The 72,089-nt window shown below is 42.5% G+C and overlaps 2 protein-coding genes and 1 pseudogene across 5 annotated transcripts in view; 1 reads left to right on the top strand and 2 right to left on the bottom strand.

Annotated features, from left to right (window-relative positions):
- Window positions 1–26,614, bottom strand: part of LOC124002142 (leucine zipper protein 1-like) — a 75,303-nt gene extending 48,689 nt beyond the window's left edge. Inside the window, exons 1-2 of one of the 2 annotated variants that reach the window (XM_046309450.1) lie at window positions 26,365–26,614; window positions 2,067–2,157 (exon numbers count right to left, since the gene is read on the bottom strand). The gene's annotated coding sequence lies outside the window, so the exon portion shown is untranslated. The remainder of the gene's footprint in view (window positions 1–2,066; window positions 2,158–26,364) is intronic. The other variant, XM_046309449.1, reaches the window with a different exon arrangement.
- A 30,074-nt stretch (window positions 26,615–56,688) lies between these two features.
- Window positions 56,689–59,279, top strand: LOC124001979 (annotated as a pseudogene).
- LOC124001980 lies at window positions 59,231–62,791 on the bottom strand. Of its 3 annotated transcripts, none has more exons than XM_046309169.1 (6): window positions 62,675–62,791; window positions 62,034–62,309; window positions 60,636–60,932; window positions 60,049–60,195; window positions 59,813–59,840; window positions 59,231–59,677 (listed from the first exon to the last, which is right to left on the bottom strand). In XM_046309169.1, exons 1-6 carry the CDS (start codon window positions 62,715–62,717, stop codon window positions 59,548–59,550), a joined length of 921 nt encoding a protein of 306 aa, XP_046165125.1. In that variant the 5' UTR covers window positions 62,718–62,791; the 3' UTR covers window positions 59,231–59,547. The 3 variants fall into 3 exon arrangements, with proteins under 3 accessions (XP_046165125.1, XP_046165127.1, XP_046165128.1); XM_046309171.1 differs by having other exon boundaries at window positions 60,049–60,191; XM_046309172.1 differs by having other exon boundaries at window positions 60,795–60,932.
- Between the last annotated feature and the right edge of the window lie 9,298 nt (window positions 62,792–72,089).

The following is a 72,089-nucleotide window of genomic DNA, read 5'->3' as shown; positions in this document are numbered from 1 at the left end:
ACAGCAAAGCACCCCCACACCTCCTCCTCCATGCTTCACGGTGGGAACCACACATGCGGAGATCATCTGTTTACCTACTCTGCATCTCACAAAGACACAGCGGTTGGAACCAAACATCTCAAATTTGGACTCAGACCAAAAGGACAAATTTCCACCGGTCTAATTTTAGTGGCTCGTGTTTCTTGGCCCAATCAAGTCTTTTTCTTATTGGTGTCGTTTAGCAGTGGTTTCTTTGCAGCAATTCGACCACGAAGGCCTGATTCACGCAGTCTCCTCTGAACAGTTGTGTCTGTTACTTGAACTCTGTGAAACATTTATTTGTGCTGCAATCTGAGGTGCAGTTAACTCTAGTGAACTTAGAGGCAGAGGTAACTCTGGGTCTTCCTTTCCTGTGGCGGTCCTCATGCGAGCCAGTTACATCATAGCCCTTGATGGTTTTTGTAACTGCCCTTGAAGAAACTTCCAAAGGTCTTAATTTTCCATATTGACTGACCTTCATGTCTTAAAGTAAGGGACTGTCATTCCTTTTTGCTTATTTGAGCTGTTCTTGCCGTAATATGGACTTGACCTTTTACCAAATAGGTCTATTTTCTGTGTACCACCCCTACCTTGTCACAACTGATTGGCTCAAAAGTATTAAAGAGGAAAGAAATTCCACAAATGAAATTTAACTGCATTCCAGGTGACTACCTCATGAATCTGGTTGAGAGAATGCCAAGAGTGTGAAAAGCTGTAATCAAGGGAAATGGTGGCTATTTTGAAGAATCTCACTTAAAATATTTTGATTTGTTTAACACTTTTCTGTTACTACATGACTCCATGCGTTACTTCCTAGCTTTGAGGTATAATTCTAAAATGTAGAAAACAGTAAAACAAATCAAGAAAAAGCCTTGAAAATGGTACTGTACATATTATTAATATATAATTCAGTGACTAAAATAACATCCATCCTCAGTAGCCTATTCCAGCAGGCTATTGGGAAACAAGCACTTCTTACCTCGATAAATTAGTCTACCAATTTGAACTAAGCAAGCTGCCTCGTCATTCAGCTTACCTACTACATCTTGCCTAGGCTACTGTAAGCTATCTGAAATTAGATATAGGCCACTATTTTTCAGAAAAAAAAAACACACATAGCATTAGCAGTTGTATTTTTTAAATAAACAAATAAAATAATATACATAGGCTACCTGCATCTAGCTAAGCAAACCATGGCAACGTTTAATTACAATCATAAACCCAGATTTAGTAGTCTATTAAAAGTCAATCTCGCAAATAGGCCATTTATAGCAGTTTGTACTTTGTAGTCTTAACATCTGGCACATAACGGCAAAATTGCCACAAAATAGCCTCCTAACAGTAGTTTTTCTATGTTCGTCCAAGTGTTTCTTGCACAGAGATTGAGATCCTCTCTCCAACTTTCATCACAAACCCTCCTGTCGGATTTATCTAGAGTTATGTACAAGGGCAAAATGGATTTATTTATTATAGCTCGCAATAAATTGATGGAAAACCGAATTTTGCTTCTAAATTAGCTCGATAACGTTATGAGAAAAGGTTTGGATAACTGTTGCAACAGTTTTCAGGCCTTGTGGGTTCTGAGTGGTCTTTGGGCTGTGTGTATTTGACCTGGAAACCCTGTACTGTGTGTGTGCCGCTCCTCGCTGACCTAAGGCTATAGGGAAGGAAGCACAACGCCGGCTTTAGTGCAACACTGTCCAGGCCCGCCAGGAAACAGGCTTACAAAGGGTTCAGAGGTAAGAACCAGCCTTGGAATCCGGAACCTTCCTACCAAATTCACACTGCGTTTCCTCTTCCAACTCTTCCAACTGAGCAGCTGGACGAAAAAAAGAATTTGCCGCACACATATGGGCACAGGAGTGCAAATACACAAACATTTGGGCACCGTGCTCACACGCACACAAAAATACAATCTCTACAGATGTAGATCCGGTAAGGGTATGGAAAGACAGTCTTGACAAACACACACACACACTGAACAAATACAGGAACTAGGATGTAGATACTGTAATCTTAAGTGTACAGTCTTGCCACAGACAATTTACCTGCTGCTTATTTGGGTGCTAAGAAGCTGGTAAACAAGGCCTCTGTCTCCAGGTGGTTTCACCACTGAGCTCTATCCACAAGCCCTATAACCTGAGGGAGAACACACACAGGGCAAACCATAATGACTTTCTCACATTCTACCATAGTAATGATTCATAGCATCCTTTCACTATTGTTGTGCTTGGTAGTCAACTGACAATGGGATCATGGTAAAAAGAACCGCTCATACGAAGGCATCTTACCTGTGTTTACACAGGTAGCCCAATTGATCTGGGCAAATTATCAGCATTGTGCTGTCTGTCAATGTAGCCATTGACTAGAGGCGGTCTGAGGACTGAGAAGTCGGTCAGATATGTACCACATTTCGTTGCTCAGCAATTGTCTCATGCATGACCAGACAATCGTTTTTGGCTGGCCTGGCCCAACAACAGTGCTCCATTCATTCCATTCTGGCCCTACGTCGAGCACTACTTCTCCTCTCAAACACGGGTTGCCACAGAAGACCAGGAGATATTTTGTTTCTTTCTTCTGACACATGAACCGGTTTTGTGCAGTAGCATTCCATGTGTTTCATTAAGCACAAAGAATCCACCGTTAAGACTATATATATCTGGTATGGATTTTCAAGTGGGGAAGAGGGGGAATCATCCCTATAGTGACATATAAAAGGAACATATGTCAGTGAGAAGAGAGGAAAGATTGAAGGAACACAAGTTATCACAGACAGACGAAAGAGAGCCTGAAATAACAGGAGGACCCCCCCCTCCCCGCTACAGTACACTGGTAACTGCAGACATACTGATTTAATGTATACCCCCCCTCCCCGCTACAGTACACTGGTAACTGCAGACATACTGATTTAATGTATGCCCCCACCGTGCCTACAGTAGGACTATTCCAGTACACCCTTCGCTACAAGGATGTTGCTAATTCAAGGATAAACCCTTAGTATTGGGCAGCTCATGGGACATTCATGAGCTGTCACACAGTAGTCATTGAATACACAAACAGATCTGCTGAATAATGGCATACTGGACATTCTGTTTAACTGGCAGGTAATGCATCAGGTCCGTTTGTCACAAGGAGCCCAGCAAACACACAAATGACCACACAGCGTTGTCTCAACGTTGACTCCAAGTTGCTCAACAGGCCTTGCTACCTTTACACTCATAGACATGGATCCTCTAGGTCAGTTGAATGGCAGGGACTATTATCATGCTGTTTACAATTTAAACTACGACCACTAGCAGCACGGTGTACAGAGCTAGCAGCACGGTGTACAGAGCTAGCAGCACGGTGTACAGAGCTAGCAGCACGGTGTACAGAGCTAGCAGCACCCCAGTTTGGGGCCTTTAATAAACAACATTGAGCCGCCTTGAAGAACTTATCAACACAAGTCAAATCCAGGCTGATAAAGCCCTCTACCGGTGTGTATATTTCTAAGCACCTCGTCTTTCACACACACACACACACACACACACACACACACACACACACACACACACACACACACACACACACACACACACACACACACACAAACCAGCCAAACCAGCCAAACCCTCTGACCCACCTGGCGTGAGTCCTTTGGGTAGAGATTTGACCCAAATATTGTCACGGCTGGTACCAATAACTACCAAACGTGCAAACCCTGCTACCCCTACCTCCTTCAGAGCAAGCTGGCACAGCGAGCTGTTTTCTAATCTCGTCGTACTGTGTTCCAGAGTACAGAGCAGCAAATCACAAAGAATTTACACGTAACAACAAATATACCTCATGTAGTTTGTGGGTGGCCATTATAAAATGACCTCTCCTAGTTCATCGGTCATCTGACAGTGAACAGTTTTAGCTTAAACCAGGAGACATATTTGTTGATATCATGTGATCAAATCTTTCTGGATTAGTACCCTCTTGTTCTTACTGGTAAAGGGCAGATCTCTGGAGTCCAAATTAAATCAGCCCATGACAGATGTAACAGAAGTTGCGTTTTACATGCCAGTCGGGGAATGTTATGGATGGCCTCTGGCATGGAGTGATGGTAACAGTGATAGGATACAGGATATCAGAAAGCCAGAGGATTGAACCTGTGAAGCAGAGGTTTGAGCTACAATTATGAAAGAAATAGAAATAGATGAAGAAAAAGGCTAGATCGGTCAAAACAAAATGGGGGGGAAAATGTATATAAAGAAAAGATTGAAAGCCAGACAGCTATGTAACGACAGAGAGAGCAAGGGAAAGAGCAAGGGAGAGAGCAAGGGAGAGAGCAAGGGAGAGAGCAAGGGAGAGAGCAAGGGAGAGAGCAAGGGAGAGAGCAAGGGAGAGAGCAAGGGAGGGAGCAAGGGAGAGAGCAAGGGAGAGAGCAAGGGAGAGAGCAAGGGAGGGAGCAAGGGAGAGAGCAAGGGAGAAAGAAAGTGAGCGGGGGGAGAGCTCACGTTCAATTTCCTTACCGCAACATTTCAGGGCATTAAAATACATGCAGGGTTCTTTCTGCGCTGGAGCTAGTTTGCATGGGAGCCCATTTCCTGTGAGTGATTAGCAGGGAAGTGGATAAGGAGGGGGCTGTGGTTCGCTCTGAGAGTTCTTGGATTGTTTTGTCTGCGAGCAAAGGAAAGGAATGCCCAAATTAAACATGCTGAACAGGATGCCCAGAGAGGTACGAAACCGGGAAGGGTGGAAGGGAGGGGGAAGGGGGGTGAAGGGGCGAAGGGAGGGAAGCAGAAAACAACAAAGAAAAGAATAGAACACCACATAGATTTTTCAATTTCAGACAACAAACCTTAAGTGCATACCACCCACTCGTATTCACATTCCATCAGATAGGGATGGTGCACAGGAATGTTGTATCGTGTTGATAGAGCAGCCATACGCCCCACCAGAAGGAGCCCGTAAAATCCTTTATTTCACTCAAAACCTGAACAACTTGTAGGGACTGTAGACAGAATACAAAGGGAAAGCCAGCCACTTCGTGGAAATTGACGCCTCACTTCCAGACAGACAATCTAAACACCTTCTGGCTGCCAGGCCAGACAGCATCCCAAGCAGTGTCCTCAGAGCATGCGCAGACCAGCTGGCTGGAGTGTTTGAGGACATTAAAATCTCCCACTATCCCAGTCGGTTGTCCCCACTTGCATCAAGGTGTCTACCATCATTCCTGTAACCAAGAAAGCGAAGGTTACTGAACTAAATGACTATCGCCCCATAGCATTCACTTTTGTAACCTTGAAGTGCTTTGAGAGGCTAATTAAAAGGACCATACTACCACCTTACCCGACACCCTAGACCCACTACAATTTTCATACAGCCCCAACAGATCCACGGACGACGCAATCACCATTGCACAATCCCACCTGGACAAGAGAAATACCTATGAAGGAATGATGTTCATTGACTACAGCTCAGCCTTCAACACCATAGTGCCCTCCAAGCTCATCACTAAGCTCAGGCCCTGAACATCTCGCTGTGCAACTGGGTCCAGGACTTCCTGATGGGATGACCCCAAGAGGAAGATAAGCAACACCTCCCCAACGCTGATCTCAACATGGGGGACCCACAAGGGTGCGTGCTCAGTCCCCTCCTATACTCCTTGTTCACCCATGACTGTGGTGCCACGCACGTCTCCAACTTAATCATCAAGTTTGCTGACAACAGTGGTAGGCCTAATTACAAACAACGAAGACAGTCTACAGGGAGGTGGTGAGTGCCTTGGAGTAGTGGTCCCAACAAAATAACCTCTCACTCAACGTCAACAAAGTGAAAGAGCCAATCGTGGACTACAGGAGACAGCATGCCCACATCCACATCAATGGGGCCCCAGTGGAGAGGGTGAAAAGTTTCTCAGCGTGCAAATCACTGATGACCTGAAACGGTCCCTTTACACAGACAGTGTGGTGGAAAGGGGAGCATATTTGGAACCTACTTTGTTCAACTAATCTCACCTCATTTGCTCACGTTGTATATAGACTCATTTTTCTACTGTATTATTGACTGTGTTTGTTTTACTCCATGTGTAACTCTGCATTGTTGTACGTGTCAAACTGCTTCGCTTTATCTTGGCCAGGTCGCAATTGTAAATGAGAACTTGTTCTCAACTTGCCTACCTGGTTAAATGAAATAAATCAAACTTGAATTTAGGTCCATGTTATTTAATTCCGTCTGTGAGTGTGTTGCATAGGGAGTTGTGTGTGCAAACGATTCTGTAATGGACTGTTGCATGGGCTTCGCTCATCATGACACTTGTTGGCCTATGCTTAATTTTTTATTCACCATGCATTCATCATGCTGTATTTACATGTCTGTATTTCAAATGGTAGAATAAGTTGCTTGTGTTACTGCAAGTGGTTGTTATAGTTTTTGCAACAGTTCAAGCACACCGCCTCACTCTGCTCGATATCACTAAGTTTAAAACCAACATAAGCCCAAACAACCAGACAGCACTCCAGTCTCCTTTTCACCTCATTTAACACCCGCTTTACATTTTTTTTTAAGTCAGTCATGACAAAGCACAAATGGGGAGGCTTTCCTCTTTTGTTCTTCATTGTTCCTCTATTCTTCCTGAAGCAAGGGCGGGGGCGGGGACATCACGGATTCCCATTAGACTCACCCCTTGAAGTTTGCAGTTCCTCAAAGCATATGCTTTTGACCCTTTAGTGTGTGTACTTTATTGTATTTTATTATTTTTTTATACTTGGGATATTGCTTTTCAAAAGTAAAAGCTCAAAAATAGCAGGAGGACATCTTTAAGGGACACTTCAGGATTGTATCTACTTCCCCAGAGTCAGATGAACTTGTGGGTACCATGTTATATCTGCGTCCAGTATGGATCTCATTGCCAAAATCCTGAAGTATGCCTAGAAGTCTTTTTTCCCCCCTTTTTCAACCGGCTTTCGTTCTACACTGTACACCCCAGAATGGAAGGGAGTAAAAGCAGCAAAACGATGTACAGTTACTTGACAATTGTCATCGTTATCACAAAAAGCAGTAATACTAATACTTCCTACTATTTCTGCTCCTCGTCATTTTAAAATAGTTACAGAACATTCCCCAGGCCAACCCACACAATAAGGTGACTCACTTGGGTAAAAAAAAAAGGTATTTCTTGGACTTGAATTGATTCGTATTGCTTCCTTATAAGGTCTGCTGCCCATTCAGGTCTTTTGTGTTTGGCATGTCGGAGGGGCCAGATGCTTCTCAGACCTCCAGCTCGGAGGGAGAGCAGATAAAACAGGACTTTAACTGCATTCTTCATGGCCGACGCTGGGGCCCACCTATCCACACCCATCCTCAGACCAGCATGAGGGAAGGAGAAAGGGAAATGAAGGCAGATTGTGAAAAAGGGAGAATTACAATGAGTTGGTCGGTCCAAGTGGGTGGGCGAAGGATTTTATTGGCCCTTGGCACCACCACAGTCACTGTTGTGCCCTTGTTTGACCAGGGAGGGGAAAACTCACATCTGGCACTTAGAGCCATGTTTATCAAAGTCATCAAGAGCACCAACACAGTAAAATGGCTGCTGTCTGTCAGTGGGGAGGGAAGGACCCGAGGATGCTGAGTGAAGCTGCATGCCAGTCAGAAAATGAGAAAGAGCAAACTGTGGCTCAATCAAGTAACTGAACCCAACGTGTAGAAGCATGACAGGGCATTGTTCAGTTCACAGCAAAGTGGAGGAGGGCCAGCTTAGCTAGACAAATATATCCAGACACACGAGAAGAAAATCATTAAAAAGGCCAGAATGTTGGATCATAAAAAAAAAAATGCAGAGTATTCCAGAACACAAATGAGCTAGTCAGGTCTAGGAGTGTTAAGGATTCCTGTGGAGCGTGCTGCCGCAGTAGCCAGGTCTTCCTGTAGCCTTATTACTCAGGACAAAGGAAGGCCCATGTCACCGAGGCAGGCAGGAACGCCAGACAAGGAAGTGCCTTACTTATCCTATTATGGCTGTATGCAGGTCCAATAAAAGGTTCCAAGTTTTATTAGTCGTATGGGACATGATATACATGTAACGAAATGCTTACATAACGACAGAATAAATCACCTTGTGACAGGTTGAAAGTTGCCTACTATACAGGGAAAACGGTGATTAGTAAGCATTTCAAACCTACTAGCAAGACGACTGAAGAAAACACACAATCGCTCTCGCAACTCGATGGGATTCTCCAGTTAAATGTCCTTTTTAGTCTAGGATAAATGCTTAATCTGTATCCGGGCAACCAGCCCTATAAAACAGAGATTTCACACTCAACTCTGGGTTAAGTAGGACATTGGAAGCTTAACATGGAACCATAAAACAGCATATGTGCCGTGATGTGGGTGAGTGACCTACCGATGGGCATGGAAAAATAAGGGAAGGATGGGTATAAATGAGGCTGCATGAGGGCCTTCCAGATGGCAGGACGATGATGCCTCACACATGGGCCGTGTGTGTGTCTCCTCAGCAGACTCCTTCGCTAGACCAGGCCAAAGACAACACGGCACTCCAACCAGAGAGGTTAGAGAGAACGGATCAAACAGTGAGGACGGCCCTATTTCTATCTTCCCAGCGCCTGGATACAGCAGTCAGACGGGACCTAGCGACTTGAAACGAGGCTTCAAAATTCTTCAAACATTTCTATTTTTACAGCTATTTTGCGTCACGAGACTGCTAGCATGAGGAGTTCCAAAAGCAACCGGCTGGTTGGGGGCGGGCGAGAGAGAGAGACACCCAACCCACTCGCGCACTGCCCCTTTTCAAAGAGCTGATGGAGTTTGTGATGGATCGGGCAGAAAAATAACACTGACGAAAGCTTCCATCCAGACATGTTAGCACATATGATTATGGAAAGTAAAATAGTTGTCACTTTTTTGTTTGCATCAGAAGAAAATAGAGTAGACTCTAGAGGGGGGAGGAAAGGGAAGCATAGCGTCTAAACATTCATCACCCAGAGAACATGTATATTTTCTGATCACAAGAAAAATAATCCAGAAGGAATTTTGTTTTGAAAGCCGCCTGTTTAGATCCTAGGCTTAGGAGGTAGGAGAGGAGAGAGAGATGGCAGGGGGGAGCAGTGATTCCACATGTATGCTCTACAGTACAGTGCAGAAGGATCGACAGAAATATAGGGCCATAGTAATTATCCACATAGAATTACAGAACCATGGCCAGAGGCAACAGTAAACATAATTGACACAATCACTCAAAGCTAGTTTTAGACCATTCACATCCAGACTAGAATAAAAATGTGTGGTTTTGGAGTGGGAGTATTACGAATGACAGGAAGAAAGAGGGAAGATCATATTCAATCTTTGAAGATGCTGCGGGCAATTCCATGGTAATGGAGTGATACTGTACATGTTTAAAGTGAAAAATCAGTCAAACGTTTGGACACCTACTCATTCAAGGGTTTTTCTTTATTTTTACTACGTTCTACATTGTAGAATAATAGTGAAGACGTCAAAATAATCTAAATACATTTAATATTTGATATTCTTCAAAGTAGCCTACTTTGCCTTGATGACAGCTCTGCACTCGTGTTATTCTCTCATCCAGCTTCACCTGGAATGCTTTTCCAACAGTTTAACACTTTTGGTTTCTACATGATTCCATATGCATTATTTCATAGTTTTGATGTCTTCACTATAATTCTACAATGAATAAAATAGTAAAAGTACAGAAAAACCCTTGAATGAGTAGGTGTGTCCAAACCTAGGACTGGTACTGTACATATCAAACAAATACCAATGCCAAGGGTACATTTCCACCAAAGATTCTACAAAAACACATCTACTTGAAGAACAAGTGCAGACGTAAAGTTTGGTGCTGTTGGTGCCTTCATTCTGTTACCAAACATTGCATATGCTCTGTTCAAGTAAATGTGTTTTTGTACATTTTTGTAACCATAAACGCAATTGTTTAAAATCTGGATGTTTTTATTTATTTATGAGGCATGTCTTACAGTGTTTTGACCATAGGAATGTTAAGGGGATTGTTTAAAACACACTTCCTTCCTTCCTTCCTTCCTTTCTTTCTTTTTCAGGGGAAATTGTTAAAAGTAGTCCTTGTGCATAAAGTTGTATGCTTTGTTTAACTTAGCAATCATTGGTTTGTGTCTCAGCATCACTCTGTTACCATGGAATTGTGCTTTCTCAATGTTGTTACTTACTGCCCCACACTCACTTCCAGGCAACCAGCACACAGACCACAGTACCTGCCTGCAGGGCCATAACTACACATGAGAACACCAAGGTCCAGACCTCGGGCATTTAAAAAAAAAAAAAAATGAATGTATTTTTAGGAACTCAGTCGGGGACTCAACTTAACAGTGGAGAGTTAGAATAGCAGAATACACAAGGTGTATGTTGAATCAGCAGAGATGTTGATACAGGTGTCCGTCATCCCGCTCTCTTTCTCACCCTCCTCTTCGTCCCCATTCTCCCTCCCTTTCCTCTTGTTCTCTCCCTCTATCTTTGGGGGCAGACCAGAGAGGAGGCGAGCTATCTGTCATTCAGAAAGGCTAAGCAGCCATCCAGGAGCGCGCGCTCTCTTTCACACGCATGCGTTATAGTCAGCCGTCAGACACCGAGAGAGGGGGCCAGAGCGGGATGTTTAAAACATGCCTGGTGGTTGCCACAGCAATGTGAGCCAACGGGTCATTAAACTCCCACTCATGGATATCAAGGCTAGACAGAGGCCAAGACTGTTATCTCAGGGTCCGAGTGACATCACTCAGTGAGGACTCATTCACATGTAGTCCAGCAGGTCTCTCCCTCCCCCTCTCTCTTCGGGCTGAAAACAGAGAGGACCAGAGGGAGAGTGGCTGTAAGATAGGGATGTGAAAAATGGACAATTTTCCAAACCATAAAAAAAAAAAAAAAAAGTTTTCCTTTAAAAATCACAATGCAGAGTATGGTCCTACTGTGTATGACCACTAAGGGGAGAATTAAGTTCTCTCACATTGCTGAACAACTGGCTCCTAAAGTCCTTTATCGAGTGGCCACTTCTTGTTGTGTTCGATAGTGATCACTCTAGTTTGCAAGTGTTTTGGCTAAAATTAGCATTGAGACGATGCACACTTGACGTCCCAACTGCAGTTTATCAATATTCCAAAATTCTAAATCTATTCGCCAGCACGGTCTCCTGCGCCCGTCTCGTACATGACTCGGTCGATGAAACATGGTCTCTCCAGTCTCGTACATGACTCGCTCTATGAAACATGGTCTCTCCCGTCTCGTACATGACTCGCTCTATGAAACATGGTCTCTCCCGTCTCGTACATGACTCGCTCTATGAAACATGGTCTCCCCCGTCTCGTACATGACTCGCTCTATGAAACATGGTCTCCGTCTCGTACATGACTCGCTCTATGAAACATGGTCTCCCCAGTCTCGTACATGACTCGCTCTATGAAACATGGTCTCCCCAGTCTCGTACATGACTCGCTCTATGAAACATGGTCTCCCCAGTCTCGTACATGACTCGCTCTATGAAACATGGTCTCTCCCAGTCTCGTACATGACTCGCTCTATGAAACATGGTCTCTCCCGTCTCGTACATGACTCGCTCTATGAAACATGGTCTCCCCCGTCTCATACATGACTCGCTCTATGAAACATGGTCTCTCCCGTCTCGTACATGACTCGCTCTATGAAACATGGTCTCTCCAGTCTCGTACATGACTCGCTCTATGAAACATGGTCTCTCCCGTCTCGTACATGACTCGCTCTATGAAACATGGTCTCTCCCGCTCTATGAAACATGGTCTCTCCAGTCTCGTACATGACTCGCTCTATGAAACATGGTCTCTCCCGTCTCGTACATGACTCGCTCTATGAAACATGGTCTCCCGCGCCCCCGTCTCGTACATGACTCGCTCTATGAAACATGGTCTCCCGCGCCCCCGTCTTGTACATGACTCGCTCTATGAAACATGGTCTTCCACGCCCCAGACCTGACTCGCTCTACGAAACAAAGGCACTGGGGCAGAAATAGACTGAGAAATCTGTAAAAACGTTTTAAAAATTATTCTACATCTGCCAGGCCTCGAATTGCCATGGCAGTCGATGCCCCCTAGAGTGTGGATGTAATGCCCACATCAACAACAAAACATGCCTGAATATAATAATTGTAATTCCCTACTCCAGGCTGCCAAATGGCCCTGCTCCAAAGCACCCCTCACTCACATGGCTCTCTCAGATATCGCAATTCTTATTAGCCAATGACAGTCACGTGTTCGTGCCCTTTTCACAGGAATCCCAACTTCGAAGTAGGCAACTAGTGAAGACGGACATCAGGGATGCAACAGAGCACGTTGAATTCAAAGGTGCATATTGGAGATGGTAGAACTGTCCACATTTACTTTGTCAGACAACAAGATGAGTAACGAACAGCAAAAGCACTAGCCTAAGTCACTCTACTTTCCCCAATTTTACAAAAGTTGACCTATTCTATTGGTCAGCTTGTCATTCTGTGCCAGAAATAAATCTTCCAAAAACAGACTCTGGGACAGTTGTGGGGCGATAGATTAATACAACCAAATTAATACAACCACAGTAAATCAAAACACTGTTTAATAAAAGCAATGAGGCTGATGCAACAGATCAGTAAGTTTAGCTTAAAGTGTTGATAAACTATTAAGGCCATTTCTTCACATTATAAGCCCGGCAATGTGCACACTGCAGTAAGGCTATAAGCAGGAATGTTCCATATTGCAATTAGCGGGAAAACACTGTTCTCCAAAGCACACCGCATGGGTTGTTAATATGAGTAGGATTGTGTCTTTGTCTGCTGTAAAACTAAATTAAGTTAACATGAGAGAAATGCTGGTTTCAATGGCATATGAGGAAGTGCTTAGAAAACAATCCTATGGTCGGAACATGGTAAGACATGCATCATAAATAAATAAAAACATCCAGATTTTAAACAATTGCGTTGATGGTAAAATAGTTTCAATGTTGACCGCCTCCGCTCAGATTGCAAGGTGGGTGATGTTGTGGTGCGGTTTGGCTCCTCCCTCCTGTCAGCGTATGACCGAATGTAGCCAATACACACAGGCCATCACCTACACTGAAGTCAAATCAAGCTTAATTTATACAGCACATTTCAGACATGGATTGCAGCGCAATGTGCTTCACAGGAAAAAAACATTAAACTATGAAAATAAAAACATTTACTACACAACAAACATAAGAGGAAAAAACAAAAGAACAATAAAAAGGTCAGCTAATTATTTATGTACATTTACATACATGTCTTAACAGAATGACTAGTGTTTTTTTAAATTGGCTATTTAAATGGCTCGGTGCGCTGGCAGATTGGGCACCTCACCAGATTGGGACCAAATGGCCTTACCCCTAACATCACAAAAATCCAGGCCTGACTCCTGCACAAATTATGTGCAAGTATAGTGGTCGCTAGTGATGTAAATCAACTGATTTAGCTTGTTGTAGCCTGTGTTACTGATAAACACAGGGATGGAATTTTAGCTAGCTAGTTAAGGATGTTGGGGCACGGCACTGATAAACAGCGTGCCACTTGTCACTTATTAACGGCAGTTTGACAGCTTGCCTTTCAGCTCAATTTTTCAAACTGAACTACGATGAGGTGGAGTGCTTTACATCTGTGACAAATCATATGAAAGATCCATATCTCCTCCTAACGTTACAGCATTGTTGCGTTGGGTATTTGTTCAATTTACATTTTCCCTTTATGATGATCAGTTCCTTCTAGGGGTAGTTTTGTGATAACTGCACTGTGATAAAAAATATATATTAAAACATTTGGTTAGGGATTTTTTCTTAAGCTTTAACGTCCCAATTTCAGTCAAATATTTGACCGTTTAAAATGTTCACACTCCTAGTGTAAGATCAGGGCCTGTATTCACAAAGTCTCAGAGTAGGAGTGCTGATCAAGGATCAGTTTAACCTATTAGATTAATAAGATTATATGGACAGATCCAAGATAAGCACTCCTGCTGAGATGCTTTGTGGATACTGGCCCAGGACAGTTAAGTTACAGTAGTCTTATGCCTGGTGCTTATGTTGGCTTACTTCAAAAATAAATTACTAGATTATATTTCTTATGGCATAATTGGCTACAGCAGGCAGGGCTGTCACTCTCTGAACAAATGAGGTGGCTTTGGTTGCTAGGTGCTCCAGGTTGTTGCCTAGATGCCCTCTCACTGACACCAAATACGCTAATCACAGCTCCCGATCCTTCTAGAGGTCATGTTTAACAAGCAGCCTGCGGTTCCTCCCCCATACCCTCTCTTTCGCACTCCAACACTCGCTCTTTCTCTCTGGTTAAGAAGTAAAACAAAACATAGCAGCAAGGCTAGTTACGAGTTAAGAACTGCCAAGAACAGAAAAATAACACTTTTTACCCACGTCTCTCCCTATTCATCAATCCATCCTCCCCTCACACACGTTTTACCCACGTCTCTCCCTATTCATCATCATCATCCATTTTACCTCCTCCTATTCATCATCCACGTTTTACCCACGTCTCTCCCTATTCATCATCATCCATCCTCCCCTCACACACGTTTTACCCATGTCTCTCCCTATTCATCATCATCCATCCTCCCCTCACACACGTTTTACCCACGTCTCTCCCTATTCATCATCATCCATCCTCCCCTCACACACGTTTTACCCACGTCTCTCCCTATTCATCATCCATCCTCCCCTCACACACGTTTTACCCATGTCTCTCCCTATTCATCATCATCCATCCTCCCCTCACACACGTTTTACCCACGTCTCTCCCTATTCATCATCATCCATCCTCCCCTCACACACGTTTTACCCATGTCTCTCCCTATTCATCATCCATCCTCCCCTCACACACGTTTTACCCATGTCTCTCCCTATTCATCATCATCCATCCTCCCCTCACACACTTTTTACCCATGTCTCTCCCTATTCATCATCATCCATCCTCCCCTCACACACGTTTTACCCATGTCTCTCCCTATTCATCATCATCCATCCTCCCCTCACACACGTTTTACCCATGTCTCTCCCTATTCATCATCATCCATCCTCCCCTCACACACGTTTTACCCATGTCTCTCCCTATTCATTATCATCCATCCTCCCCTCACACACGTTTTACCCACGTCTCTCCCTATTCATCATCATCCATCCCCTCACACACGTTTTACCCATGTCTCTCCCTATTCATTATCATCCATCCTCCCCTCACACACGTTTTACCCACGTCTCTCCCTATTCATCATCATCCATCCTCCCCTCACACACGTTTTACCCATGTCTCTCCCTATTCATCATCATCCATCCTCCCCTCACACACGTTTTACCCATGTCTCTCCCTATTCATCATCATCCATCCTCCCCTCACACACGTTTTACCCATGTCTCTCCCTATTCATCATCATCATCCATCCTCCCCTCATTTTTACCCACGTCTCTCCCTATTCATCATCATCCATCCTCCCCTCACACACGTTTTACCCACGTCTCTCCCTATTCATCATCATCCATCCTCCCCTCACACACTTTTTACCCACGTCTCTCCCTATTCATCATCATCCATCCTCCCCTCACACACGTTTTACCCATGTCTTTCCCTATTCATCATCCATCCTCCTCTCACACACTTTTTACCCATGTCTCTCCCTATTCATCATCCATCCTCCCCTCACACACGTTTTACCCATGTCTCTCCCTATTCATCATCATCCATCCTCCCCTCACACACGTTTTACCCATGTCTCTCCCTATTCATTATCATCCATCCTTCCCCTCACACACTTTGAAGTGTACGAGAGACACCTCTGGCAAAGTCTGCCAACCACACATTTGCTGTCAACGTCTTCTCATCTCAGAGTTCCTAGAACAGCAGCAAGCTATCGCTCTGGGAGACCAAATGTCAACAAGAGCCCCTGGGATGAACTCCTGTAGCTTGTGGTATGCTGGCGAGGCCAGGCTGGACCAGCCGGCCATCTGCCAACCACAGGCCTAGAGAACTAAAAACAGAGGACCGTCTCGACCGAAAAAGCAACAGAAAATAAGAGGCCCATCTTAAATCCTGCGAGTGAAGAAAAAGATGCTTAGGAAAATGTGTCTAGCTGAACTACCATGGTACAGGAGTTGAAAGACCCATTACAATACTCAAAGTAGTACAACAGTCCGAGTAGAAATGGCTATAAAATGCATGTCAGCTCCATTTCGATTCAGGAAGTACAATGAAACTTCAACTCCAATTATTTTTCAATGCTTTTCAATGAGGAAAATGTGGAATTGGAATTTGGTTTACTTTTCTGAATTGACTGGATTTTAAATGGAATACTCAGGGGTAAAAGTTAGAGGATTTTGAGACACCTTTGACTTCAGAGATAGGCCTATTGTGCAAAGTACCAGCGTGTGTGTGGTACATGAAGTCATCTGAGACGATCGTTCAAAAACAGGTTATGTAATGTAGACAGGTACAGTCCTGTAATAAGAATTTGCTGTGGATAGATAAGATATCCTGCGAATTAGAGTCCGATGTTCACCTTCCTCACTAGTCATTTTCCCACATGAAGAATGCACCTTGAACCACACAGGAATGGATTCTGAAAAATGACAAATATTTATCCCTTTTCCCGGACGTGCCCCCCCCCACTCCCACTCTTTCCAGCCCACTAACGCACAACATTCCAGTGTTTTCAACACTGGTACCACACACAATGTTAAACACAACACAAGTTTCCACCCTGATATCCCTTTTAAGGGTAAGCACTTCAGCTATCTTTTCATTAACTTCCAAAAATACCCCAGGAACTGGGCTGGAAAGGACCCTATGAACCCCTGGAACTGGGCTGGAGAGGACCCTATGGACCCCTGGAACTGGGCTGGAGAGGACCCTATGGACCCCTGGAACTGGGCTGGAGAGGACCCTATGGACCCCTGGAACTGGGCTGGAGAGGACCCTATGGACCCCTGGAACTGGGCTGGAGAGGACCCTATGGACCCCTGGAACTGGGCTGGAGAGGACCCTATGGACCCCTGGAACTGGGCTGGAGAGGACCCTATGGACCCCTGGAACTGGGCTGGAGAGGACCCTATGGACCCCTGGAACTGGGCCCTGGAAACTGGGCTGGAGAGGACCCTATGGACCCCTGAAACTGGGCTGGACCCTATGGACCCCTGGAACTGGGCTGGAGAGGACCCTATGGACCCCTGGAACTGGGCTGGAGAGGACCCCATGGACCCCTGGAACTGGGCTGGAGAGGACCCCATGGACCCCTGGAACTGGGCTGGAGAGGACCCCATGGACCCCTGGAACTGGGCTGGAGAGGACCCCATGGACCCCTGGAACTGGGCTGGAGAGGACCCCATGGACCCCTGGAACAGGGCTGGAGAGGACCCCATGAACCCCTGGAACAGGGCTGGAGAGGACCCCATGAACCCCTGGAACTGGGCTGGAGAGGACCCCATGAACCCCTGGAACTGGGCTGGAGAGGACCCTATGGACCCCTGGAACTGGGCTGGAGAGGACCCTATGGACCCCTGGAACAGGGCTGGAGAGGACCCTATGGACCCCTGGAACTGGGCTGGAGAGGACCCTATGGACCCCTGGAACTGGGCTGGAGAGGACCCTATGGATCCCTGGAACTGGGCTGGAGAGGACCCTATGAACCCCTGGAACTGGGCCGGAGAGGAGGGAGGACTCATGTGAGAACAGCGGGCCGTAGAGGACTCATGTGAGAACAGCGGGCCGTAGAGGAGGGAGGACTCATGTGAGAACAGCCGAGGGACTCGTCGAGAAGCCGTAGATGAGAATCGTTGGGAGCCCATGATGAGAAATATTGGCCTGTCCAGAAGATTCAAGGGACACACAAAAGAACTGTAGCTGAGGAATTAAGGAGAAATCTCATAACTTTTTTCTCCCTGTTAACTTCCCCTTCCATCCCTCTGTCCCAGTTCAACCGCAGTGACTCTACATGATTTTTGAGCATTTACCTCCTTTTCTTTTATTCAAAGGATTGCATTTCGTGGGCCATTCTTGAGAAGCCTTTTTGTATAGGCACAGTGTAGCCTACTGTATCTGAACAGGACCCTTCTGAGTTCAAAGTCACAACAGGGCCTGGACGTCCATGATAACCATCCAAGTCAGTCCATTACCGTGGGAGAAAGTACTCAAAACATGGAGTAGCTGCTTCTTTGTGCCAACCAAATGTTGACCCAAAGTGGCGAGGGGCAACTGATTAAACATGAGAGAACTTATCGCCTACAACACTTTGCCACCAACACAATTATTGGCATGAGTACAATAATGATCATGTTGGCTTTCTCTAGTGGGTGACTAGGAGAAAGAGAAGTTAACAAAATACTTTCTTTTCTATGGTCCAATCACAGTCCAAAGAATCATGCATACCAGGATGTTATGATGGCTCTGCAGAAAAACAGAAAAATATCAAACTAATACAGGTCATCATGCAACTAAGCAGGAACATTTTAATATTCTGGTGTTGCAGCAATGACAAAATCAGTCTCCGTTTCAGAGACAAGGAAATGGAGGATGGCTCAGCAGTAGGGATGTGCATCTTTCCTTTTCAAGACGATTCGATACTCATCTCTGAAACATAGTTTGAAACAATTCGGTTAGATACGATATGAATCACTAACAGGTCGACCGACTATGATTTTTCAACGCCATTGCTGATTACTGGAGGGCACAAAAAAAAAATCAGATACTAACTGGTATCGGATTTTTTAAATATATATATATATATATAAATTTAAAAATATATATATTTGTAATAATGACAATTACAACAATACTGAATGAACACTTATTTTAATACATTAATAAAATCAATTCAGTCTCAAATAAATAATGAAACCTGTTCAATTTGGTTTAAATAATGCAAAAACAAAGTGTTGGGGAAGTAAAAATGCAATATTTGCCATGTAAAAAGAGCTAACGTTTAAGTTCCTTGCTCAGAACATGAGAACATATGAAAGCTGGAGGTTCCTTTTAACATCAGTCTTCAATATTCCAAGGTAAGAGGTTTTAGGTTGTAGTTATAGGAATTATAGGACTATTTCTCTCTATACCATCTGTATTTCATATACCTTTGACTATTGAATGTTCTTATGGGCAATATAGTATTGCCAGCCTAATCTCGGGAGTTGTCTTGAAGTCATAAACAGAGCAATGCTTAAAGCACAGCAAAGAGCTACTAGCAAATGCAGGAAAGTGCTGTTTGAATGAATGCTTACGTCCCTGCTGCCACCTACCATCGCACGGGTAGACCGCTCTATCAAATCATAGACTTAATACAATAACACAGAAATACGAGCCATGGTCATTAATATGGTCAAATCCGGAAACTATCATTTCGAAAAGAAAACATTTATTCTTTCAGTGAAATACAGAACCGTTACGTATTTTATTGATCGGGCGGCAACCCTAAGTCAAAATATTGCTGTTACATTGCACAACCTTCAATGTTATGTCATGATTATGTAAAATTCTGGCAAATTAGTTATCAACAAGCCAGGCGGCCCAAACTGTTGCATATACCCTGACAGCCTGCAATGAACGCAAGAGAAATGACAATCTCTTTAATTAATATTGCTTGTTAACATGAATTTCTTTTAACTAAATATTCAGGTTTAAAAAAATATATACTTCTGTGTATTGATTTTAAGAAAGGCATTGATGTTTATGGTTAGTTACATTTGTTCAACAATTGTGCTTTTTTTTGCAAATGAGCTTTTGTTAAATCATCCCCCGTTTTGCGAAGTAGACTGAGTCGATGATAAATTAACAGGCACTGCAGGACAAGCTAGTTAACCTAGTAATATCACCAGTTTAATGCTAGCTAGCCACTTACTTTGACTCCTTGCTGCACTCACGTAACAGGTGGTCAGCCTGCCACACAGTTACCTCGTGGAATGCAATGGGCGTCCAAAAATGCAGATTACCGATTGTTTTGAAAACTTGAAAATCGTCCCTAATTAAATCGGCCATGCCGATTAATCGGTCGACCACTAATCTGAAGCAATGTGTTTAAATCACCTCTGTAGCCTATTTGTGCTGCCCAACATGGAGGACTTAATAAAGCTTGCATTACAAACCTGAATGTTCTAAATATAAATATATATTAAACAGTATGAGACAAGTGAGGTAGAGACAAGAGCAAGCGACAATAGGTTTAGAGATAGTGGACCATATGGGTAAATCATTCAGAATGGTCTTTTTTATGGTCCCTGTTCTGACCAATTGCTCATATTCCAACACATTCCTTCACCGGCACACCTCCTATGCTAGCCTCTAACACTCTTTAACGGATCTGTCGAAAGCCTCCAAGCTCATATCAACTCACAATACAAACGTGGCAGCCATGGAGAGGCTTTCCCAAGTGCACTGTCTTGAGGTCTGGAAACAAAGGCTACAAAGTTCACACAAATGAAATGATTAATGGCTCCGGAATTTTATCTCAAGTGTGTTTATATCTTTCCCCTCAGAAAGAGGTGTAGGTAAATGTATCAACATCCAGCTAATGCTACAAGTTAATTTAGCTGAGCCAGCCAGCCCACTGCTCATCACCTACAAGAACAAGAAAATATTTACTATTACAATTACAATTGGGTACAGAAAAATATAGCCTTTGAGACATTACGTACTGACAGTATCCTAAGGGACGATCTGAGGCACATCCCATTGATAACATGAAGGCTGCCATCACATAGCCACATGCTCCAACAAAAAAGACCACCAAGGAAACGCCACTCTTGGTTCCGATTGCCAGATCCAATCGAAGCATCCAACAATGAGCTGCCCATTTTGCACCCTTTTGACACTAACGAGGCCAAAACGAGTCACTGGTAAAAAGGATCAACGCAAAGCCACCCAAGACCCAATCATGTTGGACCCTTCAACTGTACCGTCATCTTCCTGCCAACACACACTATCCGTCTGCTTGTGGCATACCCAACCCCAAACATGCACAGACAAACACCAAGCGGAACTCAAGTTACCCCCGGGCTTTACCATACAGTGGCCTGCTCTACTGGAGACGCCCACCCATGCTTACAGCATAACAACAGTGACAGTAGAGATTTATTAAGCCATAGCTTAATTGTGTCCCCTTCAAATGACTCCTGTGCACCTGGAGAAAGGGAACAAATACCTGATGCCTGAAGTCTTTTGCACGACTCTATGGACGCTCCAGATTCCACGGATGTGGGCTAGGGTTTCAGTGGCCAAAGGCTAGTTCATTGTGTTGTAGTGGAAATGGAATTTAACATTAAAATAACACAAAACCAGGTTTGTTTGGTAAAAGAACGCATAGTAAGAAAAAATAATTCTAAATAATTCTTGCCATTGCCAAAGGCACCCTGCCCTACACAGGAATATAATGTTGCTCTGTACGGGATAAATATAGCCTGGTTTTGCCCTAGCTGACGTCTTTGGAGTGACAACAGATCTCCTCCTGTAGGTCAAAGGCCGTTCTTTAATGAGTGAGTGAACAGCACGAACAGTGTGAACTGGGAACGCTTTACTGAGATCAGATCAGTGGTGCTGCAAGAAAGTACAGACAGCAGACAATTGGTTTGAACTCCAGCTGAAATCACAGAGACAAGACCGTCACCCACCACCCACCAACCACCCACCACCCACCACTGATAAACGCGTGGCTGGGGGGGAAAGGTTTGAGGACCACTACCACTTTGCAGGGTCTTAAAGGCAGCATTGGGGGGAAAAAACACCAATAAACACACCTCAAAAAGGCAAAGCTAGTGTTAGCGGACTCCATAGAAGCATTTAGAACTCTCATATCGTACGTACCTTTTGCCGGCGCTCAGGCAGCAGTGTCCATCTGGCCTGCGTAGCATCAACACGAGACACTGTCCCGGATACTCAGACCATTATTTCATTATCACAATAAACGCGGGCTGTGTGCTTCACTAAACGAAATCATCTGCGCTATTTCAACAAGGTCCTTATTAAAGAAACCTGGAAAATCATTCTCTACATCGTTGACTTTGCTATCCCGGAAGAATAAGTATGTTCAGACATATATAATCTAGGGCTATAGACCGTTACAGTTCTATGAAATACACCAACACCGGAACACTTGACCTGCCCGGTAGTTTAAAAACCATCTTCCATTTAATCTCCAGACTGGTCATTTAGCCACTCTGTAATCCTCAGGTCCAGCTAGTAACTCTGATATTTACACTTATTGGACACCCATAATGATTACACGTTGGTTTCAGCCAAAGGCAGCAGATGCCATTTCATTGCATGCTTCCTTCAAGTGGAAAATGAATCATGTGTAAACTCAGGTCGTAAAAAGAGGGGGGGGGGATTATTACTTTGGCGACTGAACAAACTCTGCGCCTTTGCTTGCTTTCACTCTTGATCATAAAAAGTCCATTTGGAATGGCTAAGTTCACAGGCACTCCTACATTGTCTACACGATTCCAATTAGAGGTTTTCACAGATCCACCTGTACCCAGATACAACGAGATCCGATTTGGGACCGAGCAGGTCGGATCTGATATGATTGTCACGGGTATGTGTAATTTTAACTGACTCGTCTGGAAGGACCTATATACTGTAGATCCAAACATGACTGCTGCGGGGGAGAGCGAGAGAGCCATTTTTACGAGGGGCACTTGGGGCGGCAGCGTAGCCTAGTGGTTAGAGCGTTGGACTAGTAACCGGAAGGTTACGAGTTCAAACCCCCGAGCTGACACGGTACAAATCTGTCATTCTGCTCCTGAACAGGCAGTTAACCCAGTGTTCCCAGGCCGTCATTGAAAATAAGAATGTGTTCTTTTAACTGACTTGCCTGGTTAAATAAAGGTCAAATAAATAAAAAATAATAATTGTAGCTTGTTGTCGGCCAATCATAAGTCATCAAAGCGGCAATAGGTTACAGTCAAAGGGCCTCCGTGTGGGGCAAAAGTTAGGAGATATCTAATCAATGGAAGACGGAATTAACAGTTAAACGAGAAGGACAGGGTACAACGACCGAGAGCCAACAAGTAGACTGTTACAAACAACTCCATTCACATTATAACGTAACTGTGTAAGACCAGAAAGAGCATGCGACCTCAATTAGCCTAGCTAGTTAGCTTCTCGCGGTTTGATGCAGTCAAGACGGGTACTAGTACTCATATTGAATAATAAAAAGCCTAGCTATGGCAGATATTAGTCTACTGTAGCACAAGTCGGCTTGGTTGGTTGCGGCCTCTCGCTCCCTGCTCGTGTCACTCGCACACAGTAGCCGACACACAAAGTGCGGCCCCTGTTAGAGCGTCACTGCTCTTTACTTCCTCTTCCTCTCACTTCTTCAGCGCCGGTTAACTGCGGATGGGAAAGCACCACATCCATTTCTGAACGGGTCCAACTTTTTGGACCCGTGAAGGCTTCCAATTCCAATCCTCTGAAAATAGTCTTCAGACAACGTAATGTACACTATCAAGCAATAAAGAGTGACATAACCCCAAAGGAAAAACACCAGAGACCTACCAAGTGACCAGCCAAAGTTGAAGGTAAAGTTTGCTACAGTAGACTAGCACGAAGTGGCCAAATAGGAGGTGGAATAGGACAGCATTTTAGTTTTTGTACTCTCCACTGGGCCAACACATCCACTTGGCCAATGTTCGCACAGACAGAATATGAAGGGATTGCAATTCAAGTGTGGAGCTTTGCTTTGATTGGCATTGTAACCTCTCAATGGTTTGGCACGATGGCGTAAAATGGCCTTTTCCTTGGCTGGAAGCAGCTTGTGTTGACAATATTAATGACCATGTACTTCTGAATCCTACTAAGGCAGAAATGGATAGATTATTCCCCTGTATGCACAAATAGTGAATCTCCAATGCATGCATCTGTGCCTCTCGCAGTCTAACTATCTTGTACTTGTGTTTCCACCATCAGAAGGGGTGGAAGCAGTAGCAGAGTTAGTAGCTGGCTCTGGGACTTACTGGAAAGCCAGCAGTGATTTGCCTTCATGTCTGAAACAGATCCCCTCTCTATCTTTCTCCCTAGCTCCATTTATATCCCACGGTCCAACCTGCCAGACTACTACACCCCACTGCTGCTACTACTACTGCTGCTGAAGGAGCATTGCTCCCGTTCACCCACACACACCAACACAGTCATGAAGAAGGCACGACAACGCCTCTTCAGGAGGCTGAAAAGATTTGGCATGGGCCCTCAAACCCCCCCCCAAAAGTCCTACAGCTGCACCATTGAGAGCATTTTGACTTGCTGGGTCACCGCTTGGTATTGCAACTGCTTGGCATCCGACAGCAAGGCGCTATAGAAGGTAGTGCCTACGGCTCAGTATGTCACTGGGGATGCGCTACCTGCCATCCCTCTATACCAGGCGGTTATCTTTCTATTTCTCTCTCTGTATTGTTGGGAAGGGCCCGTAAGTCAGCATTTCACTGTTAGTCTACACCCGTTGTTTACCAAGCATGTGACCAATAAAATGTGATGTTCAGACTCAGCATTACATCTCATTGCTTTGACACTCGTTATATGTGGACTATGTATGTGGTCCATGTACACATACAGCAACAAACTTCCACAGGTATCCGAGTCACACACCCCTGCCATTACACACACACACCCCCCTCTTATATCCGAGATCCCTTTCATGCGTGAATTCGGAAAGCCACACTTGCGTTGCCCTCATGTTTGCGCTAGCAAGCAAGTTAGGCAGTGCTAGGTATCAACAGCTAATCTAGTATGGGTTGGAAACTACAGTGAGCTCTGATTGGTCAATAGCAAGGCAATGTCACAGAGTATTTGTATAAAGTTCAGCTTTCCCCAATTTTGGTGCCACCCTGTTCACTTCTCTCACCCATGCTCACGCCCAATGGTTGTTTCGTCACCCCCAACGTGATTTGTGGATCTCAGCTGTTTTACCGGAAATCCACCTAGAACATTGGGGCAATGAAACAACGGAGCCAACATCTGAAGCAAAGTGGGCGGGGGACCATTGGGTGACGCAAACATGGGTGGGGGAGCGTGAATAGAGTGGGACCAAAATTGGGGAAAGCTGATCTTTATGCAAATACTCTGCGACATCACGTTTCTATCGACCAACCAAAGCTCACTGTAATTTCCAGACCCTACTGGATTGGCTGTAGATACCTAGCACTACCTAGCCTGCTCGCACCAACATGAGGGCAAATCAATTCTTGACCATCTAAATGTACTGTGTTAAAAGGATTCTCAGCCATTAGGTGTTCACTTTGATGAGACGTGCAGAGTTCTGTATCACTGCCCAATTCCCATATTGCAGTGAAATTAAAAATAGCTATCTTTGGGGAAACTCCCTTCCCATGTCAAGTGGATCTTTGCAAAAAATATTGCCAACGATCAAGACCATCTCCAATTGTATCAGGCTGATATTTCCCTGCTGTCTTCACAATTTCAGCATGGACCTAAATGCATTTGATGATTTATCCATAGACATCCAGTTGAAGAACATTACCCATGGCTGTGTCAACACAGACTACTTGGGAGCCAGCTAAAATATTATCTGTCAAGTATCAATATAAAGGGTTTTTACTGCCATCTTACTCAGAACATTGCAATCGTTATTTACCTTGACAGTTGACCTGTTAAAAAAAAAGCGGCCTACTTTAGGCTACTAAATATTTAAGGTGACAGTGGACTGTGTAGTTGACTAAGAAAAAAAGTGGACTTTTTCGATTTGTGTTAAGGTGAGTGGTTAATAGTGTTGCGAATTCATTTCAAGAATTCGTTCGATCCGGATACATTGTTCTCGAGGAAAACATAAAAATGTCCTGTTCAGAAACCCCCAACATCACATCCTGATAGCGGTAAAGTTACGTCGCCACTGAACCCAAAAGTAGCCTAGCAACTCGTAATATTATGAAACGGTCAACAAGCGAGCTACGAAAGAGGAAAACTTCAAACTTTTACACAATTTAACCACCTGGCCGCTCAGCAGGACACAACGTTGTAGAAAGTTCAGACAGTAATAGGCAAATACCTGGCTATGGAAATATGTACCACTGGACAAAACATGTCTGACTTGATTAATAATGGAATCACGTCAGTTCTATTTCGTCGTTATATTTATTTCTGCAACATCCCACCCCGTTTTCCTACTGAACGTGGCCCAGGTTTTTAACCGCAGTCTGGTGTTTCGTGGAGGCTTCCTTTTGGCTGCGCCAGCAGAAGTGCAGGGGGAGGAGGGGTCAAAACTTGCCGCAGTTCGGAGTCTGCCCGTGTCGAACTCAGGAAGTTACAGCATCCTAGCACAGTTAAATGTTTCCATGTAGCAATATGTGAGGTTTTACAATAGCTAGTTCACCTACCTTGCGATGAAAGAATCTGCGATAGTCCCCAAATTCATTCGCTTAGTGCCGATTAGATTACTAGATTTGAACCAAAGACAAGTTATTTCACAGATTTCTGGTACACCAGCGGCAGAAGGCTTTTTTTTCCTACTTAACGGCGTTCGTTGTTTCTTCCCTCTATTCCCCGCCTGAGCTGTAGGATCAAACCAACACATTCCACCTTGTCCCTAACAATGAAAAAGGTGGGTTTTCCTTTGCGCCGGAAGACCCACCCCTTGTGTGACGAGCCTGGGTCTGACCTCAGCAAGAACGCCCTTCCCCGCTGTACAGTCCCGCCTCTCCTCAAGTCTCGCCCATGGATACAGAACGAAACACGTCGAATTCAGAGAAAAAATGACTTGAGCCTCTGAATATTAGAGCTTAGGCTTCCGCACATTGCAATGACCTAAAAAACAATGTCAGAAGAGTAAAGGGAATGTAGCCTAAGGAAGTCAGCCGTTTCAGAAAACTTTGCAGAAAAAACTTGACTGTATTTGGCCTGTCAATGTACAATATGGTATATCATATAATAAAACAATTTATTTTATGAAAGAATACAAATATTTGTATTGGGCTTTTGGGAAGAGGAACAGGCTGTTTTCATAAATAGGGTCCCTTAGGTCCCTATGTATAATGTCCCCCTGTACTGGCTAATATCTCACAGCAAGTTTTTGCAGTACAGGGCAGCATGTAGCCTAGAGGTTAGTCTGTCAGGCCAGTAAACGGAAGGTCACTGGTTTGAATACCTGTTGATGTGCCCTTGAGCAAGGCACTTACTCCTAATTTGCTCCAGTGGCACCGTAATAATATGGCTGACCCTGTAAAACAACACATTTCACTGCACATATTTGGTGTATGTGACAATAAAACACACACACACACACACACACACACACACACACACACACACACACACACACACACACACACACACACACACACACACACACACACACACACACACACACACACACACACACACACACACACACACACACACACACACATACATATATATATATATATATATACATACACACACACACAGTACCAGGCAAAAGTTTACTCATTCAAGAGTTTTTTACTATTTTCTACATTGTACATGATTCTAAATACAAGATCTGGAGTGAATCTGACATATGGTTCATGAGTGTGTGGATTGTGGATTTTGCTGAACAATAACGTTTTTTTAAAATATATATATATACACACATACATATATATATATATATATATATTGTCGATATTGATATCAATATTGTTCGAATTTGATATATGGAATTGGAATTGTTTTAAGATGGTTACACTATGGATAATTTAGCTTATGAAAGAAAGAAATATATTAGTTATATTAGAAATATATAATATTTTTAAAACTATGTTACTTAGATTGACGCACATTACGTTAACATCTGACACCAGAGGGATCTATTCTTGCAATATGTAGTCTATGACATTTCATATGTAGATATGATAATTTATCACACAGTAGCTTGGATGTGGTGAACTACCTTTTCAAAGTAACTTTAGTTAAGTAAACTATACGCTTCTTAATGGTAGCTTCAGTGTCATTTAATTTTTTTTTTTATCTTATGTTTGTTGGGCTGTAAATGTATATATATATTTCTTCTTCCTGTAAAGCACATTGAGTTGCATTCCATGTCTGAAATTTGCTGTATAAATAAAGCTTGATTTAATTAGATTTAACTTCTCCCAGTAGCTTAACTTCTCCCAGTGTGAGGTAGTTGGTAGCTTGGTAAACTAGATTTTCAGAGTAACTTCCCCAACACTGTCATCTCCATTAGACTTATATAATCAACTTTCATCACACAGCAGAGGCCAAAGTACATCTGTGTCTCACTGTAATCATGTGACAATAGGGCCAATCACAATGTACCTAACCACAAAGTGCTATTTGACTCCTCCCACTGCCCATAGTCTTGGCTCAAGTATTGACCACCACAAGCATTTGATTGGGTATTTATTAACCAAAAGCACCAGATGGCGAAACCTTGTTCTAATTAAGGTCCAGTTGTTGTGACTGTAACTTAACCAGGAAATAAAGTGGATCAAGTATTTTATCTGTGGAAAGTGTTTCGCCTTCCGTCTGCATTTAATATAGACTTATTTCAGCAGTACATCCTACTTTTCAGCCAACAGGAATTATCAGTTGGATATGTAGACTAGACATGATGTATATCAAAAATTGTGTATCGGGAGTTTTTATTTTTATGAGTCATTTTCATGTAAGGGCTTCAAACGTGGGTTTCAAACATGAGTTTCAAACAGAGGTCAAAGCAGAGTAGGGAAGGGCACTATTTATTTTCTCCTTCTAATTGTTGTTCACCTGAACAGGAAAAAAACAAAGTCCTTCATTCTAGCTTAGTGTAATTAAAAACCAGTGGTTGGACATCATTATGATCTGTGAAACAGCATGGGTGGAAAAATGTCATATTCACAGTCCCCACGTATCCATGACCTTGTACGAGGCTGCGGTGACTATACTGTTGTGTAATAAAAACACATCTTGATAGAATCTCACAGATAACCCAAGCTGCATTCAACCCCGTATAAATGAGATGCTCTCAGTAGATTGTATAAATTGCTGTGAGTGATCATATTGTTTAACACAAGGGGAGGTGAATGCAACATTCATACTTTAGCTGACTAGCTGTGTATGCTGAAGACACCAAATAGGTTAAAAGGCCTTGAATGAAAAATGATCAAAGAGAAATTAAATCCCATTTTATGTCTTATAAACTGTTGGATGAGAAACACCAGGCATACCCAGACATCCATTGCAGGAAAGAATGCTCATACATTTTTGTGTGTGTGTGTATGTGAGTATGCTCGCTCATGAGTGTGTGTCTATGGTATATAAGTGTAAGACTGTGTGTGTGCATATGTGTGTTTATGTGCATGTGAGTGTAGAGGGAAAGAGAGGATGCACTTAGAAAATCATCAGATAGGGCATATATCCATCAAAATCCGTAGGGACTGGTGTCCTCCACAGTCAGAGAAGGCTAAAGGAAGGAGAATGACAGCCCAGTAGAAACGAGAGAAGAGGTGGAGAGAAAGAAAAGCAGAACAACAGTAATAGAGAGAAAGAAAATTACTGAGAGAAAAGAGTGAGAGAGAGAGAGGGAGACTGAGGGGGAGTGAAAGTAAGACTGGAGAGAGGTAGAAGACAAACAAACTTTGGTAACAATACGGAAAGTCTGCTGGTATAATGCTTTATAACTTGTTATAAGCCTGAATTATCCTTTATAATGTCTTATAATGAGGCTGTAAGATATGATATATATCTATGTATCGAAAGTCAACTGATGAAGAATTACTCATTAAAATGCAAGTTATACAGTGCATTCGGAAAGTATTGAGACCCCTTGACCTTATCCACATTCTGTTACTTTACAGCCTTATTCTAAAATGGATATCAAATCTACACACAATACAACATAATGACAGAGCAAAAACAGGTTTAAATACACTTGTGCAAATGTATATTAAAAAAATGAAATCACATTTGCATGAGTACTCATGAGTACCCTTTACTCAGTACTTTGTTGAAGCACCTTTGGCAGCGATTACATCCTCAAGTATTCTTGGCTATGACGCTACAAGCTTGGCACACCTGTATTTAGGGAATTTCTCCCATTCTTCTCTGCAGATCCTCTCAAGCTCTGTCAGGTTGGATGTGGAGCTTTGCTGCACAGCGATTTTCTGGTCTCTCCAGAGATGTTCGTTCTGGTTCAAGTCCAGGCTCTGGCTGAGCTGCTCAAGGACATTCAGAGACATGTCCCGAAGTCATTCCTGCGTTGTCTTGGCTGTGTGTTTTGGGTCGTTGTCCTGTTGGAAGGTGAACCTTTGCGCCAGTCTGAGGTCCTGATCGCTCTGGAACAGGTTTTCATCAAGGATTTCTCTGTACTTTGTTCCATTCATCTTTCCCTTGATCCTGACTAGTCTCTGCCACCCCCATGTATCAATGTAGGGATGGTGCCAGGTTTCTTCCAGACGTGACACTTGGCATTCAGCCCAAAGAGTTCAATCTTGGTTTCATCAGACCAGAGAATTCATCAGACCAGAGAATTTTCCTCATGGTCTGAGTCCTTTATGTGTTAAAGAGGAGTGGCTTCCATCTGGTCACTCTACCATAAAGGCCTGATTGGTGGAGAGGTTCAGAGATGGTTGTCCTTCTGGAATTTTCTCCCAACTCCCACAGAGTAACTCTGGAACTCTGTCAGTGCGCATCGGGTTCTTGGTCACCTTCCTGACCAAGGCTGTACCCCCCCAATTACTCAGTTTGGCCGGGCGGCCAGCTCTAGGAAGAGTCTTGGTGGTTCCAAACTTCTTCCATTTAAAAATGATGGAGGCCACTTTGTTCTTGGGGCCCTTCAATGCTGCAGACATTTTCTGGTACACTTCCCCAGATCTGTGCCTCGACACAATCCTGCTTCAGAGCTCTACGGACAATTCCTTCGACCTCATAGCTTGATTTTTGCTCTGACATGCACTGTCAACTGTATGTGGGACGTTATATAGATAGACAGGTGTGTGCCTTTCCAAATCATGTCCAATCAAATTAATTTACCACAAGTCGCTCTGGATAAGAGCGTCTGCTAAGTGACTTAAATGTAAATGTAAATGTAGGTAGACTCCTGTCAAGTTATATTATAGAAACTTTTCAAGGATAATCAACGGAAACAGGTTGCACCTGAGCTCAATTTAGAGACCCATAGCATAGCGTCTGAATACTTATTTAAATAATATTTCTGTTTTTATTTGTAATATTTTTGGGGAAAAAAAGGTTTTCGCTTCATCATTTGGGGGTATTGTGTGCAGATTAACGGGGGGAAAATGTAATTTAATGCATATTAGAATAAGGCTGTAATGTAACACAATGTGGAAAAAGGGAAGGGGTCTGAATACTTTCCCGAATTCACTGTGTATACAGTACCATTCAAAAGTTTGGACACCTGCTCATTCAAGGGTTTTTCTTTATTTTTACGATTTTCTACAATGTAGAATAATAGTGAAGACATCAAAACTATGAAATAGCACAAATGAAATCATGTAGTAACCAAAAAAGTGTTAAACAAATCAAAATATTTTATATTTGAGATTCTTCAAAATAGCAACCTTGGTCACCTCCCAACCTTGGTCACCTTGATGACAGATTTGCACACTCTGGCATTATCTCAACCAGCTTCATTAGGAAGGTTTTTCCAACAGTCTTGAAGGAGTTCCCACATATGCTGAGCACTTGTTGGCTGCTTTTCCTTCACTCTGCGGCCAACTCATCCAAAACCATTTCAATTGGATTGAGCACGGGTGATTGTGGAGGCCAGGTCATCCGATGTTGCACCATCACTCTCATTACACAGCCTGGAGGTGTTTTGGGTCATTGTCCCATTGATAAACAAATGATAGTCCTGCTAAGCGCAAACCAGATGGGATGGCGTATCGCTGCACTATGCTGTGGTAGCCATGCTGGTTAAGTGTGCTTTGAATTCTTTAATATATCACAGACAGTGTCACCAGCAAAGCACCCCTACACCATCACACCTCCTCCTCCATTCTTCATGATGGGAACCACACATGCGGAGATCATCCATTTACCTACTCTGTGTCTCACAAAGACAAGACGGTTGTATAATCTCAAAGTTTCACTCATCAGACCTAAGGACAGATTTCCACCGGTCTAATGTCCATTGCTTGTGTTTCTTGGCCCAAGCAAGTCTCTTTCAAAGTTTTTGAAATGTTCCGGATTGACTGACCTTCATGTCTTGAAATAATGATCGACTTGTAACGGCGTTCGTTTGTTGAAGGAGAGTCGGACCAAAATGCAGCGTGGTGGTTACTCATGTTCTTTAATGACAAATATAGCAATACATGAAATAACTAAATAAATACAAAAACAACAAACGGAACGTGAAAACCTAATTACAGCCTATCTGGTGAACACTACACAGAGACAGGAACAATCACCCACGAAATACACAGTGAAACCCCGGCTACCTAAATATGGTTCCCAATCAGAGACAACGAGAATCACCTGACTCTGATTGAGAACCGCCTCAGGCAGCCAAGCCTATGCTATGACACAGAGACAAATAATCCTCGACCGACAAAATAGTCTACCTCGAGGAGGTGGTCCCCGGAGGAGATCAATACTACAATCATCGACCGGTGAGGAGGAACTCGGACCACTGACAACCCTAATCAACCACAATCCCAATGCCTACAAAAACCCCAATACGACAACACAATAACCCCATGTCACACCCTGGCCTGAACAAATAATAAAGAAAACACAAAATACTAAGACCAAGGCATGACACGACTGTCATTTCTCTTTGCTTATTTGAGCTGTTCTTGCCCTAATATGGACTTGGTCTTTTACCAAATATTTTGTATACCATCCCTACCTAGTCACAATACAGCTGATTAGCTCAAACGCATTAAGAAGGAAAGAAATTCCACAAATTAACTTTTAATAAGGCACACATATTAAATTAAATGCATTCCTTCTGACTACCTCATGAAGTTGATCGAGAGAATGCCAAGAGTGTGCAAAGCTGTCGTTAAGACAAAAGGTGGCTATTTGAAGAATTTGTTTAACACTTTTTTGGTTACTACATGATTCCATATGTATTATTTCATAGTTTTGATGTCTTCACTATTATTCCAAAATGTAGAAAACAGTAAAAATAAAGAAAAACCCTTGAATGAGTAGGTGTGCAATCTTTTGACGGGTACTGTACATGGGTTGCACAAGTCATACTAATATACTATAACTGCATGATGATGCGTTATTCCTGCAGGCTAGGTTAAGCGATATCCTAGAAAGAGGACATGATTCTGTTACTCTGCTCTCTGTACGCCTGTCATCATAGAGGATTAAAAGGATTAAAATGTACTTTGCAGTCAAACACTGTTTAATATTCAGGATTTAAATGTGCTCATGTATTTACATTACATAGGCAAAACGTCCATTTGTGTTAGGAAATCTCAACATTTTTCCAACAGGCACTGTAATACAGCAATGGAGTAAAATCATATCCTTACTTTAAAGCTTTGATAATTTCACATAGGCCACGAGTTGAATTGAATATTGAAGGCACGTTGATTTATCTTATTTAGTATAAAGGAGATTGGAATTCTGCTCTCCTTCTCGTATTTGGATGCTTTATGAACTCAAAAGGTGGAGATTAGCAAGTGGGTAAACCATAGAAATTGAATGAATAGAACGGGCTTGGAACCTCTAACCCTGGCAATTTGACTGATAAACTCATGGGTACACTCGCAATGGCTGGCTGGTAATGTTATGCAATAATTCCCATGGTAATGTAGAATGTTGATTCAAATTATGTTAATTAACTGTGTGGCTCATGCAATGGAATGTATTGTTTGTCATGTCAGTTGAGTTGAATTCTCCAATCACATCACACATTGATTTGTACACACTTCCTGCTTTGCTCCTAAGGGTACAATCGCAATGGCCCCCAGTCCACCCATTATGCCGTCATTGACTTGAATGGGGACGCCCGTTCTATTCATTCTGTTTCTACGGGAGAAACAGTGGGAAGGTTGGAAGACGGGGATCGAACTCTGACTCCGGGGTTGTACATGTGTAGGTATGTAGCTTGGCTACTCTTGAGGTATGTACAGTAAACCTCAGTGTCAGCTCCTTTCTGGAGATGAAGGCACATCAGTCTTTAACAGTTTGCCCTCGCATGCCCTATCAGTATTGAAGCACATTCCATTGTGGTAAATCTGTCTTGGCAACTACAGTATATAGCCTGCCAAAAACGTTTCATCCCAGGCCCAGCAGTGCTACTGCCAGGCAAAGCAAAGTACTATCCATTTATCTTCTTTTTTTTCTTCCCTCGTTTTAAGTGGGCCTGTGCTTATGTCGAGGGCCGTGGAGATACAATGTATTGCTAGACATTCATGTCTTTCAGTAAGGAAAGGCTGTGGATGAAACGGCAGCGACCGTAAAAGGTGTGCACCAGGTGCCTCCAATAGCCTCCCTCTGGAATGTAACCCCCAAATGTCTCCCGACCGTCTCCACGCTAGCCCATAAAACCTCTGGGCTCCTGCCAACATTCTCCCGGTGCGCTGCACACCTGGGCCCAGTTGGGGCGCCCTCGACTCGTCCAAAGGTTTTGGGAGGTTGGGAGATGGTGAATTCCATAGGTTGACCTATGTAACAATGTATACCATCATCAGACAGAGCTGACCTCAAAGCATTAGTGTTGGTAGATAATTCTATTCCCACCTAAACACCACAAACATTAAGCCCTCCAAGCCCCATCTTAACTCCCTTCAAAAATGTCGCTCCACACCCAATGTTCACTCTCAAGACGTAGTAAGCACTGCTCTTTCACTTGTATACAGTCTAGGCTTCTGAGTATGTCTGCCTGGATAACCACAAAGTCTCTTTATCATGTTCAGTGCAAACCTTAATAACAGCAATGTGGTTAGAGACAATCGGTAAAGGCCCAGTGCAGTCAAAAACTTGATTTCCTGTGTTTTATATATATTTCCACACTATGAGGTTTGAATAATACTGTGAAATTGTTCAAACTGATGATAATTCCCCTTTAGTGTAAAAGTTGCTTGAAAAGACCACCTGAAATGTCTGCCTGTGCAGGTGGGATAGAGTTTTGGCCTGCCTGGTAAAATCACCTGGCAGTATAAATTAAGCCAATAACAGATAGTTGTCTGGTTAAATATCCCTCCCATTAGGCTCGTCCAATTATGCCCCTCACTCAGACCACTCACAGACTGTCCTAGCTAAATTATTGCTTGAGAAATTGCTCTTTGTTAAAAAGCTATTTTTGACCATTTTAATTGAAAACAGTCACAGTAAGGTTCTTAATTGTTACCCATAAATGATATTGAGATAAAAATGGCTGCATTGCACCTTTAACCTTAATGCAGGAATGATGTTGTTGGCAGTTGGGCACCGCGATGCTGGGTATATTGGTACATATGGTGCCTGTGTGGACCCATGTAGTTAAACATAGACTTTGATATGAAAACAGGGGAAAGTGCAAAGAGAATGACATTAACCACAGAGAGAAATCCAGGCAGTTTTAAGGGTCATAAAACAGGACTTCACACAGCGGGACACACAGCATTTCATCATTTCTGTTGTGACTCTGCACTACATTGTAGGCAGCCGCAGGCACCAGGGAAGGCAGTAACTGTAAATGGCTATCACTTAGTCTTAGGTTATCTGGCCTGCTTTTATTGTGATCTGGATGGGGAAACAATAACCCCAGTCATAAGCCTGATTCACACTTTAGGGCCAAACGACCCATTCAAAGCAGAGCTGTACTGGGCTGGCCTGGTTAAGCATACATCATCGTTGCTGGAACCATGCTAAAAGAGGACAAGGTGAAAAGACAGTATCTGAGCCAGCACAGTATAGTTCAGGTCGGTTCTACAGTGCCAATCAGGCAATAGTGTAGCAGGAGAAAGTTTGAGCTGTAACGGGGACTCGAATTTAACTCCTATAACGCAGAGCCAAGCATAATACGGACTATACCACAAAAGCCCAAGCCTCTGGGTAGAAGTAGTATAACGCTCACACACACTGGTTACATTAGTACTCACAAACTCACTCTACCATACGCTCACTCAGATATAGTTTATTTGAGGAGAGAAAGTTTTTAAGAAGTCACAGAGCTTGTATCAAAATCTTTTGAGCCACCCTGTGGTTATAATGTGGAATGGCAGTCATTACCACAATGGACTAATTTATTAAAACGTTTGTTCAGAGAAAGGCAGATGCAAAGTGCATCTGTAGAGCCCTGGGGGACTCTTGGAATGTTATTAACATTACTGAGGTCATAAACAAATATTAAAAGGGCAATCTGCTCAGAGGGAAGTAGAACTAAGCTCATTATGCATTTATAAGTTATGTTCTCTAAGAATCCATGGCTAATTATCATCAATTTAAAAAGTAAACAAATTTATGTACCAATCCTGCATTGCCCGTTTAATGTACCTGATGCTGCGTTCATAACCAAGTGGGAAGATGGTAATTACCGGTTGTGAGGTTGTAAATACCAGTTGGATACATTCAATCTGAAAGTACAGCCATCACGCTTGTAAAACAATGATAAGGTTTAAAAAATATATGAATAGATTTATTTGCAGAAATGTTTTGTTGTTGCATTTAACTGATCAATGTATTCTGTTGTCTGCACTACAGCCTGCTATATCAGTCTGGTAATACAGGATTAGTAAAGGCCCAGTGCACTACTTTTCTGGTAATTTGTACATTCTGATTTTTCAGGTGGTGCTGCAGTACCCCATCAGAACCCAAAATACACACTTGGTACATACATTTGTTTACTTTTTTAATTGATGATAACTGTTTGTGATTTGAAAAAGAACAAAACGAACACCCCTCTATTTATTTTGGTAAACAGCTGAACTGAATAATGGGGCTAGGTAAAAGTAACCCTTCTCAAATTAATATACAGAGCTCTTAGATACAAGGACTAACAGTCCATGACATATAGAAAACAAGTGTGTATTTTGGGTTCTGATGGGGTACTGCAGCACTGGGCCTTTACTAATCGTGTATTACCAGACTGATATAGCAGTCTGTAGCACAGACAACAAAATACATTCATCAGTTAAATGCAACAACAAAACATTTCTCCAAATAAATCTATTCATATATTTTTTAAACACTATAATTTGTTTACAAGCGTGATGACTGTACAAAAGAAATAAAGGGGCGTCCGTTTTGTTCTTTTTTCAAATCACAGACTGTGGCTTTAAGCCGTTGATATTTCACTGAATTATTCCCCAGAGAAGCAGAAGAGTAATATCCATTAATGACCAGTGAAACAAGTAAGCTATTTGTTCTGAAATGTGGCTCACGGATAGGACTACACCACTCTTGTGTAGGAGTGCAGGGGGTCAGTAAGGTATGTGGGCGCCAGTCCATTGATTGCTTTGTAGGTGAGCATGAGCCATTTGAAGATGATCCTATATTGAAGTGGGAGCCAGTGGAGTTTGATGAGGGTGGGGGTGATGTGGTCTCAAGGTCTGGTGTGTGTGAGGACTCCCGCAGCTGAATTTTAATATGTTGACGTCTGTCCAGTGTTTTGGTGGGGAGTCCGTAGAGAAGGCCGTTGAAGTAGTCCAGGTGTGGTGAAACCAAGACGTGAATGAGGGTTTCAGCACTGGGGTCAGTGAGAGAGGGTGTTGCTTTCAAATGACAGAGTGTGGTCAAATGTAACACCAAGGTTCCTGACTGTTGAGTTGGATGGGATGGTGCAGCTGTCAGTTGTCATGTTGAGTTGGATGGGATGGTGCAGCTGTCAGTTGTCATGTTGAGTTGGATGGGATGGTGCAGCTGTCAGTTGTCATCATGTTGAGTTGGATGGGACGGTGCAGCTGTCAGTTGTCATCATGTTGAGTTGGATGGGATGGTGCAGCTGTCAGTTGTCATGTTGAGTTGGATGGGATGGTGCAGCTGTCAGCTGTCATGTTGAGTTGGATGGGATGGTGCAGCTGTCAGTTGTCATGTTGAGTTGGATGGGATGGTGCAGCTGTCAGTTGTCATGTTGAGTTGGATGGGATGGTGCAGCTGTCAGTTGTCATCATGTTGAGTTGGATGGGACGGTGCAGCTGTCAGTTGTCATGTTGAGTTGGATGGGATGGTGCAGCTGTCAGTTGTCATGTTGAGTTGACCCAATCGCACTAAATCCACCAGATTAGAGGCATTAGGGATGAAACACGTTTTATTGAGAGGTGCGTAAATTGGACCATATTTCTGTCCAATCTGAGTATTTAAAATGTAATGAGTACTTTTGGGTGTCGGAGAAAATGTATTGGAGAAAAATGTGAATACAGTACTTTCTTTAGGAATGTAGTGAAGTAAAAGTTGTCAAAAATATAAATAGTAAAGTACAGAAACCCCCCAAAACGATGCAAGCACTGCTTCAAATATTTTAGACTTAGTTACTTTACTTCACTGACAGTAGGTCTATGCTCATGGGCTTCCCAAGTTCAACCAGTGGTGCACAAGTTGACACAAATTCACACCTCTTTGAATGGGTAGGGCAGGATATCCTGTAAATCATTGCGTCTGTCTAGTACACGCAGCCGGAGTTGTCAGACGTCTCCGTGCTTCATGGTGGATTACGTTATTGTAGTATGTACATTCGCTCACATGTATTAGGCTATAGAGATGTTTACGATGTAGCCTAACATATGCTGGTTTCAAGGTAACCTAATAGCGTGTATCTAGAACACACACACACAGAAATACAGAACGCATCGAGGAAAGAGCCACGCGCTCAGGTAAGAGCACATCTTCTTAGAAAATGTATGTATTCATTTTTTTTTTACAGGAAAAGTAGCTAAATAGAGTATATGCTCTACACAGACTAGAATGCGCGTTAACATTCTGATTTAGATTTTAAAATATATTTAGCTTTTCTTTATTAGCCTACCTGTGAACATTTTCGTTATTTTACAAGTATTTCGTGTTTAAAATGTTTAAACAAATGTACAAGTCTAACATCTTTCACTGCACTAATAATGAGTCTCTACTAGAGCCAGAGTTGACGCCAAGAAACCTAAATGACGTTATACAGTATTAGAAAACATTGAACAAGCCGTTCTTAAAAGGGAAATCTGGGATTGGTACATCCATGCATGGACTTTCCTATGAATTACATATAGCCATTCATTCTTGAAGAATGGATAAATAACTCATGAGTTTAGTTCAACTTTCCAACCCCACCAGAACCCAAAATATCCCCATAACATGTTTTATACCGTTGTTTGTATACAATGGAATAAGACACTAGTGTATTTCTAACATTTACAAATGGTTCAAATATAATTGTGATCTCATGGATGGTCAGTCCATGCATCCATAGCTCCGTCAAGGAATTTGAGAGTGGTTTCATTTTTCCAGCAACATCCCTCAGCTGTTTACCAAAAAAAATGGTGGGGTAAATGCTTTGTTGCTAATAATACTAATAATTACAAATTCTCATTTACAATGACTGCCTACCCGGGAACAGTAGGTTAACTGCCTTGTTCAGGGCAGAACAACAGGTTTTTATCTTGTCAGCTCATGGATTCAATCCAGAAATCATTTGGTTACTGGCTCAACGGTATAACTACTTGGCTACCTGCCACCCCAGGTAGGCATAATTGGCAGAATCTTCCATACACCCCCCCAAAAAAATGATTAGTGAAGGTGCTGGATGCTAAATGCTAAACTTGAAAAAAGGAACATATTGTTTTACTTTTCCTATTGAAAAACGAGAATCCAAGTATAACTACAGTAAAGTACACACACTGAAGGGTAAAAAAAACATGTTTTGAGCAAAATAGTGTATTTTAGACACAATCGTGAAATGCAAGTGTTTGCCAATTCTGTGCGTTGGTCTGATGGTGCACTCTGACGTAATTGTCATCCCGCCTTCCTTGTGGGAACAATAGAGGACCAATTCAGGGCAAAAGCGGAGAAAGACCCCCTCTCCCCACTTGTACTATGTCAGAGGAAATCAGGTGATTAAAGAGGTTCTATGGAAACTGGAAACTGGGTCTTTAATGAAGGTAATCTGACCGACAGTTTAGCTTCTATTAAAGTACATTTGCATCTGACTGGAAGTGTGCAGATAGTTTGAATGAGTTTATGCGTTGCGCTCTTTCACCAAGTTGTAAAATGAACAGACACTGGCTACTCTTTGGCAAGAAACAGTATGTGAACCCTTTGGAATTACCTGAATTTCTGCATAAATTTGACATAAAATTTGATCTGGTCTTCATCTAAGTCACAATAATAGACAAACACAGTGTGCTTACAATAATTTGTTTGTTATTCGTTAATTTGTCTTGTCTATATTAGATATATAATTTAAACATTCACAGTTTAGGTTGGAAAAAGTATGTGGACCCCTAGACTAATGACTTCCCCAAAAGCTAATTGGAGTCAGGAGTCATCAAACCTGGAGTCGAATCAATGAGACCAGGTTGGAGATTTTGGTTAGAGCTGCCCTGCCCCATAAAAAAACACACACAAAATTTGAGTTATTTGAGTTTGCTATTCACAAAAAGAATTGCCTGATGTGAACCATGCCGCAAACTAAATAGATGTCAGAAGACCTCAAATTAAGAATGGTTGCCTTGCATAAAGCTGGAAAGGGTTACAAAAGTATCTCTAAAAGTCAGTCCACGATAACACAAATTGTCTATAAATTGAGAAATTTCAGCATTGTTGCTACTCTCGCTAGGAGTGGCCATCCTGTAAAGATGACTGCAAGAGCACAGCGCAGAATGCTCAATGAGGTTAAGCAGAAACATAGTGTCAGCTAAAGACTTACAAAAATCTCTGGAAGATGCTAAAATCTCTGTTGACGAGTCTACAATACGTAAAACACTCAACAAGAATGGTGTTCATGAGAAGACATCATGGAAGAAGCCCCTGCTGTCCAAAAAAAAACATTGCTACACATCTGAAGTTTGCAAAAGAGCACCTGGATGTTCCAGCACTACTGGCAAAATATTATGTGGACAGATTCAACTATAAGTTGTGTTGTTTGGAAGGAACACACAACACTATGTGTGGAGAAAAAAAAGGCACAGTACACCAACATAACCTCCCAACTGTAAATTATGGTGGAGGGAGCATTATGGTTTGGGGCTGGTTTGCTGCCTCAAGTCCTGGACAGCTTGCTGTTGTCCACAGAAACATTTATTCTTAAGTTTATCAATACATTTTGCAGGAGAATGTAAGGCTATCTGTCAGCCAATTGAAGCTCAACAGACGTTAGGTGATGCAAAAGGACAACCATCCAAAAGACAGAAGTACTGTGGCTTGTGAAAGTATTCACCTCCTTTGGCATTTGTCCTATTTTGTTGCCTTACAACCTGGAATTAAAATGGATTTTTGGGGGGTTTGTATCATTTGATTTACACAACATGCCTACCACTTTGAAAATGCAAAATATTTTTCATTGTGAAACAAACAAGAAATAACACAAAAAAACTGTTCGTGAGCGTGCATAACTATTCACCTCTCCCAAAGTCAATACTTTGTAGAGCCACCTTTTGCAGCAACTACAGCTGCAAGTCTCTTGGAGTATGTCATTATAAGCTTGGCACATCTAGCCACTGGGATTTTTTGCCCATTCTTCAAGGCAAAACTGTCCAGGTCCTTCAAGTTGGATAGGTTCTGCTGGTGTACAGCAATATTTAAGTCATACCACAGATTCTCAATTGGATTGAGGTCTGGGCTTTGACTAGGCCATTCCAAGACATTGAAATGTTTCCCCTTAAACCACTCGAGTGTTGCTTTAGCAGTATGCTTAGGGCCATTGTCCTGCTGGAAGGTGAACCTCCGTCCCAGTCTCAAATCTCTGGAAGACTGAAACAAGTTTCCCTCGAGAGTTTCTCTGTATTTAGCGCCATCCCTCATTCCTTCAATTCTGACCAGTTTCCCAGTCCCTGCCGATGAAAAACATCCCCACAGCATGATGCTGCCACCACCATGCTTCACTGTGGGGGTGGTGTTCTCGGGGTGATGGGAGGTGTTGGGTTTGCACCAGACATAGAGTTTAAGATACGTTTGTCTAATCTGACCAGACTACCTTCTTACATATGTTTGGGGAGTCTCCCACATGCCTTTTGGCTAACACCAAACGTGTTTGCTTGTAATTTTCATTAAGCAAAGGCTTTTTTCTGGCCACTTTTCTGGCCCAGCTCTGTGGAGTGTACGGCTTGCTTCTACCTGGCACGCAGGCGTCCCATTTAGAGCTCTGGAAATGCAAATGCGCTACGCTAAATGCTAATAGTATTAGTTAAAACTCAAACGTTCATTAAAATACACATGCAGGGTATTGAATTAAAGCTACACTCGTTGTGAATCCAGGCAACAAGTCAGATTTTTAAAATGCTTTTCGGCAAAAGCATGAGAAGCTATTATCTGATAGCATGTAACACCACAAAAGACCCGCAGGGGACGTAAACAAAATAATTAGCATATTCGGCGCTACACAAACCGCACAATAAAATATAAAACATTCATTACCTTTGACCATCTTCTTTGTTGGCACTCCTAGATGTCCCATAATCACTATTGGGTCTTTTTTTCCGATTAAATCGGTCCATATATAGCCTAAATATCATTCTATGTAGACTGTGTGATAAATGAAAAAAAAATAGCGTTTCATAACGTAACGTCATTTTTTAAAATTCAAAAAGTCGACGATAAACTTTCACAAAACACTTCGAAATACTTTTGTAATGCAACTGTAGGTATTAGTAAACGTTAATAAGCGATCAAATTAATCACGAGACGTAGTGTTTTCTATAGGGATCCATCTTGAAATACTGTCCGTCTATTTCTCAACCAAAATATCCGGTCGGAGACCGGAAGAAATGGGCTGTCTCTTGTTCGTTTGACCAAGAAACAAATCCTAGGCAAATGACAAGACTGTTGACATCGTGTGGAAGCTGTAGGTACTGCAACCTCAGCCATATTTAATGTCTTTCGCCCATATCAATGGGTTGAAGCGGCGGATGGATATATTTTTCCACTTTCAGTGATCAGATTTTCCTGCACTTTTCAATGAAACGCACGTTATATTAAAGCCACAGCCGTGATTTAACCAGTTTTATAAACGTCTGAGTGTTTTCTATCCACACATACTAATCATATGCATATACTATATTCCTGGCATGAGTAGCAGGGCGCTGAAATGTTGCGAGATTTTTAACAGAATGTTCGAAAAAGTAGGGGGTAAGCTTAACAGGTTAAAGTGGTCTTATGGACAGATACTACAATCTCTGCTGTGGAGCTTTGCAGCTCTTTGTTGCCTCTCTGATTAATGCTCTCCTTGCCTGGTCCATGAGTTTTGGTAGGTGGTCCTCTCTTGGCAGGTTTGTTGTGTTGCCATATTCTTTCATTTTTTTAAACAACAGATTTAATGGTGCTCCATGGGATGTTCAAAGTTTTGGATATATTTTTTTTAACCCAACCCTGATCTGTACCTCTCCACAACGTTGTCCCTGATCTGTTTGGTGAGCTCCTTGGTCTTCATATTTCTGCTTGCTTGGTGGTGCCCCTTGCTTAGTGGTGTTGCAGACTCTTGGGCCTTTCAGAACAGGTGTATATATACTGAGATCATGTGACACTTATATTGCACACAGGTATAATTTATTTAATGAATTATGTGACTTCTGAAGGTAATTTGCACCAGATCTTATTTAGGGGCTTCATAGCAAAGGGGGTGAATACATATGCATGCGCCACTTCTCCATTTTTTTAGAATTTTTTGAATCAAGTTATTTTTTAGAATTTCACTTCACCAAATTGGACTATTTTGTGTATGGCCATTTCATGAAATGAAAGTTTTTGCTAGTTGACGTACTGTTAGAGAGAGAGCTGGCCAAAAGTTGGCTTACATTATCTATTATTTTTTCCTCAATCAAACTAGACCTGAATTAAACAATGAAACCATCGGCAAAATGATTGAAGATTGATATTCTGATGTTTTTTCAGTGCAATGCGAGTTGTATTAGTCAGTATGTCAATGTAACGTTATTGATGTGTCAGCTAATTATCTACTTTTCACACTGACACAGTAATAAACAGCTCTAATGTTCGTCGGCTTCACTGTCACGGTGCACATTAGAAGTCTTGTCTGGGACGATTTCTTCATCCCACTTAAGGCTGTTGAGGTGACCATATTACCGTCACACCAGCGGTCACGAGTCATGAAGGCAGTCAAATTCCATGTGACCCTTTAGTCACAGTAATTAGGCTTCTCCAAGCTCTGATGCTGCTGATGGTCATTAGTAGCATACCAAACTTGATAACTGCCTGGTACTCAGCACTATATTGTCCCTCAAGTCACTCTGACATCAATGCAAATGTAATCGAAAATCTAATCAAACACTTTATGAGAGCCCAAGATCTCATGTTGCGCAATATTTGTATAGGCTATGCAATTGCACAAGAAAACAGTGATGGCCTCTTCAAGCTTTCTATAGGCTAGGCCTATGTAACGTTGTACGCTGATAGTCGGGAAGCAAGTTCAGGGAGTGAATACATTTAAGAAACAGAAACAATGACGCCTGGGGAAGAAACCAAAGGGAGTGACATATAAAGGGTAGGTAATCAAGGAGGTGATGGAGTCCAGGTGAGTGTCGTTATGTGCAGATGCACATTACAATGGTGACTGGTGTGCTCCATAACGAGCAGCCTGGTGACCTAGAGGCCGGAGAGGGAGCCTACTGTATTTATTTCTCAACTTTACTAATATTAAGCACATTTTATCTTTACAACAGGAGTAGAGCCTACCTGACTGGCATGAAAATAAACCACAGGAAAAGGGTCCTCGATTCACTATTTAAGTGCATATTTAACATGTGTTTTTACCTGTTTCCCCTGAGATAGGTGCATGATAATGGTCCATTCTAAATCAAAACAAATGTCACACATACAGTGCCTTGCGAAAGTATTCGGCCCCCTTGAACTTTGCGACCTTTTGCCACATTTCAGGCTTCAAACATAAAGATATAAAACTATTTTTTTGTGAAGAATCAACAACAAGTGGGACACAATCATGAAGTGGAACGACATTTATTGGATATTTCAAACTTTTTTAACAAATCAAAAACTGAAAAATTGGGCGTGCAAAATTATTCAGCCCCTTTACTTTCAATGCAGCAAACTCTCTCCAGAAGTTCAGTGAGGATCTCTGAATGATCCAATGTTGACCTAAATGACTAATGATGATAAATACAATCCACCTGTGTGTAATCAAGTCTCCGTATAAATGCACCTGCACTGTGATAGTCTCAGAGGTCCGTTAAAAGCGCAGAGAGCATCATGAAGAACAAGGAACACACAAGGCAGGTCCGAGATACTGTTGTGAAGAAGTTTAAAGCCGGATTTGGATACAAAAAGATTTCCCAAGCTTTAAACATCCCAAGGAGCACTGTGCAAGCGATACTATTGAAATGGATGGAGTATCAGACCACTGCAAATCTATCAAGAACTGGCCGTCCTTTTAAACTTTCAGCTCATACAAGGAGAAGACTGATCAGAGATGCAGCCAAGAGGCCCATGATCACTCTGGATGAACTGCAGAGATCTACAGCTGAGGTGGGAGACTCTGTCCATAGGACAACAATCAGTCGTATATTGCACAAATCTGGCCTTTATGGAAGAGTGGCAAGAAGAAAGCCATTTCTTAAAGATATCCATAAAAAATGTAGTTTAAAGTTTGCCACAAGCCACCTGGGAGACACACCAAACATGTGGAAGAAGGTGCTCTGGTCAGATGAAACCAAAATTGAACTTTTTGGCAACAATGCAAAACATTATGTTTGGCGTAAAAGCAACACCCTGAACACACCATTCCCACTGTCAAACATGGTGGTGGCAGCATCATGGTTTGGGCCTGCTTTTCTTCAGCAGGGACAGGGAAGATGGTTAAAATTGATGGGAAGATGGATGCAGCCAAATACAGGACCATTCTGGAAGAAAACCTGATGGAGTCTGCAAAAGACCTGAGACTGGGACGGAGATTTGTCTTCCAACAAGACAATGATCCAAAACATAAAGCAAAATCTACAATGGAATGGTTAAAAAATAAACATATCCAGGTGTTAGAATGGCCAAGTCAAAGTCCAGACCTGAATCCAATCGAGAATCTGTGGAAAGAACTGAAAACTGCTGTTCACAAATGCTCTCCATCCAACCTCACTGAGCTCGAGCTGTTTTGCAAGGAGGAATGGGAAAACATTTCAGTTCCACTTCATGATTGTGTCCCATTTGTTGTTGATTCTTCACAAAAAAATACAGTTTTATATCTTTATGTTTGAAGCCTGAAATGTGGCAAAAGGTCGCAAAGTTCAAGGGGGCCGAATACTTTCGCAAGGCACTGTATATGATTTAGTACATGTAAAGACAAGATTAAATCAAGAATAGTCTGAGGGGTGACAATATTAGCCAATTATATATTATCACTTGTGAATCATTGTCACGCCCCAAGCCCTCTGGGTTCTCTATGGTGTATAGGTCAGAGCGGGGTTTTTCTAGCGTTTCTATTTCTATGTTGGTATTTGTATGGTTCCCAATTAGAGGCAGCTGATTATCGTTGTCTCTAATTGGGGATCATACTTAAGTTGCCCATTGTTCCCACCTGTGTTGTGGGATATTATTTTCAGTTAGTGTCTAAGTGCGCTCTGTACTGGACGTTCGTTTATTCTTTGTTAAGTTTCACTTTGAAATAAAGTATGTGGAACTATACGCATGCTGCGCCTTGGTCCGCTCCTGTCAACGAATGTGGCAAAGGAGTATAGGGGAACAGCGAGGACGCAGGGATCCGCGGCCACAGAAACGGCAAGATTCTTTTGGGAGGGGGGGACAAGAGGTGGTCGGCTGAGCAGAGGTGTGAGCCAGAGACTGTCTGGCAGATGATGGAGGAGTTTAATGAGGGATACCGGAGAGAGGTGTTGGCGAGGAGTATGCTGCAGCGTAGGCGTGCTGAAGAGCGTGTCTTCAGTCCGCTGCCACAGAAACCCCAATAATTTTTTTGTGGGGGGCACAAGGAGCTGTCGGTCTAGCCGCGGACAGAGCCAGAGACCGTCGGGGAGGTGATGGAGCTGTTGGAGGAGAGTGAACAGAGAGAGATGTTAGTTAGGTGTATTCTGAACAGCACTCTCCCTGAAGAGCGTGTCACCAGTCCGGTGCAACCTGTGCCTGCCCCATGCACCAGGCTTCCAGTGCGCCTCCCCAGCCCGGTACGCCCTGTGCCAGCTCCCCGCACTCGCCCTGAAGAGCGTGTCATCAGTCCGGTGCCACCAGTGCCGGCTCCACGCACCAGGCCTCCAGTGCACCTCCCCAGCCCGGTACATCTCGCACTCACCCTGAGGAGCGTGTCACCAGTCCGACGTTTCACAGTCCAGAGCTACCAGCAACGGTCTACAGCCCGGAACCTCCAGTGACGGTCTACAGCCTGGAACCTCCAGTGACGGTCAACGGTCCGGAGCTTCAAGTGACGGTCAACGGTCCGGAGCTTCAAGTGACGGTGAACGGTCCGGAGCCTTCAAGTGACGGTCAACGGTCCGGAGCCTTCAAGTGATGGTCAACGGTCCGGAGCCTTCAAGTGGCGGTCAACGGTCCGGAGCCTTCAAGTGGCGGTCAACGGTCCGGAGCCTTCAAGTGGCGGTCAACGGTCCGGAGCCTTCAAGTGACTGTCAACGGTCCGGAGCCTTCAAGTGACGGTCAACGGCCCGGAGTTTGCTGCGCCGGTGCGCAGTCAGGCACGGCGTCCAGTCCCGCTCCATGGCCGGAAGCCTTCCTCTGTGCCGGTGTTCAGTCCAGGCACGCCGTTCAGCCTGGCTTCAGGGCCAGATCCGCGGTATGAGCGGGGGCTACGTCCCGCACCGGAGCTGCCACCGACGCTAGTTGCCCACCCTAACCCTCTCCATCTAGGTTAAGGTTTTTGCGGTCGGAGTCCGCACCTTGGGAGGGGGGAGGGGGGATACTGTCACGCCCTGACCATAGATAGCCCTCGGGGTTCTCTATGGTGTTTTAGGTCAGGGTGTGGGTGTGACTAGGGGGTGTTCTAGTCTTTAATTTCTATGTTGGTGTGAGTATGGTTCCCATTTAGAGGCAGCTGTTATCGTTGTCGCTAATTGGGGATCATACTTAATTTGCCCATTGTTCCCACCTGTGTTGTGGGATATTATTTTCAGTTAGTGTCTAAGTGCACTCTGTACTAGTGTTGCTGGAATTTCATAATTCCTATTAATTAAATCGCTCAGTCTATTTTATAAGAATTTGTAAGATTCCTATTTGCATAAAATAGACAGAGACCAGTCTTATCAAAATGAGATAATAGTATTTATTCTCGGAGCGCGCTGCCATGTAACCACGAACAACAGTTTATGTACAAAATGTGACGTCATAGGGCATAAAATGTTCTTCCTCCTATCAACCAGGACCCAACAAAAGTTGAAAAGTTTATTCCCACCCCTTCGCTCTCTCACACTAGACACACAGTTAACTTCTTGCGTCGAGCCATCCCGGATCCGGCATAATGACTACAGCCTCAAGCTCATTACCATAACGCAACGTTAACTTTTCATGAAAATCGCAAATTAAATTAAATAAATCTGCTAGCTCTCAAGCTTAGCCTTTTGTTAGCAACACTGTCATCTCAGATTTTCAAAATATACTTCTCAACCATAGCAAAACAAGCATTTGTGTAACAGTATTGATAGCTAGCGTAGCATTTAGCGCTAGCATTCGCAGGCAACATTTTCACAAAAACCAGAAAAGCATTCAAATAAAATAATTTACCTTTGAAGAACTTCGGATGTTTTCAATGAGGAGACTCTCAGTTAGATAGCAAATATTCAGTTTTTCCTGAAATATTATTTGTTTAGGAGAAATCGCTCCTTTTGTTCATCACGTTTAGCTACGAAAAAAACCTGTATCCAGGAGTGTAAATCTATTCGCAAGCTCATTAGCATAACAACGTTAACTATTCTTGAAAATCGCAAATGAAATGAAATAAATCTGCTAGCTCTCAAGCTTAGCCTTTTGTTAACAACACTGTCATCTCAGATTTTCAAAATATGCTTCTCAACCATAGCAAAACAAGCATTTGTGTAACAGTATTGATAGCTAGCTTAGCATTTAGCGTTAGCATTCAGCAGGCAACATTTTCACAAAAACAAGAAAAGCATTCAAATAAAATCATTTACCTTTGAAGAACTTTGGATGTTTTCAATTAGGAGACTCTCAGTTAGATAGCAAATGTTCAGTTTGTCCAAAAATATTATTTGTATAGGAGAAATCGCTCCGTTTGGTACATCACGTTTGGCTACCAAAAAAACCAAACAATTCATCATAAACGCCAAACTTTTTTCCAAATTAACTCCATAATATCGCCTGAAACATGGCAAACGTTGTTTAGAATCAATCTTCAAGGTGTTTTTCACATATCTCTTCGATGATATATCGTTCGTGGAAGTGTGCTTTCTCCTCTGAATCCCATGGGAAAATGCCTGCAGCTGAAGATTACGCACCAATTTAGACAAAGGACACTGGGCGGACACCTGGTAAATGTAGTCTCTTATGGCCAATCCTCCAATGATATGCCTACAAATACGTCACAATGCTGCAGACACCTTGGGGAAATGACAAAAAGGGCAGGCTCATTCCTGGCGCATTCACAGCCATATAAGGAAACAATGGAAAACAGAGCCTCAAAAATTCTGCTTATTTCCTGTTTGAATTTCCATCTTGGTTTCCCTGTAGCATCAGTTCTGTGGCACTCACAGAAAATATCTTTGCAGTTTTGGAAACGTCAGTGTTTTCTTTCCAAAGCTATCAATTATATGCATAGTCGAGCATCTTTTTGTGGCAAAATATTGCGCTTAAAACAGGTACGTTTTTTTATCCAATAATGAAATAGCGCCCCCATAGGTTCAAGAGGTTAAATCAAGATAAAACTTCAGAAGTTTTCATCCATCACCATTCAGCAGACAGTTCCAGCTAATGGAAAACCTAAAACACACACTGCCTTATCTAAACATCCCAGAGCTAAGTTGAGTCGGTTCAACCATAGTTTATTGACCCTTTCTGCTTACTTAAAAACCCACAATTCCAGTCTTCTCCAACCTGTCTGGAATGGTATTTATTTAATTTAATTACCCCCTGTCTCATGCTCCACAACCCCTCCCTTATGAATTAATATTATTAATCAGATATAATAAAACAGATTATAATTTATTAGTTATAGTTTTATTTATAATGTAGATATTGTTTAGTCATTATTCATAAAATTCCTAACAACTGGACGTTCGTTTTTTCTTTGTTGTTTTTCTTAAGTGCCACTTTGAAATAAAGTATGTGGAACTATATGGACGCTGTGCCTTGGTCCGCTCCTTTCGACAACGTGACAATGATGCTCAGCTTAAGAAACAATGCCTTTTTTGCGACTTTTTCGAATCATAGTCGCACACCTCATGTAGCCTAGCCCATAGGCCATATGTTTTGTTTGAAGGTTTGTATCACAACTAAAGTGGCCAAATAGCTTCTTAAAATGAAGCACATTAATCTGCTTTACAAGGTGTGTAGAGGCTAACTGGCATGCATAAGCAGCGCATGAGTTTCACGTTTGGGGAAGATCATTTTCACCATAAAAACGCACCTTTATAATTAAAGCATTACATCCATAATCGCATTTGCGGTCACTTTTGAAAATATTGTTTTCCCGCTAATGGAACATTCATGCTTCTATCCTACTGCAGTGTGCGCATTGCTGCACTTATAATGTGAAGAAATAGCCATATAGTTTATCAACATGTTAAGCTAAACTATTTCGTCAGCCACATTGTGTAAAACAGTTAGTGTATTAATTTGAGATATATCGCGTCCCTCAACTGTCCTGGACTATATTTTGGAATATTTATTTCTCGCACAGAATAGAATAGATCAACTTTTGTAATATGGGGATAGTAGATTGACATAGGCCAGTGCTTCTGCTGTTCGTTAGGCCTACTCATCTTGTTGGCTGACGAAAAGTAAATGTGGACAGTTCTTCCAATACGCACCTCTGAATTGGATAAGGACGAGAGCAGTTGACCGATGTATCTGTCTTCACTTGTAGACTGTCTTCTTCATGTGAGTGAGAGGTGCTTTGGAGCGCAGCACTCAGGGAGAAAGCACAACGCTAGCCCTTGGCACCGCAGACGCTCGTGAGCAGTGTGGGTGCAATAATTGAATAATATAGATTTCTAAATGTATTTTGCAACACTCGCGCAAGCGAAGCGAGCGGTGTGGTCAGCCTATAACGTATGTGTTCACCATAGTAACCTAAGCTCATGTGGTCACATAGAAACCTAACGTATGTGTGTGCGTTGTGCATTTTCCTTTTTAATCATGATTACATGTTTTGATTGCACTTCGACTCACGTTAGTTGAGCGCCCTCAATTTATTTTCATTATCAATATTTATTTACAGACACTAACTGCCACATGATTTTCTGCCCATGTATTTCATTGAGACCACACATACTAGGCACACATGAAACCTCTCTCCCATCTAGGAGAGGTAGGCTATTGAAGTTGAAGCAGTGAATTCTGACGAGAAATATGTGCTTTTAATACAATAGGTAGGCTAACAGCATACAAATCAGAAAGAGGATAGCTTCTAAATAATTGACCACAGTGGAGTCAGTACACAACACTATGTTCTGGATAAGAGCGTCTGCTAAATGACTTAAATGTAAATGTAAATGTCTTAGCAGGATCAGATGGTGACAGGGGTCCTATAAGGGTCAGACAGCCAGGGAAGACCAGTCTATGGAGCTCATGTGAATTTTGTAGTATATTCAGTGAATGACACCGTTCAATCTTGAATTGATGGGTTGACGATTGATGGCAACGAAGGAGTGGCTTTGCAAGAAGCATTTCAAGGTCCTGGGGACAGGTCAAAATCTCCAGATCTCAACCCCATAGAAAACCCCATAGAAAATCTTTGGTGGGAGTTGAAAGTCCGCGTTGCCCAGCAACAGCCCCAAAACGTCACTGCTCTAGAGGAGATCTGCATGGAGGAATGGGCCAAAATACCAGCAACAGTGTGTGAAAATCTTGTGAAGTCTTACAGAAAACGTTTGACGTCTGTCATTGCCAACAAAGGGTATATAACAAACTATTGATATAAACTTTTGTTATTGACGAAATACTTATTTTCCACCATAATTTGCAAATAAATTCATAAAAAATCCTACAATGTGATTTTCTGGATTTTTAAAATACTTTTGTCTGTCAGAGTTGAAGTGTACCTATGATGAAAATTACAGGCCTCATCTTTTTAAGTGGGAGAACTTGCACAATTGGTGGCTGACTAAATACTTTTTTTGCCCCACTGTATGTGTATGTGACCATTAACATTTGATTTAATTAGATTTTATATATAAACTTAACAGTACCAGACCCAAAATCAAACCTTGTGGAATCCCACGTGATATGTATTTTCTCTGAGTTATATTCACCAAGGGTGACAAAAAACTCTCGACCAGTTAAATAGGTCATAAACCAATTTAGAACTGGACCAGAGAGGCAAACCTCCCCTGTCTGTCCAGATGGACATCATGGTCAACGGTGTCGAATGCAGCACATAAATCCAATAGTACAAGGACAGAGAGCTGGTTGGCATCTGTGTTGGCTCTAAGATCATTTACCACTTTAAGTAAGGCTGTCTCTGTGTTCTGTTGGAGACGAAAACCAGATTGGAATTTTTCCAAAATACTGTTGGCACTTAAAAAATGTTTTAGCTGTTTGAACACAGAGAGCAGTATTGCTGCTTGGTAGCAGACCAGAAAATGCTGGTGACCCAAGTGTTGTAAGACACGTCATGTACAGTTGAAGTCGGAAGTTTACATACACCTTAGCCAAATATTTAAACTCAGCATTGCCTTAAAACTGTTTCACTTGGGTCAAACATTTTGTGTAGCCTTCCACAAGCTTCCCACAATAAGTTGGGTGAATTTTGGCCAATTCCTCCTGACAGGGCTGGTGAAACTGAGTCAGGTTTGTAGGCCTCCTTGATCACACACAATTTTTCAGTTCTGCCCACACATTTTCTATAGGATTGAGGTCAAGGCTTTGTGATGGCCACTCCCAATACCTTGACTTTGTTGTCATTAAGCCATTTTGCCACAACTTTGGAAGTATGCTTGGGGTCATTGTCCATTTGGAACAAACATCTGCGACCAAGCTTTAACTTCCTGACTGATGTCTTGAGATGTTGCTTCAATATATCCAAATAATTTTCTTTCCTCATGACGCCATCTATTTTGTGAAGTGCACCAGTCCCTCCTGCAGCAAAGCACCACCACAACATGATGCTGCCACACCCGTGCTTCACAGTTGGGATGGTGTTCTTCGGCTTGCAAGCCTCCCCCTTTTTCCTCTAAACATAACGATGGTCATTATGACCAAACAGTAGAGGTCGACCGATTATGATTTTTCAACGCCAATACCGATACCGATTATTGGAGGACCAAAAACCGCCGATACCGATTTAATCGGCCGATTAAAAAAAATATATATATTTGTAATAATGACAATTACAACAATACTGAATGACCAGATATTTTAACTTACCAATAACTTACCAATAATACCAATAAATATCAATACAAATCATGTTCAATTTGGTTTAAATAATGCAAAAACAAATTGTTGGAGAAGAAAAAAAAGCTAACGTTTGAGTTCCTTGCTCAGAATATGAGAACATATGAAAGTTGGTGGTTCCTTTTAACATGAGACTTCAATATTCCAAGTTAAGAGGTTTTAGGTTGTAGTTAATAGAGTATTTATAGGACTATTTCTCTCTATACCATTTGTATTTCATATACCTTTGACTATTGGATGTTCTTATAGGCACTATATTATTGCCAGTGTAAGAGTATAGCTTCTGTCCCTCTCCTCGCCCCTACATGGGCTATAACCAGGAACACATCTACAACAGACACACTCGAAGCAGCGTTACCCATCGCTACACAAAAGCCGTGGCCCTTGCAGAGCAAAGGGAATAACTACTCCAAGTCTCAGAGCGAGTGACATTTGAAACGCTATTAGCGCGCACCCCGCTAACTAGCTAGCCATTTCACGTCTGTTACACCAGCCATTAGGCTGATAGGCTTGAAGTCATAAACAGCGCTGTGTTTGCGAAGAGCTGCTGGCAAAACGTACGAAAGTGCTGTTTGAATGAATGCTTATGAGCCTGCTGCTGCCTACCATCGCTCAGTCAGACTGCTCTATCAAATCATAGACTTAATTATAACATAACACACAGAAATACGAGCCTTTGGTCATTAATATGGTCGAATCCGGAAATGATCATTTCGAAAACAAAACGTTTATTTCAGTGAAATACGGAACCGTTCGGGTGGCATCCATCAGTCTAAATATTCTTGTTACATTGCCCAACCTTCAATGTTATGTCATAATTACGTACAATTCTGGCAAATTAGTTCGCAATGAGCCAGGCTGCCCAAACTGTTGCATATACCCTGACTCTGCGTGCAATGAACGCAAGAGAAGTGACACAATTTCACCTGGTTAATATTGCCTGCTAACCTGGATATCTTTTAGCTAAATATGCAGGTTTAAAAATATATACTTCTGTGTATTGATTTTAAGAAAGGCATTGATGTTCATGTTTAGGTACAGTCGTCCAACGACTGTGCTTTTTTTGCAAATGCGCTTTTGATAAATCATCCCCCAGTGTTGCATCGATTATAGCAGGACATGCTAGATAAACAAGTAATATCATCAACCATGTGTAGTTATAACTAGTGATATGATTGATTGATTGTTTTTTATAAGATAAGTTTAATGCTAGCTAGCAACTTACCTTGGCTTCTACTGCATTCGCGTAACAGGCAGGCTCCTTGTGGAGTGGAACGAGAGGCAGGTGGTTATAGCGTTGGACTTGTTAACTGTATGGTTGCAAGATTGGATCCCCCGAGCTGACAAGGTGAAAATCTGTCATTCTGGCCCTGAACAAGGCAGTTAACCCACCATTCCTAGGCCGTCATTGAAAATAAGAATGTGTTCTTAACTGACTTGCCTAGTTAAATAAAGGTATAAAAAATAAGAAAATCGGCGCCCAAAAATACCGGTTTCCGATTGTTATGAAAACTTGAAATTGGCCCTAATTAATCGGCCATTAATCGGTCGACCTCTACCAAACAGTTCTATTTTTGTTTCATCAGACCAGAGGACGAATATCCAAAAAGTACAATCTTTGTCCCCATGTGCAGTTGCAAACCAGTCTGGCTTTTTTATTGCAGTTTTGGAGCAGTGGCTTCTTCTTTGCTGAGCAGCCTTTCAAGTTATTTTGCTATAGGACTCGTTTTACTGTGGATATAGATACTTTTGTACCTGTTTTCTCCAGCATCTTAATAAGGTCCTTTTTGGTTTTCTGGGATTGATTTGCACTTTTCGCACAAAAGTAATTTCATCTCTAGGAGACAGAATGCGTCTCCTTCCTGAGCGGTATGACGGCTGCGTGGTCCCATGGTGTTTTTAATTGCGTGCTGTTGTTTGTACAGATGAACGTGGTACCTTTAGGAGTTTGGAAATTGCTCCCAAGGATGAACCAGACTTATGGAGTTCTGAGGACTTGGCTGTTTTATTTTTATTTTCCCATGATGTCAAGCAAAGAGGCATTGAGTTTGAAGGTAGGTGTAATGGTAAGTGTCCATGGTTGTTTATTAAACACATAAACTGAACACTCTATACAAAACAATAAACGCACCGTGTATAACGAAAACCGAAAACAGTACCGTGTGGTGTAAGACACGGAAACAATCACCCACAAAACAACAGTGAAACCCAGGCAACCTAAGAATGATTCTCAATCAGAGACAACTAACGACACCTGCCTCTGATTGAGAACCATACTAGGCCGAACACAGAAAAACAACCTAGACACACCTAGGTACACCTCCAATTGACTCAAATGATGTCAATTAGTCTATCAGAAGCTTCTAAAGCCATGACATAATTTTCTGGAATTTTCCAAGCTGTTTAAAGGCACAGTCAACTTAGTGTATGTAAACTTTTGACCCACTGGCATATTGATACATTGAGTTATAAGTGAAATAATCTGTCTGTAAACAATTGTTGGAAAAATGACTTGTGTCATGCACAAAGTAGATGTCCTAACTGACTTGCCAAAACTATAGTTTGTTAACAAGAAATTTGTGGAGTGGTTGAATAAAGAGTTTTAATGACTCCGACCTAAGTGTATGTAAACTTCCGACCTCAACTGTATGTGTTATAGGTGACTGTATTTGATTTACATTTACAGTATTTTGTGAAACTCTCAAATATGCTGGTGTGTGATGCACTTCCTGTGATATCAGGAAGTGATTCAGTGAATCAACAACTGCACAGACTGGATAGGCCTATAGCTATTCTCTGTGGCAGGTGGTAGCCTAGCGGTTAGAGAGGCAACGGGAAGTGAGCTGGCAACTACATGGTTGCTTGTATAAAATCTTAGATGCCATTGTGCCCTTGCGCAAGGAACTTAACACCCCACAACAACATCTCCTCGGCACCCAGTGTGGCACCTCTCTTAAAATCTGTATATGTATGTTTGTCTTTAAAAGCGGAAGTAAATCTTTGGTTGGACCTTGTATGCAATTGACCAATAAAGTGATTTTACTAGACATGTCCAAAGCCCTCGTGACTGCAGTAAGAGAAGCACTGAAGTGAAAATGAGTGAGTCTTGAAATATGAGTCATTGATATAGTATTCTCACAGAGGGAGTTCCTTGCTTTAGCAGAACCAACAGTGGAGTCAACCATGGGGATGCAAGAGGACATAGCAGTGACCAGGACAGTGAACTTATTGACAGTCGTCAACAGAACCCTTCTAGACTCAGACTTCCGTTACACCCTCTTCCCATTGTTTTACGGTGTTGTGTTCGTCCTTGGTCTGATAGCCAACAGTTACGTGCTGTTCGTGCTGCAGCGCATGCAAGACACCAAGGCCATGAATGAGATCTGCATCTACATGGCCAACCTGACTTTTGCCGACCTCCTCTTCGTGTGCGCCCTCCCCTTCTGGATTGGCTACTACCACCACCGCGGTGACTGGCGCTACGGCGACATCCTGTGCCGCGTCACCGGTGTGTACTTCTTCATCAACACCTACTGCTCCGTCCTCTTCCTCGCCGCCATCAGCGTCAACCGTTACTGGGCCATCACGCGCCCGCTGGATGCCACCTCGTCTGACCATTGGCGCCGTGGGAAGGCCATCACGGCGGTCATCTGGGCGCTCACTATGTCCGTGCCGTACCTCTTGGAGATGGGCATCCAGGTGGACGACGGCAACGTGTCGTGCTGCTTTGAGGGCTACCACAACAAGACTGACGACGAGAAGCGGACTGTGGCCACCACTCAACATCGTGGGGTGCCTCGTCTTGGTCTTCTTCCTCGTAGTAGTCTGTAACCTGCTCATTGCCCGGGCCCTGCTCGCCCCAGTCCCCTACCCAGCATCGGGGCTCCAGTTCATACATACCCCGGGGGGTGAAGGACCAGGACCTGCAGATGCTATGAGCCGTGTCGGGGGTGTTCGGGGTGTTTGTGGTGTGCTTCCTCCCCCACCCTGTGGTCCAGGGTCCCTGGACTCTGGCTGTACTGGAGATCAAGGAGGGCTGGGGAAGAATGGACTGGACCAGGCAGGACCAGGCAGTGGCTTAACGATGCCCACCAGGCTACCTTGATGCTGATGGGGCTCAACTGCCTCCTGGACCCTGTGGTGTACCGCTTCGCCACCAGGAAGTTCCGCCTGTACATCAAGGACAATCTGAAAAAGATGGGGAGGGGCAAAGGATGCTCGGAAACAGCCATCACACACATTTCTATGGTGGAGTGCAAGAATGTGAGCCAGCGGCTCCATAGCGAACAGCAGCAGCTGAAGGTTTAAATCTCTAGATGACATGGTATTGTAGATATTGTGTCTAATGCTAATACTGTTGTTGGTAACCACATCCTCACGATGCTTCATTCCATCACACCCACACCTAACAATGAACACATAGTGCAGAACATGCACTCTGCTATGTAGCCTCATGTTCATTCAGACACATCACATGAACAGATGCACCACCACACAGCCCCACCCAGAGTGTGGTTCCCCTCTAGATTTCCTTCCTGTAGGGATTTGTCCTGGCCACTGTGCCAGCTATAATCAGTGCTTTAAAGAATCTCTGGACCATTGATTCTTTGTTTTCACATTTCAGATGTACTGTACATTGTATCTCACAATGTATCTCACACTTTGTTATTGTGACTTCAATTTAATCACGTTTCTTTCTGTTCTTCCAGTGTAATCAGAGAAGAGAAGCAGATGTTTTATAGGGAACAGGAGCTTCTATACAGGATTGCAAAATAGCTCTACAAACTCAGTCCCAAGCCACTAGACTAGTTCCTTAGATAAAATTGAGATCAAATTACATTTTAAATATCACATGCGCCGAACACAACCGTACAGTGAATTACTTACTTACAAGCCCTTAACCAACAATAGTTCTATCACTATTGGAGCCTTTTAAATTGGGTGCTGAACAATAGCAATTAATTAAAAAAAAAACTTGTTCTTGAGCACCTAATATGGGCATATATTCACACATAAAAATGAGGTTTTCAGGATGCTGGCTGTCAAGTTCATGCATGTTGTGATAAACTAAGAATTGCATTGATTTTAGCTTACATGGTTTTCACCACTTATGGAATTGCAAAATGTTCATGTGTGGTGAGATGTGAAACTGTATTTGTTTTGCAATTTAATTTTGTAACATAGCAAAGACACATTCTGGGAGCTTTTTTAAGTATGTGAAGCATCGCTATCCCCCTGGGCACAGATGTCAGTTCAACGTCTAGTATTGATTAACATTCGGTTGAGTTGTCAACTAACGTGAATTCAATATGAAATCAACAAATAAAAAGAAAATAAAAAATAATAATTGTTGAAATTACGTGGAAACAACATTGATTCAACCAGTTTTTGCCCAGTGGGATTATTGTTATTGTAAAGAATAATCTTCACAATCCTGTTATGACACTGCCAGCTACTGAAGTATTAACAGAGACGTGACGGTTATGGAGTTAATAGACCTCTGGTATAAATGTTGCAGTAACTGTAACTCTGTTTTTGATGCATTTAAAACATATTGTGTAATACGCTGTACTGCATTCTCAATGTAAATATGAACAAACAGATATATTGTTATTGAAATGCCTCTTTTTTTTGTTTCACACTCGTTTTTTTATTCAAAGCTTCCATTAAAAGATTCTGACAAATATCACTATGAATGCAGACAAATGAGAAAAATAAGACTTTTCAAACCTCTTTACTTTTTAGAGATCAAGTCTAGCTTCTCTTTAAATATTTAACCCTCTTAAGGCCAGTTCCTCTGACACAGATTAAACATAGTCCTGGATAAAAAAGCATGGTCAATAGAGTATCTGTCGAAATAGTTTTTTTAGTCCAGGACTATGTATAATCTGTGTCTGGGAAACTGCCCCACAGTCTTTTACAATGAGCAAAGGAGGATTTAAGAGGAATCATCCCAAGGTGGCATAGGTATCATCCCCTGTCATGTAGGTGGGGTACAGGTCGCTGTAGGCTTGGTTGGTTTCACCACAGTTCATGTAGACTTCTCCCTCATTCCCAGCCTGGGCCTGACTCTTCCCCCTAGTGGTGACAGCAGACACATGATCAACATAGTGATCAGCATGGTGATCCGCATAGTGATCAGCTAATTATAATCTCATACACAGGAAGACAAATGTAAAACACACAAATATAATTTGTTCATCATGCTCTTACTTTGGTGCTTTTGCAGGTCCAGTATATCCTGGAAGTACATGGAAAATACATCACAGTACATCAAACCAACACTCACAATGTCTGAATGAACATTGTAGGCTTTTCAGAAACCTACTAGAGTCCTACACATTACTTCCTGTAACTACAGTAGCCAACATGTTATAATTATAACTGCAGTATAGATGAAGACTTGGCAGAACTGTTGATACAGTGCAGTACACTTGAGTGTCACTCACCTTTGGCCGGTGCACTATTGGTGGCCAAGGTCTCTTGACCGGCCTTCTCTTTGGCCCGCTGCCTCCAGAGCCACAGCAGCAACAAGGTCTGTAAGACCCCGGCAATGAGAACCAGCACCAACCCTGCCACTCCTGCATACACACTGCCTAAGGGGAGAGGAGGAACAGTCAAATGAACGGCATTGACATTGATGTGCCACAGGCTTACACTAAAATCTTAAGCTTTACAAACCTATGCTATAAAGTACTACTGTGCATCAAATATTGATACATACATTGAACAGCAGGGTTTGACAACATAAAACTATTGATAAATGCAATCCAAAGTTATAAAAGAGAATAATGACATGGCAATGTGAGAGGCACCATCTCAGTATATTATCTTTTCTTTTGGTACATTGTCACTATCACACCACCATTACCACACACCATCGTCATCAGCTCAGTTCTCTACTAATGGAACAAATCTCATTATCGTTCATCATTTCCTCAAACTGAGCTGTTCTCCATCTTGGGCTGAGAGGAAGCTAAATGTGTTGGACTCATATGAGAAATAAGGTGGATGTTGTGATTGATGAGTAGATTACCAGTCATGGGGAAGTAGACGATATAGACTGTGTGGGAGGGGCTTTGTTGCTGCTGCGTCAGGGAAGAGATGTTGCTGTAAGCCTGGCAAAAGTACTGCCCACTCTCACTTGCCATGCTCAGGGTCAGCTCTCGCCCCATGTCCACCTCTTGCCACCCACCCTGCTCGTCCAACCTGCTCCAGCTCCAGATGACAGAGGGGGGGTGGGAGGTGGCCTGACAGTACAGGGTGACACTCTGCCCCTCCATGGTGACCAAGTCCTTGGGTGTGGATGACACCAACACATTGGAGAGTCGCTCTAGAGAGAGGAGGGGACATGATAAACTACTTTGTGTTACTCAAATAAATACAGATTACAGATCCAGACTAAATTCTTAGAAAAAGGTTTCGAAAGGGTTCTTTGCCTGTCCCCATAGGAGAACCCATTTTGGTTCCAGGTAGAACCCTTTTTGATTCCAGGTAGGATTGTAGAAGGATAGAATAGAGTGGGAGAGGGGGGTGTAGATTGTAGAAGGATAGAATAGAGTGGGAGAGGGGGTGTAGATTGTAGAAGGATAGAATAGAGTGGGAGAGGGGGTGTAGATTGTAGAAGGATAGAATAGAGTGGGAGAGGGGGTGTAGATTGTAGAAGGATAGAATAGAGTGGGAGAGGGGGTGTAGATTGTTGAAGGATAGAATAGAGTGGGAGAGGGGGAGTAGATTGTAGGAGGATAGAATAGAGTAGGATAGGGGTGTAGATTGTAGAAGGATAGAATAGTATGAGAGGGGCGTGTAGATTGTAGAAGGATAGAATAGAGTGTGAGAGGGGCATGTAGATTGTTGAAGGATGGAATAGAGTGGGGAAGGTGGGTGCAGATTGTAGAAGGATGGAATAAAGTGTGAGAGGGGGGTGTAGATTGTTGAAGGATGGAATAGAGGGAGGGGGGTGTTGAAGGGTGGAAGCAGACAGACTACAATGCTGCTGGGTCATTATCCTAGCCGGGGGGGGGGGGGCTGTTACTATAAACACTGACATAACTGTGCTGGGTTCTGCTCCGGTGAAAAACAAGTCAAAATAATTCAGCCTGGCTGAACTACTTAACTCTCCCTGCCTGCTATGCTTCTGTCGTCTTATTGATTTTCCAACAGGCAGCATTAACTGCAGTCCCTGACATATCTTTGTGTCTCTACATGAGTAGGGTTTTCTCGCATAAGTCCAGGAAGCTATTTGGCGTTGCCTTGGTGTTGGCTGTGTTTGTTCCCCTGGGACGGGAATATAATTAGTGGGTGTAAAAAGTTGAAAAAACACAATCCCCTATTCTAGCATCCACAAACATGCCATGACAATGAACCATTTGTTTCGTGATAACGATGAAGTTAACGGGAGTTTTCTGATTTAAAATAACTTCCAGTCACGTACCTACCACAGTCAGGTTTACTGCATTGCTCTCGTACCTTGTTCCATTGTAATAACCTGAACACTTGTATTCTCCAGAGTCCTTAGTGGTGACAATTAGAGTCAGAGAGTTGTTGTTAATATTCATAGCTGTCGATGTGGTCTGGTTCAGACGGTACCAGCTGTATTTGTTCACAACAAATGATACCATACAAAACATTTTGACGGTCTGACCAGCAGGCATGACCGGTGCTCCAATCTGGAAGATCAATTTGGCCCTTTGGCTCCCCTGGAGAAAAGCTGTCAAAAGAGACAGAGACAATGGTCAGAGAAGGCAATTAAAAAGCCCTGCTTGTAAATGGAACACTTGCTATACGAAATAGACACTTTAGCCTTAACTACACTGTACTCACCAACTGGTGACGCAATGTATATTTTAATGGTTAGTGTTGGCAGATTCATTTGTTGTGATGACTGTAATCATTTAAAGGTCCAAATCCTAATTTGAGATCCATGCACTTCGACTTTTGCGTAAATTATGTAAATGGATGGTAAATGCAAAAAACATTGAGTTACGGGTGCAGATCTCCAGTTAGGATTCAGCCCTAATACAGTACATACTTAATATTAACCAATATACAGTAGAACATAATGAGAGGTCTTACCTGGTTTAACAAACAAACAGAGCAGAAGAAAAAGAAGTTGCATGTTTAGTAGCTGTGGTTTTTACGTTGACGACTGATACGATGACACTCTGGACCTGTATGTTTAAGGTGTTGTGCTTTACTCTGTCTTAAAGTCCTGATGGGGGAAGTTTAAAATGGGAAACAAAAGGGACAGGAACTTTGAGCTTCCTCCTGACTGTCAATCTGTTAACAGAGTTTCATCCTCGGGTTGAACTGGAACAATATTGTTGCAAGTCTACGGTTTAGATAACCTTTCTGTTTATATCTGTCCAAGCAGCTTTGTTGCATGTCTACGGTTTAGATAACCTTTCTGTTTATATATGTCTAAGCAGCTTTGTTGCATGTCTACGGTTTAGATAACCTTTCTGTTTATATCTGTCCAAGCAGCTTTGTTGCATGTCTACGGTTTAGATAACCTTTCTGTTTATATCTGTCTAAGCAGCTTTGTTGCATGTCTACGGTTTAGATAACCTTTCTGTTTATATCTGTCTAAGCAGCTTTGTTGCATGTCTACGGTTTAGATAACCTTTCTGTTTATATCTGTCTAAGCAGCTTTATTGCATGTCTACGGTTTAGATAACCTTTCTGTTTATATCTGTCCAAGCAGCTTTGTTGCATGTCTACGGTTTAGATAACCTTTCTGTTTATATCTGTCTAAGCAGCTTTGTTGCATGTCTACGGTTTAGATAACCTTTCTGTTTATATCTGTCTAAGCAGCTTTGTTGCATGTCTACGGTTTAGATAACCTTTCTGTTTATATCTGTCCAAGCAGCTTTGTTGCATGTCTACGGTTTAGATAACCTTTCTGTTTATATCTGTCCAAGCAGCTTTGTTGCATGTCTACGGTTTAGATAACCTTTCTGTTTATATCTGTCTAAGCAGCTTTGTTGCATGTCTACGGTTTAGATAACCTTTCTGTTTATATCTGTCTAAGCAGCTTTGTTGCATGTCTACGGTTTAGATAACCTTTCTGTTTATATCTGTCCAAGCAGCTTTGTTGCATGTCTACGGTTTAGATAACCTTTCTGTTTATATCTGTCCAAGCAGCTTTGTTTCTCCACATCTCTACTATCTGTTCTCAATGATTTAGTAATAACTCACTACAACTCAACTCACTCTAATCTCTTGAGGCCTCTGTGAATTGCCATTTCATTTACCTCACAAAGCTTGGCCAACTTCAATCTCACCCTGAACTTTATTAGCTAGGTTCCATGTTATCTACTGTGACAACAGAAATACTGAGCGCTAATGACATGTTCCCCTTCAGAAAGAGTATACTCTATCTTGGGCTGGGGTAGAGGTTACATATAGGCTCCATCCCAAATTGCACCCAATTCCCTATAGAAATTATTCATACCCCTTTGCTTATTCCTCATTTTTTTGTGTTACAGCCTGAATTTAAAATTGATTCCCACTGTTGGGGTGATACTTTGTAGAATAACCTTTGTCTTTTTGGGTAAGTCTCTAAGAGCTTTCCAAACATTGATTGTGCAACATTTGCCAATTATTCTTTCCAACATTCCTCAAGATCTGTCAAATTGGATGTTGATCATTGCTAGACAACCATTTTCAGGTCTTCCCATAGAATGTCAAGTAGATTTAACCTGTTAAGCCCACCCGACACGCAGGCGTCTCATCAAGCCATCTGGAAATGCAAATGCGCTACGCTAAATGCTAATAGCACTCGTTAAAACTCAAACGTTCATTAAAATACACATGCAGGGTACTGAATTAAAGCTACACTCGTTGTGAATCCAGCCAACAAGTCAGATTTTTAAAATGCTTTTCGGCAAAAGCATGAGAAGCTATTATCTGATAGCATGCAACACCCCGAAATACCCGAAGGGGACGTAAACAAAATAATTAGCATAGCCGGCGCTACACAAAACGCAGAAATAAAATATAAAACATTCATTACCTTTGACGATCTTCTTTGTTGGCACTTCTAGATGTCCCATAAACATCACTATTGTTTCTTTTTTTCGATTAAATCGGTCCATATATACCCTAAATATCGATCTATGAAAAGTGTGTGATACAGGAAAAAATCATGTTTTAAAAGGCAACGTCATTTTTTGAAATTAAAAAAGTCTACGATAAACTTTCACAAAACAATACGAAATACTATTGTAATCCAACTTTAGGTATTAGTAAACATTAATAATCTATCAAATTGATCACGGGGCGATGTGTATTCAATAGCTCCACGTCTTCAAATCATGTTCGGAAATCTCTCTTCCAAAAACATCCTGTCGGAGACCGGAAGGAATGGGGTCTCTCTGACTCGTTTGACCAAGAAACAACACCCAGGCAATTGACAAGACTGGCAACATCGTGTGGAAGCTGTAGGACTTGCAATCTCAGCCCCATCTAATTTGCTGTCCCATAGACAATACATGCAAGTGGCGCATGGATATTTTTCCCAGTTTTCGGTGATGAGTTTTTCTTGCGCTTTTCGATGAAACACACGCTCTGTTATAGTCACAGCCGTGATTTCAGTTTTAGAAATGTCAGTGTTTTCTATCCACACGTACTAATCATATGCATATACTATATTCCTGGCATGAGTAGCAGGAAGCTGAAATGTTGCGTGATTTTTAACAGAATGTTCGAAAAAGTAAGGGGTAGGCTTAAGTGGTTTAACCTTTCTAGGGCAGGCGTTCCACTAGCGGAACCCCTCCACAACATTCCTCTGAAAAGGATGTTCGAAAAAGTAGAGGGTAGGCTTAAGTGGTTTTAAGTCAAAACTGTAACCCGTCCACATTGACTGTCTTCTTTGTAAGCAACTCCAGTGTAGATTTAGCCTTGTGTTTATAGGTTATTGTCCTGCTGAAAGGTGAATTCATCTCCCAGTGTCAGATGGAAAGCAGACTGAAATAGGTTTTCCTTTATGATTCTGCCTGTGCTTACCTCCGTTATGTTTCTTTCTTTTTTTTACATGAAAAACTTCCCAATCCTTAATAATTACAAGCATACCCATAACATGATGCGGTCACCACTATGCTTTAAAATATGGAGAGTGGTACTCAGTAATGTGTTGTATTGGATTTGCCCTGAACATAACACTTTGTATTCAGGACAAACAGTTATTGCTTTGCCACAGTTTTTGCAGTATTACTTTAGTGCCTTGGAAGCATGTCTTAGAATATTTGTTTCTGTATCTTTGTACTGACTGTGTGTATTGATACACCATCTAAAGTGTAATTAATAACTTCACCGTGCTCAAACGGATATTCAATGTCAGCTTTTTTATTTTTACCCATCTACCAATAGGTGCCCTTCTTTGTAAGTCATTGGAAAACCTCCCTGGTCTTTGTGGTTGAATCAGTGTTTGAAATTCGCTGCTCGACTGACTGAGGGTCCCTTCAGGTAATTGTACGTGTGGGGTACAGAGATGAGGTAGTCATTGAAAAATCATGTTAAACACTGTTATTGCACACAGAGTGAGTCCATGCAACTTAGGTGACTTGTGTAGCAAATGTTTACCCCTGAACTTATTAAGGCTTGCCGTAACTAAGGGATTGAATACTTATTGACTCAAGACATTTCAGCTTTTCATTTTTTATACATTTTTGAAGAACATTTTTACAAACATGATTCCACTTCAACGTCATGGGGTATTGTGTGTAGGTCAGTGACAAAATCAATTTTAAATTCAGGCTTTAACACAACAACATGTGGAAAAAGCCAAGGGGTGTGAAAGTAATGCACTAGATAGGGAAAAGAGTGCCATTTGGAACACAGACCTAGGATATGACAGGTGACTGGGGCTCTGGGGGATGTTTATTGCATCCTTTCTCCGTTGACGTTGGGTTCACTGTCTGTACTCTGCAGGAACTATGACGATAACTATTTTCTGGATTAGTCTTGGCTTTAGAGAATTCCTGACATTGTGTTATAAGGAAAAGTTTATTTCATTTTTCAGGTAAACCTCACAGTATGAGAGCAGGCTGTCCTCTGTAGGGCACCTTGTTCTCTATACAGTTCTCTATCTTTTTGACCAGGTCCTGGTCTCTGGTCCAAACTAGTGCACTATATAGAGAATATGGGTGGCATTTGGGATGCAGACCTAGTGCCTTGCAAAAGTATTCATCCCCCTTGGCGTTTTTCTTATTTTGTTGCATGACTACCTGTAATTTAAATGGATGATTACTTGGATTTCATGTAATGGACATACACAAAAATAGTCCAAATTGGTGAAGTGAAATGAAAAAAATTACTTGTTTAAAAAAAAAAACAAAAAAAAAACGGTAAAGTGTTGTGTGTAAATGTATTCACCCCTTTGCTATGAAGCCCCTAAATAAGATCTGGTGCAACCACTTACCTTCAGAAGTGTGCATAATTTGTTAAATAAAGTCCACCTAGGTGCAATCTAAGTGTCACATGATCTCAGTATATATACACCTGTTCTGAAAGGCCCCAGAATCTGCAACACCACTAAGCAAGGGGCACCACCAAGCAAGCAGAAATATGAAGACCAAGGAGCTCACCAAACAGATCAGGGACAACGTTGTGGAGAAGTACAGACCAGGGTTGGGTTCTAAAAAAAATATCTGAAACTTTGAACATCCCACGGAGAACCATTAAATCCATTTATTAACTAATGGAAAGAATATGGCACCACAACCAACCTGCTAAGAGAGGGCTGCCCACCAAAACTCACAGACCAGGTAAGGAGGGTATTAATCAGAGAGGGCAACCCACCAAAACTCACAGACCAGGTAAGGAGGACATTAATCAGAGAGGACCACCCACCAAAACTCACAGACCAGGTAAGGAGGACATTAATCAGAGAGGACCACCCACCAAAACTCACAGACCAGGTAAGGAGGACATTAATCAGAGAGGGCAACCCACCAAAACTCACAGACCAGGTAAGGAGGGCATTAATCAGAGAGGGCAACCCACCAAAACTCACAGACCAGGTAAGGAGGACATTAATCAGAGAGGACCACCCACCAAAACTCACAGACCAGGTAAGGAGGGTATTAATCAGAGAGGGCAACCCACCAAAACTCACAGACCAGGTAAGGAGGGTATTAATCAGAGAGGGCAACCCACCAAAACTCACAGACCAGGTAAGGAGGGTATTAATCAGAGAGGGCAACCCACCAAAACTCACAGACCAGGTAAGGAGGGTATTAATCAGAGAGGGCAACCCACCAAAACTCACAGACCAGGTAAGGAGGGTATTAATCAGAGAGGGCAACCCACCAAAACTCACAGACCAGGTAAGGAGGGTATTAATCAGAGAGGGCAACCCACCAAAACTCACAGACCAGGTAAGGAGGGCATTAATCAGAGAGGGCAACCCACCAAAACTCACAGACCAGGTAAGGAGGGTATTAATCAGAGAGGGCAACCCACCAAAACTCACAGACCAGGTAAGGAGGGTATTAATCAGAGAGGGCAACCCACCAAAACTCACAGACCAGGTAAGGAGGGTATTAATCAGAGAGGGCAACCCACCAAAACTCACAGACCAGGTAAGGAGGGTATTAATCAGAGAGGGCAACCCACCAAAACTCACAGACCAGGTAAGGAGGGTATTAATCAGAGAGGGCAACCCACCAAAACTCACAGACCAGGTAAGGAGGGTATTAATCAGAGAGGGCAACCCACCAAAACTCACAGACCAGGTAAGGAGGACATTAATCAGAGAGGGCAACCCACCAAAACTCACAGACCAGGTAAGGAGGGTATTAATCAGAGAGGGCAACCCACCAAAACTCACAGACCAGGTAAGGAGGGTATTAATCAGAGAGGGCAACCCACCAAAACTCACAGACCAGGTAAGGAGGACATTAATCAGAGAGGGCAACCCACCAAAACTCACAGACCAGGTAAGGAGGACATTAATCAGAGAGGCAACAAAGAGACCAAAGATAATCCTGAAGGACTGCCAAGCTCCACAGAGATGGAGTGTCTGTATGTAGGACCACTTTAAGCTGTACACTCCACAGAGCTGAGCTTTACGGAAGAGCGGCCAGAAAAAAAGCCTTTGCTTAAAGAAAACAATAAGTAAATATGTTTGGTGTTTGCCAAAAGGCATGTGGGAGACTCCCCCAAAATATGGAATAAGATACTCTGGTCAGATGAGACTAAAATTGAGTTTTTTTGCCATCAAGGAAATGCTGTGGGGATGTTTTTCATCAGCAGGGACTGGGAAACTGGTCAGAATTGAAGGAATAATGGATGGTTCTAAATACAGGGAAATTCTTGAGGGAAACCTGTTTCAGTCTTCCAGAGATCTGAGAGTGGGACAGAGATTCACCTTCCAGCAGGACAATAGCCCTAATTATACTGCTAAAGCAACACTTGAGTGGTTTAAGGGGAAGCATTTAAATGCCTTGGAAAAGCCTAGTCAATGCCCAGACCTCAATCCAATTGAGAATCTGTGGTATGAATTAAAGATTGCTGTACACCAGCGGAACCCATCCAACTTGGAGCTGGATAAGTTTTGCCTTGAAGAATGGGTAAAAATCCCAGTGGCTAGATGTGCCAATCTTATAGGGACATACCCCAAGAGACTTGCAGCTGTAATTGCTGCAAAAGGTGTCTACAAAATATTAACTTGGGGGGTGACTAGTTATGCATGCTCAAGTTTTCTTATTTTTCTGTTATTTCTGCATTGTCACCCTTCTTGTTGAAGGGGAAATCCGGAATTGGTACATCACATTTTTTACTTTTAAATTAATTATTTTCTAGCTATTGATTCTTTAAGAATATGACTTTTAAATGTTTGTGTGTGTGTATGTGTGTGAGAATGTCTTCCTTCCAATGTTTAATTTGTTCTGTCTGTGCCATTGTAGTTATGCTGCCTGCTTCCTACCTACCTGTTGCTATGGGGATCACACTGTTAGCCGCCAACACATTTCACCCAGAAGTCTCTGACTGTCTCTCCATGGTCCCAGTGGCCGGCTGTAACTAGTTTTGTTGTCATGGGGATGGTTCCCTGTTAAGATGTAGTTCCTATCGGTGAAAACAGTGAAAATGAATGGGTTCTCTTAAATGTATTTTTGTATTTTTTTTAGTTACAGTCTTGTCTCATTGCTGCAACTCCCGCAACTCCCGTACGGACTTGGGAGAGGTGAAGGTTGAGAGTCATGCGTCCTCCGAAACACAACCCAACCTAGCCGCACTGCTTCTTGACACAACGCACCTCCAACCCGGAAGCCAGCCGCACCAGGGGAAACACCGTACCTGGCGACCTGGTCAGCATGCACTGCGCCCGGCCCGCCACAGGAGTCGCTAGTGTGCGATGAGACAAGGATATCCTTGCAGGCCAAACCCTCCCTAATCCGGACGACACTGGGCCAATTGTGCGTCGCCCCATGGTCCTACCGGTCACGGCCGGCTGCGACAGAGCCTGGGCTCCAACCTAGAATCTCTGGTGGCACAGCAAGACCACTGCGCCACCCAGGAGGCCCAATGTATGGAAACTCAACTAGCTCATTTGAAATAGGCCTAAGAGCCACTGCTATTTATACTGCAGCAAAGAATGTTTGTTTACATTGACAGCCTACTCTGGCCAAACCCAGACAACGCTGGGCCAATTGTGCGCTGCCGTATGGGACTTGCAATCACAGCCAGCTGTGATACAGTCTGGAATCAAACCAGGGTGTCTGTAGTGCCTTAAACCACTGCGCCACTCGGGAGACCAGAATGTATAAACAAATTCCATGGGAATGCATCCACTGTGTGAGCTCTGCAAATGGAAATGTGATTTCCACTGATTTCCACTGGGAGTGTCTTCTGATGATCATCAAAGGTAAGTGAATATTTAGGGTGTAATTTCTAACTTCTGTTGACTCCAAAATGGCGGATAATCCTCTGGCTCTTATGGGTTCTGAGCGCTGTTCTCAGATTATGCTTTTCCCGTAATGTTTTATTAAAATCTGACTCAGTGGTTGCACTAAGGAGAAGTCTATCTTTAATTCTGTGAATAACAGTTGTATCTTTTATCAATTTATCAGTTTATTATGAGTATTTCTGCAAAATCTCCGGATGTTTTGGAATCAAAACATTACTGCACGTAATGCACCAATGTAAACTGAGATTTTTGGATATAAATATGCACATTATCGAACAAAACATACATGTATTGTGTAACATGATGTCCCATGAGTGTCATCTGATGAAGATCATCAAAAGTTAGTGATTCATTTGATCTATATTTCTGCTTTTTGTGACTCCTCTCTTTGGCTGGAAAATGGCTGTGTGTGTTTTTGTGACTTGACTCTGACCTAACATAATCATGTTGAGCTTTCGCTGTAAAGCATTTTTGAAATTGGACATGATGGGGAGATAAACATTTAGTGAATCTTTCATTTGCTGTATTGGACCTGTTAATGTGTGAAAGTTCTATATTTCCCAAAAATATTTGTAAATTTGCACGCTGCCTTTTCAGAGGAATGTTGTGGAGGGGTTCCGCTAGTGGAACGCCTGCCCTAGAAAGGTTAAACCACTTAAGCCTACCCCTTACTTTTTCGAACATTCTGTTAAAAATCACGCAACATTTCAGCTTCCTGCTACTCATGCCAGGAATATAGTATATGCATATGATTAGTACGTGTGGATAGAAAACACTCTGACATTTCTAAAACTGAAATCATGGCTGTGACTATAACAGAACGTGTGTTTCATCAAAAAGCGCAAGGAAAACTGATCACCGAAAACTGGAAAAAATATCAATGCACCACTTGCATGTATTGTCTATGGGACAGCAAATTAGATGGGGCTGAGATTGCAAGTCCTACAGCTTCCACACGATGTCGCCAGTCTTGTCAATTGCCTGGGTGTTGTTTCTTGGTCAAACGAGTAAGAGAGACCCCATTCCTTCCGGTCTCCGACAGGATGTTTTGGAAGAGAGATTTCCGAACATGATTTGAAGACGTGGAGCTATTGAATACACATCGCCCCGTGATCAATTTGATAGATTATTAACATTTACTAATACCTAACGTTGGCTTACAAAAGTATTTCAAAGTGTTTTGTGAAAGTTTATCGTCGACTTTTTTAATTAAAAAAAAATAACGTTGCGTTTTAAAACGGTCTTTTTTTCTGGATCATACACTTTTCATAGATCGATATTTGGGGTATATATGGACCGATTTAATCGAAAAAAATACCCAATAGTGATGTTTATTGGACATCTAGCAGTGCCAACAAAGAAGCTCGTCAAAGGTAATGAATGTTTTATATTTTATTTCTGCGTTTTGTGTAGCGCCGGCTAGGCTAATTATTTGGTTTACGTCCCCTTCAGTGGTAGACGGTGTGCCCAGCAGCCTTTTGGAGCAGCCTCTGGAATAAGTTCAGTTGCCCTGGGTTGGGTATGAAACAAAGGATCGAATTCAGGAAAGTTGTATTGCTGGTCATAATGCTGGTGAGTTAT

Source organism: Oncorhynchus gorbuscha, linkage group LG17, assembly GCF_021184085.1.
Source record: "Oncorhynchus gorbuscha isolate QuinsamMale2020 ecotype Even-year linkage group LG17, OgorEven_v1.0, whole genome shotgun sequence".
NCBI classification, from domain to species: Eukaryota; Metazoa; Chordata; class Actinopteri; order Salmoniformes; family Salmonidae; genus Oncorhynchus; species Oncorhynchus gorbuscha.
This window is presented reverse-complemented; position numbering and strand designations above follow the sequence as displayed.

What these genes read in the sequence shown, in the direction of transcription:
- LOC124001980 (XM_046309169.1), bottom strand. Translation starts at nt 62,717, where the DNA reads ATGCAACTTCTTTTTCTTCTGCTCTGTTTGTTTGTTAAACCAG. An exon ending in AGTAAACCTGACTGTGGTAG is followed by an intron (nt 60,933 to 62,033) that starts GTACGTGACTGG and finishes TCCTCTCTCTAG; the next exon opens with AGCGACTCTCCAATGTGTTG. An exon ending in CAATAGTGCACCGGCCAAAG is followed by an intron (nt 59,841 to 60,048) that starts GTGAGTGACACT and finishes ATGTACTTCCAG; the next exon opens with GATATACTGGACCTGCAAAA.